Source organism: Solanum verrucosum, unplaced genomic scaffold (assembly GCF_900185275.1).
Source record: "Solanum verrucosum unplaced genomic scaffold, falcon-dt-bn FXZP01000549.1, whole genome shotgun sequence".
NCBI classification, from domain to species: Eukaryota; Viridiplantae; Streptophyta; class Magnoliopsida; order Solanales; family Solanaceae; genus Solanum; species Solanum verrucosum.
In genome coordinates this window covers 59,817-131,905 of record NW_026020082.1, presented here as the reverse complement: position 1 = coordinate 131,905, position 72,089 = coordinate 59,817, and the positions used below count along the sequence as shown (strand labels likewise).

Sequence of the window (72,089 nt, the reverse complement as noted above, 5' to 3'; positions counted from 1 at the left end):
TGTGTGTTGTGTGTGTGTGAGAGAGAGAGAGAGAGTGAGAGAGAGATGTGTGATGTGTGTGTGTTGGGAGTATAATAAATGATGTACTTATGTGTTGTTGCCTGATGATTGAACTTTTTGGTGGATAGGATTTATAATTTCTACATATACTAGAGTTAGTGTGTTGTTTAGAAGACACTTATATTCATTCATGACATATTTTCTCTCGTATTTGTGGCATTCTATTATATTTAATATGAGTATATATGCATAACATATGATGAATCAAATGGTCTTATCCTATGGACTAAGGGCCTGATACGGAGGCATTGAGATATATGAAATATAATTGTCTTATTTAACTACTTTTCGATGGCCTATGGACGGGGTTTAAATTAAACAATGATATTATGTTATATGATGGCGTGCAGGCAGAATTAGTACCATACATAGACCTCGTGAGTTTCTCATTAGTCACGACCAACCGACAGATATGGTGTGTATGTTGGTGCATTGATCATTACATCATATCATCACATCTTATACATTGCATTATATGGTGTTACTTAATATACTTTATGTGACTTTTTAATTGTTGAACTGGTCTTACTTGATGTACTTCATTTTGGATTTGGATCACGGGTTGAGTAAATGGGTGAGTTTGGAAAGTAAGATCAACTCTCATTATTGCTTATTATAAAGTCGATCGACGATGATGTATATGTGGTTTGCATACTCACTCTTGCTTTTTTGCAACTCTTTTGTACAAAGTTTGAGAGTTTGATGAGTGGTGTTTTCAATCCATTCCAGGATTCCTTTGTTATTATATTTATAGACGATATTTTGATCTACTCCAAGAGTAAAGAAGAACATGGAGAGCACCTTTGCATCATTCTGGCTATCTTGGTAAAATAGAAATTGCATGCCAAGTTTTCTGAGTTTGAATTCTTCAGTTTCTTTCTAGGGCATGTGCTCTCCAAAAAGGAGGTGATGGGGGATTCACAAAAGATTGAAGCATTTAAGAGTTGGGTATAACTTAGCTCTCTGACTGAGGTTAAAATTATTGTGGGCCTTGTTATCCATTGATTAGTTGGGAATTTTGACTCATTTAGGGATTGTTATTTAACAAATTAGTGTCCTCAATGCCTATTTTGTTTTCATAACTGATGTTAAATTGTTTATGTACATCCATGAAGGCTTAAAAACAAGGCAAATTACATAGCGAAAAGAATCGAAAAAGTCACTCGGTGACTCATTGAGTGAGCTTTTAGCTCGCCAAAAGATCCAGCAAATTGGCTCATGAACTAAGCCAACTCAGCGAACCAAAGTGAATTTTGGTGATGCGCTGAATGGAATGGCAAGCTCGATCCAGCTCGCCTAAATGAACAGAGCAATTGAAGAAGGAAGTCAAGTCCAATCGACGAATGAGAGTCCAAATGATGAGTCACCAAAGGCATTCGACGACATCCATCAGGCTCGCCAATTGAGAAGTCAAAAATTCAAAAGTTAAAGTAGAACATTGGCGAGAAGGTATGCTTATCAGTGGATCGCCGATCCATTCGGCGATCGTGACTAATTTCGCTGATGGGACTACGAAGTGAAAATTTGGGAAGTTTTTGGAAATATATAAATTGGTTTTTGAAGAGAGAAAAAAAGGACTAACATAGATTTTTGACATATTTTACATACTTTGACAATACTGAATTTTCTAGGTGAGGGTTTTGAGATTAGACATTAAGGTTTTAGGTTTTTAGTCTTATTTTTAACCTTGAGCATTAAAGATTGTGACATTCTGATGGATCCTATTTTTGGTAACTATTTACCCCCTTTCCGTAGGGGTGTGATTATGTATTCGAATACACAAATTAGCTTGTGGGTATTGTTAATAGTTTGATTTAATGTTGTTTTGAAATCGGTTCAGTTATTTACTCATGTTTTCATTTATGAATTGAAGTTGCAAATTCAGTTTTAACTTTAGTTCTCTAAACTTGCTTGTGAAAATTGTTTAGGGTGGAGTATATGGTTGATATTTGTATTGACTTTTGTATTTACAACCCATCTTGATAAAGTGGGTTAAATCAAGGAATTGAGTTGCTTTTCATTGTTAAGATTGTTGAGGTTCGAAAGAACTTACTTGAAACATAATAGCTGATTGAAAAATGGTTGTTATAGTTACAATCCATCCTACCCATTGAAATTCAACGACTTAAAGAAATTATTTATTACCCATAAGTGAAATTAGTATTTGATTGCTCACACACTCTTAAGGTCCCTTCTCTACTTGTTCAAACCCAACGTTAATTGTCTTCGTTAACAATTGGATACCAAACTCTCTTGATATTGATAATTCAAACCTATTGATTTACATTATGTTACGTGTTATTTACTTCCATTCTAAAAGAAGTTAGAGCACTTCCATACTTCATACTTGAATTATCTTCCGTACCATTCCTTTTGGGATCGACCCCAACTCACTATTGGGTTTATACTTGTTAGCGACCGCCTACACTTTGAATCATAAGAGGTGTAGTTGACCGTTATCATCTGTTACCACATTTTTTTAAGAATTTGGCTTCCATTGCTACCCACTTGACTATACTGACTCAAAAGGAGGTACCCTTTGTATGGTCTGACAAGTGTGAGTAGAGATTCCAAAAGCTCAAGATACTCCTGACTACAACTCTTATCTTGGAATTGCAAGTTGAAGGTAAGGATTTCATTGTGTTTTGTAATGTTTCCCATTTAGGTTTAGGTGTTGTGTTGATGTAGGAAAATAATGTGATAACCTATTGTCACGACCTAGGAGTATCCCCTAGATGTGACCAGGCGTACTCAACCCCGAAAGGTCTCATACAATCCCTTTAGCATATCATAACATAAGATAAAAGAAATGATGTAGAATTTAAAACTTTATCCATACAATCGAAGTCTTTTATAAAAGCAAGCAGAAGTCTAGACTTGTCTCATTTAGACATCTAATACAATATTTGAATCAAATAGGGACACAACCCTTACAAAATAGTTCGAAAATAAAATAACTAGAAAAAAACTGCAAATGACTCATATGTCCTCGAATCTTGAGGACTCACCACAAGCTAGGAGAATAGTCGATCCAAGCTTTGACCAAATGAAGATCACCTCAAACACCAGACCCTACATTTGTGGGAAAATGTAGGAAAATATGGGTTAGTACAAAAATGCACTAAGTATGACAGCCATGCATAAAAACCTTGAAAACATGCAAAGAAGGACATTTTAGTTGAAAAACATGCACTTTACCAAGTTTGAGAATCATCATGCACATTAGTGTAAAATCATAAGTCATAAGCATATTCAACATATAGATCATCATAGCATAATAGAACCATCTCATAAGCAACCCTAAGTTATACTTGTGTAATGCATAGATAAAGATCCCATAATCCCATCTATACTAAGTAGCACTTTTAGGCCACCATAATCATACTTACCATTCTTTGATCTCATCCTTTGTTAATACACATAGACAAGGAAGCATTCACCTTTAATAAGTCATATCATGGAAAGCAACTCATAGCAACAATCCACATTAAGCACACTTCATTTCATAACCATCATAATATAAAAGGACCACACCATAACTACTCTCAAATCCTACTTATGCAATGCGTGGATGAAGTCCCATACCCCCACCCATACTAAGTAGTGCTTTTTGAGGGGACATAGTTCATAACCATTTATTGTAGGGGTAAGCCTTAACCGACATAGACCATGTGAGCAAATCATAGAATCTGGTGTTACCCACACCGAAAAGGGTGTTCTACTTGTAGAACCATTAATTTAGCTTTTAGGTGGATCCACTAGCTAAATACCTATGAGGTCACATAGTTATGGGACAAGTAGATTGCTACTAGATACCCCACCTCAACTCACGTATGAGCATCCATCTCAAGAGATTGCTACTAGAAACTCCGCCTCAACTCACGTATGAGTTTCCATCTATCCACTCGGTGCTTAACATTATTCCCCACGGAGTACTTAACTTATCATTACTTGAATTCATTATTATGGAAGAATGCATCAACACTCAATCCAACATCATTCATAAGATAGATCATAGATTCAATAGGTGAGAATAGCCTTTCAAGATAAGAATCCCCATATTGTGAGAAAACCTTTCACAACATGTCATCATCATTCATAAATGTATAATTGACAGTAGCCTTTCAATCAACACATCATCATTAGAATAATCATCAAAACTTCATTCATACTTCACTCATAAGGGTGTGTGTGAGAATATCCTTTCAACAACACCACAATTATATCATAGTCATAATCACATTACTCTCAAAGTGTTCTTAAAACATATACATAAATCTCATAATCATGCATAATTCTCATAAATTGCCCTTCAAGGACCATAGATCATGATTCATCAACACATCTAGAATTACTACATTAGACATGGATAATAACATAACTCAAGCAGTCAATTCATTACATTCATAATTCTATAACATTCTACTTGCATCAATCAATACCCATACTTTAAGATCCAAATTGGGAAAATAGGGGAATTCATGGATTCTTGAGGAATTCAACTAAAAATCATATAAAATCATCAATATATCCATAAACAAACATAATTCAATCATTAAAAATGAATTTGAAAGGAATCCATAAGATTGACGTCAAACCCTAACTTTTAGGTTTTCTAGCTTTGAAATTTGAGGTTTTGAAGGGGCTCTATGGGTGAAGGCTACCCATGGATTAAGAGCTACCATACCTTATTGAAGAATTCCCATGAATTTGAGGAGAATAACTTGATTCTTCAAGCCCTAGCTTCAACTTTCCTCTTCTTCTTCCTTAGAGTTCTAGAGAGAGAAATTTTGAAAAAGATGAACTATTTTGAGTTTTGATTTGGGTTTTGGGAAATAATAGAGTGAATGGGTTGGTTAATGACTTAAAAGGGCTTATATAGGTGTATTAAAACAATACAAAATGACCTCATTTAATAACTACCTAAATTGGAATTACCTAAAATAACCCCCACTTTAAAATGGGGTGCCAGGGACCAAGCCCAAGTCCACGAGTCGTCAAGGGGACCACGGCCCATGGTCCCTTGACCAGCAGCCATGGTAACTTGGCAAGGCCCCCATGAGGTAAAGTCAACCCTACGAGCCTTCCCATGGATCGTGGTCTTCATCACAAGCCGTGAAGTGGGTCGTGAAGGTGAGCCTTCTTTGGGTAGTATAGTAGGCACACTACCTAGCCCACCACGGACCACACCACGAGCCGTGGTGGTGGTCGTGAAGTGGGGCAGTGCCTAGGAAATTTTGGGGAAGCCTTGGCCCTTCCCCATTTGCCTTGGGTCTTACCCTTCTCCCTTGACGTTAACCCTCACATTTTGGCTCTAGTTTAACCTACTAACTTCCGGGGTGTTACACCTATGCTTCAAGAAAACTGAAGCTCCACAAGAAGAACTACCCAACACATGATTTGGAGTTGGCAGCGGTAGTATTTGCACTTTAGATATGATGGCTTTATGTTTATGGTGTCAAGTGCGAAGTGTTCACTGATCATCGCAACTTGAAGCATCACACATAAATATTTGAATCTGAGACATAAGAGGTGGATAGAGTTGTTGAAGGATTATGATGTGACCATACAGTATTATTCGAGTAAGGCCAATGTGGTGGCAACCACATTGAGTTGAAAGGCGATCAAGAAGAACAGTTTGGCTTATTTGGGAGTGTCCAAGCGACCTTTGGTTAAAGAGATTCAGACTCTAGCATCTAATTTTATGCAGTTGAGAATTTCATAAAAGGGTGGAATGTTGGCCAGTTTCAAAATCATATCTACATCCATGGGGAAAATCAGAATCAAGCAATTTTAGGAGGAGTAATTGAACAAACTTCATAACAAGGTAGTGTTTGGTGAGGCCCCGAATGCCGTGCTTGACGCTGGTGGGATTCTATATTTTAGGGGACAAATTGTGTACCTAGGGCAACTTGATATAAAGTATGGTGGTAGAACCTCATGGTTCATGGTACTCAATTCATTCAAGCGTAACCAAAATGTACCAAAACTTGAGGCAACTCTATTAGTGGTCAGGGATGAAGAGGTACATAGTTGAATATGTGTCTAAGTGTCAAGATTTTTAGTAGGTGAAATATGAGTACCACAAGCTTGCAAGATTGCTTCAAATGATGCTCATTCTGAAATGAAAGTGGAAAATGGTAGTCATGAATTTCATGGTGGGTCTTTCAAAGACTTTGGGAAAGTATGACTCTATTTGGGTCATTATAGATAAGTTGACTACATCATCCCACTTTATCCTAGTCATAGTGAATTACAATTCTCAACAGTTGGACAAAATTAATGTCACGGAGATAGTGAGGCTGCACGGGGTGCCCTTTCCATCATCTCAGACCGAGGTACCTAGTTTACTTCTAAGTTCTAGGGCAAATTGCACAAAGCATTGGACACTCAACTCACATTTAGCACATTTTTTCCTCAAATAGATGATCAGTCGAAGAGGACTATTTAGGTGTTGGAAAACATATTGAGAACCTGTGTGATTGGATTTGGGGGCAATTGGGATCAATTCTTACCATTGTGAATTCCCTTATAACAACAACTACCACACTAGTATTGACATGGAACCATTCGAAGCACTTTATGGGAAGAAATCCATAGGATGATTTGAGGCGTGATATGTGAAACCATTGGATGTGGAATTTGTGAGAGAACCTCAAGAAATAGGTAAGAGGTATCCAAATCAAGATGTTGGCAGTCCAGAGTAGACAAAAGGAGTATATGGATTGCAATGTAAGGGACATGACATTTTAGGTTGGGGAGCAGGTTCTATTAAAAGTGCCATTAATAAAAGGGGTAATGAGATTTGACAAGAAGTGTAAGATTATCCCTAGGTATATAGATCCATTTGAGGTTCTTGAAACTATTGGGTTAGTAGCTTACACACTAACATTGTCAACCAGTTTGTCCGGGATCCATCCAATTTTTTCATGTATCCATGTTGAAGAGATACCATGGAGATATAGAGTACATCATCAAGTACCCTCACTTGTTTGAGGATTCAAGTACTACTTCCTTCCCGACTTAACTCGTCTTTCTATTATTTGATCATTTGAGGACGAACAATGGATAAATTGGTATCTATTGTAATGACTCTTCATATCGTTATGGGTGAGCTATTCATAGAATAATTGGGAGAGAAAACTTCTGGAGTAGTGACTTGAAAATTTCAGGCTAGGCTAGGTTTGGATGAAATCTGAGCAAGAGGAGGTGTAGGGAAATTTGGAGAAAGGATTGGGTGAAACGTCTAAGTAGAGTTTGATTTCCTTGTTGCTAAGACGTTAAGGAGTCTATGGGAATTTTCAAAAGTGAATTCAGGTGAATTGAACTTCTAATATCAAACTTGGCGTGAAGGGGTTGGTTTGAATGTCAAGATTTGAAGGTGTGTTGCGAAATGGGCTAGTTTGAGAGGATTGCTAGTTTTTGCTCCATGCACATCGCTACAACAGGTGACACGCCACTACAACGGGTGAATTAATTCCCACTATAGCGAGAACTCCAGTTATGGCGGTGCCGCTATAGCAGGATTGTGACGCTATGGTGGGGTAAGTTGCTAATAATGTAGAAAATTCTCCAAAATCGCGCATTATCATTCAAGAAAAATTTGAGTAAGTACAGAGGCGACCTAGGGAATTTTTCACCTATTTTCCATCAAAATTATTTGTCAAGGCAAGTAAATTATTCTCATTATTATGTCATAATTATACCAACCTTTAGAAAAATTACATTTTGAAACGTTCTAAGTACAAAACAATTTGAGAAACATACTTATAAAAGAGTCGCCACTAAATTTTTTAAAGAAATTAAGAAAACTTAATCTAAAAAGATTCTAACAGATTAAGTCTTTATAAATTTAGAGAAAATGGGTAAGAGGTTCTTATTTATGCTTCAAGAAGGTTTTTAAGGCATTTGAAGCACCCGCTAACACGTGGTTATCCTACGACTTGGTTAAAATATTTTTGACTATTTTTTAGGAATATGATTTAACATAAAAAATATATAATAATTTACAATATTCGATTAACTTTGAGAAAAAGTTAAACAAAGAGCAATTTTTATTTTTTAAGAAAATGGGACCTTTATTGAAACATTTGAATTAGAAACAAGTAATTAGAATTTTAACAAAACTAGATTAGTTGGTTTTTATTTCAATCATTTTTTGGTTAATCAAAATATGAAAACTATTTTAAACTAATAAAAAAAAAAGTTTTGACTAAACATTATAAATGAAAATACAAGAGTTGATAAAATGAGATTTTTTAAAAAACAAAACAACACAGAGAAATAGTTAGTCTTTTGGGAAATTCAACTAAGTTAATTAACAATTATAAGGTTAGAGTTAAACAACAAACAATAAATAATCACAATTAAATAATTAAAGAGTAAGGGAGAAATTGAATTTGGGCCTCCTTTTGGGCCAATTTCGCTGGGATTGTTTAGGTTTTAATCCAATTCCCATTTTTGTATATATTTCTTGTATATCCGTGTATATTGGATGTATACAACCCAATTTTCTGCTTTTCGGGACCTCTACGTCAACTCCAAAGACTTCTTCTTCAATTTCTCAAGGTTGGTTGATTCGATAAAAGAATATTGGGCCTTTATGGCCCTCTCAAAATGTGAAGGGAGGAAGAGTCCATGAGGACTCGGAGGCAAGTTTCATGCAAACAAAGGGTAACAAGGAATTAGGATCGGTAAAATCAATAGTTAAATAAGTTAGCCATGAACTATAAATTAATGTAAAAAAAAGATGCAAGGCAGAATGGCATCACGAAAAAAATAAGAAGAAATTCTGACGACCAAATTTAAATAATAGGTCTAATTATGATGAGTTCATCTTAAAGTTGAGGCAAACAAAATTATAAACTAACTCACTGCCAACAAATCCTTAATAACAAAATTTAAAGAGCCAAAGTAGTATTAAGAGAGACACCCAATCTGCTAAACAGGACAATAATATGCTATTATTTCAAAATTACTCTTTTCATTAAACAAATGGCAAACTTAATAAACCCACATTGTAAAGGATTTTGGTTAATGAAAAGAAGGCTATTTCAATTAATGGTTAATAAGAACCATGATTTAAAGAGAGATGGCAACAAGGGTATTAACAGAATACGTACCCAAACATTAATTTTTAAAACAACCCAAGAGAATTGGTATAAATGCAAAGGATCATGAATCAAGAAAATAAAACTAATGGAGCATTGATGGAACTCACACTTTAAAAGGAAACTCAATTGCACATGGCAGACATTTTCGACTAGATTTTAAGCAAAATGGGGACATAAACTCGAGTCAAACAAGGTATGCTAGGCAGTGAGATAATCACCCTAAGCAATATGAAGAATGGAAGACTGGACAGCCAAATAACAATTGAGTTGAAGCTAACTTAGATACCGACAATAAAAATTCATTTTTAGCATGTTTTAAGGGTGGGTGGAAATGATAAAGGTATATAAGTGAAAAACTAATCAGCATAGCAAAACACTTTAACAAGGAGAGCTTAGCGCAAGAAAAAAAAAGTTCCAACAACTCAGAAATGACCAGTTTATTGATTCAAGTTAGCTCGAATTACCCGATAACGAAGGATATATGACCAACATTATTAAATAAGAGATTTAGAGGTGCAACAACTAGCAGGTGAATTATAATCTTAACTAAATAGAAACTAAAGATGGGAAAGGGACCAATAAACCAACCGAAACAAACTCTAAAGCAGCTGACTCACTAAGAATTCAACAAACTATTATCTAAACAAGGAAATCAACTGCTTACTATTTTCAACATCTTAACTAAACTTGTTCATTTTAAGGAGACATTAATCGATAGTACTATAGAAAACAGTAAATAAAGTCCAAAATAAAGCCTAGCAAAGACCAAGGCAGCAAACTAGCTAAGGCATGTGAAAAAAATTAAGTTTCCAGTGAGTATGCCATGTAGAGAAAACAAAGTTCAACTTTAAGATAGCAATATGGTTCCTTGAAAATCAAAGCAATTTGTTTTGAACAAGAAAGCAACCAGAAAGAAATTATGACAGAAATGGCTTGAGGATATCTAAAACGGCAAGTTTAAAGCAAGACAAAGCTAAACAAATATAAATTGAATTTGAAAACATGATAGCATCTGGGATATGACAATCTATACTGGACGAAGCCGGTTAATCAAAGCTTAGACTAGTGTAAAATTAAAAGAAAACATGACTTCAAGACAAACTACAATCTAACACTCGTTCTAAGCTAGAACCAAATCAGATTTTTGGTTAATCAAAGGAAAATCCAGAAAATAGAACTCCGGGTTGCATTAAAAATTAGATTTTAACAAAGATTCTATAACAACGACCTCAAATTATGCAAGAATAGAGTATCTAACGAAATAGAATGAGTCATCATCTAGCTATGAAATCCCGTAAGCCATGAGGACACCCAACCAGATTTCATACAAGATAGAACACTTCAAATAATTCCAAACTTTAAGATTACACCAAAATAAAACAACATCTCTTTTTTTTATTATTAATCAATGTAAACGAAACAAGACTCTTAACCGTAATAAAGAGGCGCCAAATCGAAGAATCTAATTCACACTTTTCTCAATTTAAAATTCAGAACGGCATACCTAGTAGCTATTTCAACACATCATGCTCATTTGTATTAACTCGACAACATTCGTGATGAACTAAAACAGATAGAATAAAGAAAAATCCTAGTAGACTAAATGGACAGTGAAGGAAGAAGATTAGTAGAATAAAACTACATCTACTCTATATGCAGAATATACAACATATTAAACTAAATAAATTTGGAGGAAATCTTACCTTTTCCGGAGCAGCGAGCGGGACGATAACGAGCTTTGAGAGCGGCGATTATTTTACCACGCAATTCTAATATGAACAGCAAACCAAGAATCCCCAGGCAGAATCTAAGCGGCGAACTTCTCGAAATTTAAGATTAGAGAATCGTTTTAAAATTTCTTGAGTGTAAAATGATTATTGTCAAAGAACCAAGCTCTAAAACATATCCCCTCATCACTAAGAGTAGGGGGTTATTTATAGGCAAAGTTGGGGTGATTGGGGGGAAAATCCGTTGGAAAAAATTCACACAAAATTGGAATTTCTTTCTTTATTTCCAAGGGGAACAGTGAAAGGGATTTGAAAAATCCTGGAAATGGGGGAAAGGGAACAACGATTTGATCGATTAGGTTGTTAGGGTTATGTGTTTGCAGAGTAGTTGGATGAGGGTACTGGTTTCTCGCGATTTTCTGCTGCTATTCGTGATTTTCGCTGCGATGAAGAAAAAATGGGGTCGCTGTTCGTAGACTTCTGCTTGTTGTTCTCGTGTGGTGAGGAAGAAGATGCAGAGTGGGGTCGGTCGGGTTTGGCTGGGAATTATTTGGTGTTTGCTGGAATGGGTTTGGACTGGGTATTTGAATTAAGAGTGAACTGAAGGGAATGTTGTGGGCTGCTGTAATATGGGCCCAAAACTTGGTCTCTTAAATTTAGTTGAAGGCATGGAAGTACGTAGTTAGAATCGTTATTAAGAAAATGACCATATGAATTTCAATTGTAGCCACTTAGAGTTAACAGTTTAGCCAAATTGAGTTTAGTTGGTGATTCGGCTAAAAACTAAATAAGATGAATTAATATAAATTAGTTAATGAGCTTCTCAATCTTAACAAAATAAAATAATCAACTTATTTTAAAAAGACTATTTATTTCAAAAGAGAAAGAAGAAAAAAAAAATTAATAATAATAATAATATATATATATATATATATATATATATATATATATATATATATATATATATAATATTACTTAACTAAGCTAATTAACCAAATATTTAAAATATAAAATCTTTTTTGAGATTATTTTCGAATTTTGTTAAATACATACAAAATAAAATAAAATATATATAAAAAATCGTAAAAATGATGAAATTAATTAGAATGACTTGAAAAATATTTTGAATTTAGGAAAACTTGTTTATTTATTTGCTTTAAAATCAATGGTAAGTGAATTTTATTAGTTTTTTTTTTTTAAAAGAGTAAAATACAAGGTACGACATATATATGTCCATTTAAATAAAATTAATATTAGTATGTTTATCATGCAGTAAATAAATAAATGTACTAAAATGTATGATAATTTTATATGTTAAAAATATAGATGTGTCTTATGTAAATGTATCCAAAATAAATGTTGTGTTTAAAGGATATGGAAATTTGTCATTAATTTATATATAGAATTGAGACATGAAAGAAAATAAAATAAAATAAAATGAAGTCAATTATTTCAAATTGTTGGGAATTTTAAGAAGCTCGATGATTAATTTATATTGTGGAGAGCCAAAATTGGGTGTCAACACTCATAACTTAGTAATTCGATTTTTAGGCATTAGAATCTATAGTGATGACTTTACGGGAGGATTTGGTTTGAATAATAGAGAAAAGCCCTGGGTTTGGGGTGGAATAATCATGAAAATTGTCTGGAATTCGGGATTAGGATATAATCTAGGTCCATTTAGGTCATTCTGGTATGATTTTGTATCATATTGATTGTTTATAGACCAAAAGCAAGCAAGGCTTCATAGCAAGGAGAAGACTTAAGTTCAGTAAAGCTTTCAGGCTTGATTTGAGGTAGGTGATAGTTGAATTGTTTCTAGTTCTGGTATGATTTTGTATCATATTGATTGTTTATAGACAAAATACAAGCAAGGCTTCATAACAAGGGGAAGGCTCAAGTTCAGTAGAGCTTTCAGGCTTGATTTGAGGTAGGTGAAGGTTGAATTGTTTCTAGTTTATGTCATATATGCATGTTAATTGTTTCACTACTAATACTTGTACAATATGTGGTTAGGGAGTCAGAAAGGGATGAAATTGAAATGATATTTTGTTGTCAATATCATGCAATAAACTTGTCATATTTGCTTGTGTTTTACAAGTGTTATTGCGTCGGGACCCAGACCGTCCTGAGTGGCATCCACACTTAACCACATGGTGGGAGAACCAAAGACTGACCCGAAATTAACCCAACACCATTTTAAATAAAACCAAGTTTATAAATAATAGGAAATAAATAGTTTAGACAACCAAAAGATTAAGTCCTCATAAACTCAACCCAATAGCCCAAAATAGTTAATGCGGAAAAACAATCCTAAGAACTAAAAGTAATCATACCGAAACTCCAATAACAAAGATTAAGGATGCAAACCCGAAACTAAACATAAAACTAAACTCTAATGTATGTGTCAGAAGAGATAGACAAGAAAAACAGAGGAGTTCATGGCAACCCCAATGATGTAGATTATCCTTGGATTCAAAATCAAGTGTTCCTTAACTGAGGTCTTGGATCATCCGCTGGAAGATGTCATGTACTCAATAAAGAAAATAGCAAGTGTAATATTAGTACACAAACACTATGTATTGATAGGATCACATGGTCAATCCAAGATATGAATATAAAATAGTTCAATACAATACAATAACACAAAACAATGTATATAACAACAAGTAACAAACCACAGACTCCCAGTCACATGTCAAGAAACAACAATACCTAGATGCATGTCCCACATGATCACAATGCAAATTCTTGATCCTCTTATGGAACAACAATCACATACCTGGTCCTCTTTAGAAACTTAAACAAAACTGTTAATGTACCGGCATGATACTCGAGCCATTCATAGTTAGAGTAACGGTATGGTACCCGAGTCATCCATAGTTAATATATCGGTGTGGTACCCAAGCTGACCAACAATCATGCACAATCACATAGCACAATAAACAATACCACTTCAAACCACAAGTCACAATAACAAGTTCATTTCATGAGCTTACCTTCATAATGTTATACGATATGTCTCACTACCATGCATTGCACAAATGATACTACAAAGCAGTAGACATGCATACACATATAAACCAGAAATATGAAACCATCACCTACCTTGAATCAAACCTCTTGGAACTTAAAATACCTGAATTTTTCCATTGTAAAGTGCCTTGGTCTGTTCTTGGTCTCAAACAAATAATATAAACAACAATCAATCACTAATGACTATAATTTACCCGGGTTATCAACAAATCCTAAATAGAAGCCAATATATGATCATTGTTGTTCCCCAATACACACACAAGTGTACGTGGTCGCGCAAGTAATATAGATTCTTTACAGAAATGAGTTATCGTTCCCAAGGGACTTATGATCGATTTATATCTAACACTCAATTCCACAAATAAAATAAAAGTAACCTTTTCAAGAGTTGGTGATGGTTGTTTACTACTACTACGAATTATGCAATAACTAAAAGTAACTACTTGTGAACCACGTTAAGATGATGTTTCAAGCAAGTAAAAGACAATTTCATGGTTGCAGCATGCAATGAATCTCATGTATCATATTATTGGCTTAGAACTAATTTTAGTTGTCAAGTTACTAGTTTACAAGGTTAATTGTGTGAGTCGGGTTACATACCTCTAGTCGCCTACTCCAATTAGCTGCCTAACTACATTGTTGAGCGGGGATAAACATACTAACTGGCGGGCATTTGTATTTCATCATGTTTCGTAACCAAGCGATTTGTTCGTCGGGGCGTCACTCCTGAACACAAATCACCTCAACTTAATGGGTCAATCAAGCTCTCTATATTCTCCAGTCTATCTAATCCCTCCTCTCTCAATTTTAAGATTAGACAATAAATTTATCTTATGGTACGCAAGTATAAAATACTAAAACAAGAATATAAAAGTAACTTATAATGAAAACCAAGAATTAATTCATAAACCTTAAATATTCAATATTCGATTCGTAGCTACAGCCCCAGAACTAGGGAGTTTAGCCACTCATGCTATTAGAAAACCACAAAATACTATTGTTCATGCGATTTCCAGAAAATAGAAGAGTTAAAAGATCGAAACCTATTACAAACGATGAAACTTGCTCTTGCACACCAAAATAATCGAACCTCTACAAATTAGCCCTAGGAGTCTATATATAGAAGTTATAAATCAAATTTTGCTCAAACGTCCGCAAGGCTGTGGGGTATCGCGCCCTAATCGCGGCTGGCGCACCTCATTGTCAGTGCTTCAAAATGCAGCCCCAGTAAACTGGGCCTTGGCACATCGCTCCCTTGCTGCGCCAGTGATGCTGGGGTGCCGCGCCAGCATTTGCTCCTGTCGTCACTTGTCGTCTTCAACTCATTTTCCTTCATTGAATCGATCACTTCCCTTAGGAACCCTGCAAAATTGTTAATCATGTATGTTAGTATGCAATCATCGTAATTCTAAGTAAAACATGTTAGTTAGATTAGTGAATGTCCTTAAACTCGTGAAGATGGGTAATTTGTAGTAATTGGGCATATAAATATGCCCAAGATCACCACCCCACACTTAAACATTTGTTAGTCCTCAAACAAACTCTATTTTATTAAATCACACTCTTTTGCATATCCCTAGGACTTATCAACCCACCTTAAAATCAACCAAATATTTTTAATCATGATTTTGTAGTTCACAACGGATGCAACATTTCAAAACTTTTACACCAAGTTACAACACATATGCTCAAAAGAATGACTCTTTTACTATTTTTCCGGGCTAATGCAAACTCATACAAACATACCAATTAGATAATCTGAACATATGCCATGAATGCCCTCACTTATTTGTGTTTAGTATAACCTTTCACTCAAGCACTCATAATATGAACAAGGCCTATTTTTCAAACAATCAACTCACTCTCACAAATGAAGTTCTTACTTCTCTTAACATGCCATAAGCTTGCCCATAGTGTATTCTCACTTTCACATTGTATTTCTCAAGGAATCAGGAGGAATTCTATTTGGTTATAATGTTGGCTTAAGGTAAGGGAGGGAATATTTAGAAATCATTTTAGTGACTACACTCCCTAATGCACATGTCATTGTTTTGCCAACAAAAATCTTCCTTAGCTTTTTTTTCTTCTTAGTACACACTTCATGAATATTTTCTTTGTTGCTCCATCTTTGCCCATTATTCTTTTTTTTAATGCCTTCACACTAGCCACCCCCACTCGAGATTTTAAGGTCCGAGTGAGGTACACAATATCCGTGGTAGGACCAGGGCCAATGTTTAGAGCAAATTTTTGAAATAGCCACCCTCAATTTAATTGAGGTGCACAATCTCACTAAGGACCATGGCCAAAATAGAGTTTCACTTATTCTTTTCTTTTCCACACAATTTAGCATTTCACCCTTTCTCATATCAACCAACGTTTTCAACCCTTCTTCTTAACATAGTGCATTAAGGATTTCATTGGGATCAAAAGACTTTGGTATCAAGCAAACATGTTTTGTCTTATCATGTAGCTTATCAACAGACAAGGCTAAAGGTTCAATGGGGCTTCACTAGGGGTAATTTCAATGATAGGCATACACTTAGAGTCAATAATTGGCTTTTTTCAAAGAAACGCCTCAATCACATTCCCTAAGTCATGCAAGCTACTTATTCAACACACAAGGCAAGTACTAGATATTAATTGAAGCAAGAACCAAAACAACAATTCACCACTCATGGCATCATAACACATATAAGGACATATCAACTAGCATGTTCATACATTTTGCATTACGGTACTACTACACAATTAAGCCCATTTATTTTTATTTAGAGTCACAACTAAGACCACATGCTTGTTTCAAGGTTAAAATTATTTTGCATTTTTCCACTTATGACTACACATGACGTCTGGCTGACTTTCTCGGACATAGTTTCAAAAGACTGAGGTTGGTTTCTCAATCCTACTCCTCTATGTGACTAATTTTTCCTTAAGACAATCGTCATCCATCCATCATTGGGAACTGTCACTCCTACGACAACTCTAAGACTCAATAAAGCAATAAAACTTGTCCTAGTCGGTTCAAGGGGCTATCCTTAGTAAAAGTACCGAAAACAAACGATGAGGAACCCAAAAAAATATTTAAGCATAAACTAAAAACTAACTTAACTAACTAGACTCGATAAAGCAATAAACTATGTACAATGAAGTTCAACTTCCACCCCACACTTAAAGAAAATATTGTCCTCAGTGTGCAAAATAAAACAAAGTGAAAAGGTAAAAGAGAACTCCATTTCGACCTCTAGGCTACGTGCTACCAATCAATGGCCCGCATTAGTATCACCATCTCCAGGGCCAGTATCATTTGATGCATCCACATCTGAGCCACCCTCCTCATCAACAGTGGCATCATCATCATCAATGGGTTCTTAGAAAGTCGGGCCCATCCGACACAAGTACATCGTGCTATCCGTCAAAGGGTAACGCTCCACCTGTGTCGCCATTTCATCCTCAGTCATCGAAAGTCCACCTATCCTTAATTGTAGCTCGGCCATTCCAAACATACGCCCCATCCAACTGTCATCACAAGATTGCCTATCAATAGTAGTTAACACTGACCCTTGTGATGGATTGTGCACTTTAGTTCTTGTGATATCAACCACGCGGCATACTAAGCGAGGGGCATGGGAGGGCACACATCATGAACGAATCTCCTTAATTTGTAAATCCCAGAGGTACCTAGAAATAATGCTCCCATAACAGAAACACCATATCTTATTTGTCCTAAACTTAAGCATGTTTTGCTTCAAAATAGCCCCCATATTCACCGGCAAACCCTTCATCAAACGATATAATAGCACCACTCTCTCCCTAGTGACATTAGTCGTATGCTTACATGGTAGTAAGGTTCTACACACAATTTTCAACCAAATGCGAGCCTCTAAATTGAAGTGAATAGTGAAGAGTCAAATGATGTCTCGTGTCTCTAACCCTATCCCACCGCACAACAGAATTTACCCCACACAAAGTATGCCTAATATCACGATAAGGGGGTCTTTCAATCATTTCTAGAAATTCAGAATTGTCACAATTTGTGTACCCAAATATTCATCGGTGTTTCCATAGTAAATCTCAACCGACTATCCCTAATTAACCCTTGGTTTAAATCAACACGATGTGTATTGCAATTTGCATAAAATTCATGGACTAAGCTTAAATTGGACTCACCTTGATCCACGAAGACATATTGAAGTCCCAAAGCATGGATTTGGGCATGAATATGGGGAAATTCTTGTTGCAATCGCCCCTCATCTACATACGCATCACCTAGGTACTTGGATTCTTGTTGACATTCATACCAATCCTCTCCTTAGTGCATTAAAGCTTGCTTGCCATATTTTTGATGTGGCAAATTGGTGGTTTCTCGATTAGAACTTCCGCCAATCGCTCCTTTCCTACTCTTCTTAGTATCCGAACCAATAACAACATTCTTACCCTTAAGAGCCATTTTTACACCCTATCAGTGGAAGAAACTAATAAAATAAGAAAAAAATATTTTTGGGGAAAAATGAGGGGGGGTCGGGTGGGCAGTGGGGTGGGTGGGTGGGGTTTTGAAAGTTTGGTGGATTAGAGTGGATTTTAGGGGTGAGGCATGGGAAAAAGGCAACGGAAGAATGTTTTAGTAAGGATTAATGGAGGAATTTGGGATTTTGGGGAAGAAAAGAAGTGGAGAAGAAGAAGAAGAAAAAATTGGGATTTAGAGAAAATTTGGAGGAGAGGGGCGGTTTAAGAGAGAGAAGAATTTTGAAAAATGGGGTGTATGTGGGTAGGTGGAAGATTGAAAGGTTGGAATTTGAGTGGGTCCCACGAAATTCCCAAAAATTTCCATAAAACTTGTTGGCGCAATAGGGGGGCGCTGCCAGTACGCCAGAAACCTCCCCAGTCAAACTTCTTCTGGCGCGAGGTGCTCTGTATGAGCCTAAAAGTGTGGCGCGGCGCGCCCAAGCTGCGCCTACCATCGGCGTTCTCTAGGGGCCTAGCGCGATGGTGGCGCGTTGCGCTGCCAATGCGCCAAAAAGTGGCCCCAGTAATTTAGCCTTGGCATGGCGCGCCCAAATTGCAAAACTGCATTTTTCAACATATTTCTTCTTTTTTCGGGTGGTTTCTCCTCCTATGACCTGCGCATCGACCACACAATGTGACATAATAATAGTGGGTTGCCTCCCACTCAACGCCTTAGTTTTGGTCGTGGAACGACTCATCTTTTTGTATTTTTCTTTATAGCTTCTAAAGTCCTATCCAAATAACAAACCAAAAAAAATAAAAACTCTACACCTAGAAATTTGAAACTAAGCTAAAATTTTAAAATTAATCCAAACTACTACCTATTACATATCATTCACGGGTTGTCTCCCGTGTAGCGTTTGATTTAACGTCGCGGCACAATTCAGCTTGGATCACTCATCATTTAGCTCCAGAGCCTCCCGATCATGATCCGAATATACACCAAAGTAGTGTTTCACCCTTTGCCCATTTACCAAGAACGTAAGGACAATATCACCTTTAAGTTCAACAGCCCCATGTTGTGTCATTCTTACCACTTCGAATGGACCACTCCATTTAGACCTTAGTTTTCTGGGGAATAACCTCAATCTAGAGTTAAAGAGTAGTACATTTTCTCCTGGAGTGAAAGTAAGAGTAACTATGTGCTTGTCATGCCACATTTTCGTCTTTTCTTTGTGAATATTGGCATTCTCATACGCGTGGAGCCTAAACTCCTCAAGTTCATGCAATTGATTCACTCTCTTTCTACCTGACAGCTCGGGGTCCAAGTTCAACCTCTTAATCGCCCAATAAGCTTGGTGTTCTAATTCCGCCAGAAGATGACATGCTTTACCAAATACTATGTGATAGGGAGAAGTCCCTATGGGTGTCTTATACGCAGTCCTATATGCCCACAATGCATCATCTAACTTCTCAGACCAATCTTTCCTCTGCGCATTCACCATTTTTTGCAAAATTTACTTCACCTCTCTATTTGAAACCTCCACTTGGCCAGTCATTTTGGGATGGTAAGTTATAGCAACCTCATGACGAATACCATACTTAGCAAGAATATTTTTAACTAGATGGTTAATGAAATGCTTACCTCCATCACTTATGATTGCCGCTCTTGGAGTACCAAAGCTAGTGAAGATGTGTTTCTTGATGAACTTTATCATCACCATTGAATCATTCGAAGGAAGAGCGACAATCTCAACCCATTTACAGATCATATTTGGTAGGTACTAAGGTGATTGTTTTTACTAATCATGCAGCTATTAGGTACCTAAGAAGGAAGCTAAACCAAGGCGATGGATATTGTTTCTCCAAGAATTTGACCTTGAGATTAAGGATAGGAAAGGTACTGAAAATCAAATAGCTGATCACTTGTCTAGGTTGGAGGATTTTTCCCATGTGAATGAATGTGAGAAAATCCGGGAAGAGTTTCCAGATGAACAATTAATGGTTATGAATCTCATAGTAAGTGGAGATTACCCTCCGGGTGCAACAACCCAACAAAAGAAAAAGCTCAATCATGATGCTAAGTTCTATATCTTGGATGAACCGTTCTTGTTCAAGCAAGGTGTGGATCGGGCAGTGAGAAGATGCATTCCGGAGTATGAGGTTCAAAAAGTGCTCGAAAGTTGTCATGCTAGCCCATATGGAGGTCACCATGTAGGAGAGCGTATAGTGCATAAGGTACTACAATCTAGTTTCTTTTGGCCCTCGTTATTTAAAGATTCTATTGCTTTTGTGAAGGGTTGTGATAAATGCCAAAGGTTGGGTACTATTTCAAAAAGACATAAGATGTCGCTAAGTAACATTTTGGAGGTGGAAATTTTTTATGTGTGGGGTATTGACTTAATGGTTCCCTTCCCGCCATCGAATGGAAACCAATACATCATTGTGGTTGTGGATTATGTGTTGAAGGCGAACACTAGAGCTAGCATCTCCTTCTCAGTCACTGTGTAATTAGCTTGTGCAGAATCCAGTCTTGCTTGCATAATAGATCGAGTGGAACACCTTATCTTTTCTTTATCCCAACACTGCACCCACTGCTACGTCGCTTGCATCACACATGAGTCCAAATGGTACTTCTCAATTATGAGCAATTAAGATGGGAGCCTCAATTAAGTTCCTCTTCAACATCTCATCAAAGTCAAACTTCACCTCCTTCTCCAAAAGACTACACATAGGTTGAGCAATCTTGGAAAAATCCTTGATGAATCACCGGTAAAAATCTGCATGACCAAGAAAACTACGCACCCCTTTTACAGAATGGGAGGGGGAACTTTCTCAATAACTTCTACCTTGTCCTTATCAACCTTTAAACCCGACTTTGACACCTTGTGACCCAAAACTATCCCCTCTCTAACCAAAATATTACGCTTTTCCCAATTTAACACTAAGTTCGTGTCCTCACACCTAGCAAGTACTTTATCAAGATTCCGGACACATACCTTCAAAGACTTCCAAACGATGGAGAAATCATCCATGAACACCTCTACAAAGTTTTCCACCATATCATGAAAAATGGCCATCATACACCTTTGAAAAGTCGTCAGTTCATTGTAAAGTCCGAATGGCATGCGTTTGAAAGCATAGGTACCATAAGGACAAGTGAACGTGATCTTTTCTTGATCCTCGGGTGCAATTAAGATCTGGTTGTATCCGGAATATCCATCTAGGAAATAATAGTACTCCTGCCCTGCTAGTCGGTCAAGCATCTAATCAATGAAGGGAACCGCGTAGTGATATTTCCGGGTGGCATCATTAAGTTTTCAATAATCCATACAAATTCTCCAGTCGGTCACTGTTCTAGTAGGGATCAACTCGTTCTTTCGTTCCTTACCACTGTCATACCTCCCTTCTTGGGAACACACTGCACAAGACTTACCCACTTACTATTAGAAACCGGGTACACAATTCCAGCATCTAGCCACTTTATTACCTCCTTCCTTACCACTTCTTTCATCAAAGGATTTAGCCTACGTTGATGTTGTGCACTTGGTTTGTGATCATCTTCCATGTAGATCATGTGCATACATAATGCCGGACTAATCCCATGAATATCAGCCATCTTCCATCCAATCACTTCTTTTTCTGCTTTAGAATCCTCAATGTCGCATCAACCTGTATTTCAGACAACTCTGCAGAAAGTATAACATGCAAAGTTTCATTAGCACCTAAAAATGCATACCTTAGGTGAGCAGGCAGCGTTTTTAACTCTAGCTTGGGAGATTCTTCTATCGAGGACTTTGGTGGAGGTCCTAACTCACGATCTAGTGGCTCTACTCTACGTTTGTGAGTCTCCACAAGTGCTAGATTCAAACATGTTTCTATATCTTGGGGCTCAGTATCTCCATCCACCTCATGACCCACTAACACTCTTTCTAAGGGATCATCGGGTACAACTAATTGCGACTCTACTAGGTGGTCTACAACAGTAATAGCAGATAATTCTTCATAGCTAGAAGGCAATTTTAAAGCGCGGTAAACATCAAACACTTCAACCTTATCATGTGACCTCATAGTTAATTGTACGACTGCTACATCAATTAATGCCCTCCTCGTGGCCAAGAGCGGACATCCTAAAATGAATGGAACTTCATAATCGGGTTCAAAGTCTAAGACCACAAATCCACCAGAAAAATCAAGGAACCTACTTGTACTAACACATTTTCTACCACCTCCTACGGCCTAGCAATGGATCTATCAGTGAGTTGGAGAATGACAGTGGTTCGTTTTGGACTATCCAACCCAAGTTTTCTATACAACGACAAGGGCATCAAATTTATACTTGCTCCAAATCACACAACCCCCAGGCATGAACACTTTGCCTAATTGTAATCTGCATAGTAAAACTACCCAGATCTTTTAACTTTTTGGGTAGTCTATTTTGGATTCTAGAGCTGCATTCCTCAGTAAGTGCCACAGTTTCGTACTCCGTGAGCCTCTTTTTGTTAGCCACTATTTTCTTCACGTACTTAGCATACTTCGGGATACCCTGCAACATGTCAACTAAAAGTAGGTTAATGTGAACCTGTTTAAGGAGAGAGAGAAACTTATCGAAGCATTCACCCTCATTCTACTTTCTGAGCCTTTGTGGAAACGGAGGGGGTAGTTTCTTTTGAGGAACGGGCGTCTCAACATTGGAGCTTTTTACTACATCTTCCACTTTCTTTTCTTTAGTACCAGCCTCAATATCTCTCTTCTTTGGAGCTAGTTTCTCTAGTTGTAGCCCACTTCTAGTACTTACCGCATTCAATATCACCGGGCAGTCCACCTTGGGGACGCAAGTTCAGAGAATTAGCTACTTGCGCAACTTGTTTCTCTAAACTCATTTGGGACATTTGGATGTTTCTGATGTTCTTATCCTTCTTATCTATCCTAGCATTTATTTTTGTCCCTATTTCAGCCATGAGCTTTTGGAGTAGCTCCTCATTGGTCATCCTCCTTTTTGGTGCATTAGGATTTGCGCTTTGGTTAGGATTTTGGTATTGTTATCCAGCCCCTTTAGAACGGTATTGGTTGGCCCCTTGCACTTGGTTTTGGTTTTTGTTCCCACCCCATGAGAAGTTAGGATGGTTCCTCCAACTAGGGTTGTAAGTGTTACCATAGTTTTGCTAACCTCCATCCTTTTGCGCATTACCCAAATAGTTTACGAAATTCAGGTTTTCCTCACATAGTTCGGTTTCATGAGCTCCACTACCACATACCCCACACCAATTTGTTGCTTGTTGTACAATGTTTACCGATGCATGGTTTAGGTCCATCTGTTTAAAATGTAAGGTCATGTTATGTTGCATTGCATCTAATTTGGCATTTATGGTAGTAGCTTAATCTACATTTGAGATCCCCAGGGCCTTTTGGGTTGTGGTTCTAGGCATTTCCCCTTCATACCCTGGGTTCCCTTCGAAAAGTCTATCAAGTAAGTTGAACAACTCCTCACAGGTTTTTGCTAGGGCTTGTCCACCTGTTGCTCTATTAAGAAGTACATATGCATTATAATCTAAACCTTCAAAGAACGTGTGAGTAAGTACCTCATTAGTTTGCATGTGGTGCGGGCAGGCATTAAATATTTGCTTAAAATGAGCCCATGCTTGGTACATATCCTCCCCCTGGTTTTGATTAAAGCTTAATATCTCACTCCTTAATCGTGCTGTTTTCTTGGATGGAAAGAATTGACTAAGAACTTTATAGCTAGGTAATCCCAGGTGGTGATGGAGTTTGGTGGCTCAGAATCTAACCAGCGCCTTGCGGCTCCTAACAATGAATACGAAAACAACGTCAGCCTCACATAATCCGATGAGACTCTATTTAGGATGTAAGTATCTCTAATCTCTATGAAGTTTCTAATGTGGATTTGATGATCCTAGTGGGGGAAACCAGTGAATTTTCCATTAGAATGGATGAGTTGTACCATGTCCTGTTTTAGTGCAAATCTACCCCCGGTGGAGGTTTCCTAATACTAGATGCCACATTAGCTATGAGTGGGACTGCCACATCACGGACTGGTCTTGCAGGTACGACAGGGGGTGCCCCTTGGTTATTCAAGTTTTCTCGGTTATTCACGTTGTCTTGGTTATTCTTCTCATTGTCTTCCTGAAGACCTAACCCCAATTCTCCATGACGTCCTTGATTAGCCATTTATCTGCGTCGGCATAAAGCTCTTTCGGGTTTGTTGTCTAGTTCGACAAGTTCTCCTTTCTGAGCCAGACTTGAAAGTCAGTGCCTGCAATTAAAAGTTAAGATCAAGTAATTAACACCTGAATATTCTAATTCTAGACTTAAGAAAATCGAATATAAATCAATTTCTAAGTCCCCGACAGTGGCGCCAAAAACTTGTTGCTCCCCAATATACAAGCAAGTGTACGTGGTCGCGCAAGTAATATAGATTCTTTAAAGAAACGAGTTATCGTTCCCAAGGGACTTATGATCGATTTATATCTAACACTCAATTCCACATCAAGAGTTGGTGATGATTGTTTACAACTGCTACGAATTATGCAATAACTAAAAGTAATTACTTGTGAATGACTTTAAGATGATGTTTCAAGCAAGTAAAAGACAATTCCAGGGCTGCAACATGCAATGAATCTCATGTATCATACTATTGGCTTAGAACTAATTTTAGTTGTCAACTTACTAGTTTACATAGTTAATTGTATAGGTCGGGTTACACACCTCTAGTCGCCTACTCCAATTAGTTGCCTAACTACATCGTTGAGCAGGGATAAACAGACTAACTGGCGAGCATTTATATTTCATCATGTTTCGTAACCATGCGAGTTGTTCGTCTGGGCGTCACTCCTGAACAAAAATCACCTCAACTTAATTGGTCAATCAAGCTCTCTATATTCTCTAGTCTATCTAATCCCTCCTCTCTCGATTTTAAGCTTAGAAAATAGATTTATCTTATGGTGCGCAAGCAAAAAATAGTAAAACAAGAATATAAAAGTAACTTATAATAACAACCAAGAATTAATTCATAAACCTTAGATATTCAACATTCGATTCATAGCTACAACCCCAGAACTATGGAGTTTAGCCACTCATGCTATTAGAAAACCACAAAATACTATTGTTCATGCAATTTCCGGAAAATAGAAGAGTTAGAAGATCGAAACCTATTACAAATGATGAAATTTTCTCTTGCACACCAAAATAATGTCGAACCTCTACAAATTAGCCCTAGGAGTCTATTTATAAAAGTTAGGAAAACTAGAGCCTAAATCTATTTTAACAAGGAGTCCTTTTTAAATCAAATTTTGCTCAAACGTCCGCAAGGTTGTGGGGCATCGTGCCCTAATCGCGCCTGGCAGGCTGGTGCGCAGTGCTGCCAGTGCGCCAAAATGCTACCCTAGTAAACTGGGCCTTGGCGTGTCGTGCCCTTGCTGCGCCAGTGATGATGGGGCGCCGCACCGATTTTTGCTCATGGCATCACTTGTCGTTTTCAATTCCTTTTCCTTCCTTGAATCGATCACTTCCCTTAGGAACCTTGCAAAATTGCTAATCATGTATGTTAGTATGCAATCATCACAATTCTAAGTAAAACATCTTAGTTAGATTAGTGAATGTCCTTAAACTCACGTTAAAAAATAGGTAATTTGTAGTAATTGGGCATATAAATATGCCCAAGATCAATCATCTTCCCAACTTAGGGCTTTTCCCATCATGTCAAAACCTTCCCCCAATGACAATAACCTAGATTCTAAGGCTTAAGAATCAATTCACAAGGTTGGGGAGTCAAATTCTTATCTTTATCGACGAATTCTATGGGAAAAACAAGGGCAGACTGCCCAAAATCGCTCATCCCAAATCCAAGAACACAAAGTATAGAAAATAAGAAATTTGGGGCTATTTCTGCAATAAAACTCATTTCACCCCGCTATAACGGCCCAGTCTGCTATAGCGAAAATTAACCCCACTATAGCGATCTGAGCACTGCTATAGTGGGACGCCTTCTGCTATAGTGGCCTCGAAGAAACTTCAGAAGCTCAAAAGTCCAAAAATACCATTTTTACAACACAACCTCTTTTCTTGACGTCCTGGAAAACATCTTAATGCCTTGGCTACAAGAAAGCATCAACAAAACCTCAAAAACACACCCACCCATTCCTGGATGGCCCTAGACCTCACCTATCCCAAATTTTGTCTAAGCTGGCCTAGCCAAAAAAATTAAGTTAATACCCGAGAATTTTGTTACTGGTTGTGACCAGTTACAGATCCAAGAATTTTGTTCAGAGGGTTCGAAGCTTAAAAAGAAGCTCGGATGGTAATGTAAGTGTGTGGTGAGCGTAGTTACCCCCCGGCACGCTCTTTTGTACAAGCAACCATAGATATTTCATTGGTTGATAAAAGTAAACACCAAACTAATCAAATATACTAAGAACAAAGCTACGTTGATTAAAAAAATAAGTGGATTTGTTGTACTGCATAAGCTGATTTCTAAAACACGTGAAAATTAAAGGATGAAAAAAGAAGTGAGACGGGGAAGAAAAATATTTACCTGAACCCACTAAATTTAACTTATCTTATCATACCGCATTAAGCATTTCTTCTTAATTTTACCTTGCTCCATTGAACATTCTTAAAATTTCTTGTGTTTTTTATACTTTTATTTTGTAATATTTTACTTTATTGCACTTTTAAAAAAAATTAGGATCCATTCAAACACATGTTACTAGGAAAATCGTCAAGATTCTCTAAAACTGTGCAAGTATAGAGTTACTAATATTATAATGCATATTCAGAAGATAAATAAATGGCATCGTCAATTTTTTTAGTTCATGTAGTTAAATTTACTAGGATAGACATCATTTGTAAAAAAAAGAAATGACAGATTAACCAGATAAATTTAGTTTCCATCTCTCTAAAATTGAATTGAAAAAATAGAAAAGAAATTCGATGAATTCTATTAAATTGATAATATTAAAAGGATATTGACGAATTTTAGTTTCTTCATTCAATAACATGTAATTTATATATATATCAATTTCAAGTTTAATATAATTCATCATTTTTAAAGAGTTTATTCAAGTTAGTACATAAAATTATGTTGAAATAAAATGAATAATAGATATAAGAAGAATCCTCAATAAAAAAACTAAAAAAAAGTGTCTAATAAATTTAAACAAAGACAAATTAGAAAAAAGAAAATGACATAAAAGAGAAAAAATAATGAAAAAAGAAAAGAAGATTCAAGCCCAAAGTTGAGCCCAATTCCTTAGCATTAAAAAGGGTAAATAAAAAATAAAAAAGACTTGCTATGCGTGGGATTCAAACACACGATGTAAAGACAATTCTTGAACCCCTTATCCACTAAGCTAAGCTTCTCACTTATTTTCAAGGGGTTCATTATAATATATATACTCATAAAATCATAATTCGGCCTTATATATAGTGTAATTTTTCGACGAAGGGAATCCCCTAGGAACCACCTAGGTCCGCCCCTGGTTGTGACTGTATTTGCATATCGTGTTGTTTACTAAGCTTTGGTTTCTTGTTCATATTTCGTATAATTGGAGTTGACCGATAATCCTACCAGTACATTGTGGATTTTGTGTGCTGATATTGCATTTTTTCATTCTTTGTTGAGTACATGACCCTACTTCGGCGGCAGCTGCAGAACCTCAGTTGTGAGTCCAATGCTTTCTGAATCCAAGGGTGAGCTGCTTCTTCCAAGCTACTATAGTTTCATCTTTTCCCTCTAGTTCATTTGTTGGACTTATATTTTTTGTTTTGGGATCGCATCCCCATATTCTAGACTATATAGATGTTTTAGTACACGACTTTCAAGTTTAGGGGGAGTCCTTCTGCATGTTTTTGTTAAGATTGATGATGGCTTGTTTAATTTAACGAGAACTATTCCTTTTAGTTGTGTTGTTGTTTGTGTATTAGATTTTGATTTGATTCTCCTAGCGGGGGTGTAGTGTGGGTGCCTCTCATGGCGGGTTGGGTCCTGACTATATTATGTCATTTTCATTACGACTTATTAATTTGTCATATTTTTCATGTAGTTTTTTTTGTTGTTGTTTGAATGCTTTATGGTATCACTCATCTCGCATTTTTTTTCCAGGAAACACCTTAAATAGTTGTATTATTCTAGAATTAAATAAATATTTGAAGCAAAAATTAATTATATGTTTGTATAAAGACTCTACAAGAAAAAAATTGACAAAATAAAAAAATCAAAAGTGAGAAACCTGATTTTGATTGATTTTATTTTATTTATAAATTTAAGAATATAATATAATTAATTTGACTTGATATTTAAAAAATCCAAAAATTTAAGGATGATAATTTAAACTATTATTGAAAAAGACAAATTTCAAAGTGATACAACGACCTCTTTTTCGTATTCTAAAAAGAGCAATTGCACACTTGCACTTGCTGCTGGAAGTCGGCATCTCTTTAAATTAATTAAGCCAAGAAAATAGAAAATTCCAAATATTCATATCATTTTCGAACTCTACCTAAGTCTATACGTCGAGTTCTCAAAAAATCAACTAACTCATGATTCTTCTTTGACGAATTTTTTCAAATAGTCAGTATAATAAATTTAATTATGCTCCATAGCTTTATTTGGCATATTTATGGGTTGTAGCTACAGTTTAAAATATCTTGTTTGTATAATTCGCAAGTTTGTATAATTCGTGGGTGATTTTGTATGATTCGCGAATACGTTTGTATAATTAGGCTATTTTTGTATAAATTCAAAATAACGAATGTATACAAACGCAGACATCTGAACTTTAAACAATTATACAAATTATATTATCTAAAATTATATTATATTATACAAAAATTATATAAATTATATTATACAAATTCTGAATTATACAAACGTGCGAATTATATAAACTCAAAACCTCAACCCACATAATTATCATTGAATGTTGATCGCAAGTGATAATTAACTAAAACTATAGCTATAATGACTAATTAACCAGTATATGTTGCTTAACCATGTAATTTCCCCTTTCTTTTAATTGGGATGTTATACTAACGTATTGGAAAATATATTTGATTTTGTTCATATTCTAAATTTGTCTTCTATTTTTTATAATAAAGAAAGATACTTATCTAAATGACAATTAATTCTTACGTATAATATAACTCGTTTGCCTAGTATAAATATTAAGTAGTACCTATGCAATCAATCACAATTCACATACAAACATAAAGTAAAATTGTCATGCTTAATATCGAATATCAATTAGCATTAGATCCAATCTTTTAGAGCCTATAGAGCAATTTAAACAATAAAAGATACTCCAACTTAAGGCTCGTTCATAATTTGGGTTGAGTCGATATTCGGGATGAAATTAAAATTAAAACTAAATCCATTTAGTTGGATTTTTAATTATTAAAATCAAATCAAATTAAATATAATTTGGAATTAATTATTGTCGATTTAGTTCAATTTTTAAGAAACATAATGATATTTCTTTCTTTTTTTCCCCTATAAATAGAATCGAATATTTTATCGTTTTCGAACTTATAATTCATAATGAACCTTTTATTGTTATGGCTATAATTTTGTTCGATTATGGAGAAATTTTTTTAATATGTAAAAGTTTTAATCAAGTGAATAAGTTGATAAGAAAAAAAAATAAATATATATATATATATATATATATATATATATGAGTTTTGATTCATGACTTTCTTTTAATAACGAGCTTAAGATGTAAAATTCATTAGCCTATTAGGAATAAATAATTTTTTTACGAAAAAAGTATACAAAGTATTTGACACTATTTAAAAAAGTAATATATATGAGAACTAATCAGTTTAGTTCAGTTTTTTATTTGGTTTGTTTTTATAAAATCAAACAAAACCAAATATTATTGATTTTTGTAAAACTTAAATCCAAATCAAATAAAAAAATTAATTTATCATTTTGATTCTATTATTTATTTAAATCTATTTTTTAACAGAACCATGAACATCCTGTTCCCACTATATCAATTTGTTTTTACATTATGATGTGGCATGGGAATAGTTAAGAATTTTGTACGATTTGTGTGGATAATATTTCGCTCTTTCTACTGTAAAATAAAAGGGAAAATTATATATAATAACAAATTATTAATTTAAATTAAATGCTATAAATATAGTTTGATTTAATTGTATCTCATAGCAAACTGTTGTTATTTCACCTCTCTCCTGGTGAATCTCGCTCGCCAATCTCGTTCTCTCCCTCACCTCTCTCGTTTTTTATACAAACACAAGTGTATAAAGTGCGTTTGTGTTTGTATAAAGCGAAAGAAAATTGTATATATACATATATTTTCGTTCCCCTCTCCCAGATCTCGCTCTCTCACTCGCCTCTCTCACTTTATACAAAAAACGCAAATTGTATAAAATGCGTTTGTGTTTGTATAAAGCAAGAGAAAATTGTATATATACATATATTTTCGTTCCCCTCTCTCCCCTCTCCTAGATCTCGCTTGCCACTCTCCCAGATCTCGCTCTCTCACTCGCCACTATCACTTTATACAAAATTGCAAATTTATAAAATGCGTGAAAATTGTATATATACATATATTTTCGTTCCCCTCTCTCCCCTCTCCTAGATCTCGCTCGCCACTCTCCCAGATCTCGTTCACTCACTCGCCTCTCTCACTTTATACAATTGATCTTTTTGTATATGTATATCAAAGCAGATTACAACTGCTTTCTTTTGTATATGTATAGCGAAATATACATATTTATGTTTGTTATGGAGCGCAATTATGCAAACTTTGTTATAGCATACAAATATAAATTTTGTGTTTGTTATATGTGAAAGTTGCTCAAAGTTTTATGGACTCACTAAATTTATTGTTATAACCTGAATATTCCAACAAAATCAACCTACTTCTATTTAAATCATGATCCTGAGCAAGTGCATAAATATACTCCAGAAAGATAAGATCGATGAAGAATCTCTCCAAAAATTTCGCTTTGATCACAGATTCACCAGCCACTAGATCCGGAATTCCATCCTATTCTCAAATCTGGTGGGGAATAAGCATCGGCTAACTCTGTGCCAGCAACCGCGATAATACAGAGGATGCAAACGTTATCCGGAATGATTAGACTTATGTTCTCAACTTGAACTATCTTTTCTAGTTTTATTTTGAGCAACTTTCACATATAGCAAACACAAAATTCATATTTGTATGCTATAACAAAGTTTGCATAATTGCGCTCCATAGCAAACATAAATATGTATATTTCGCTATACATATACAAAAGAAAGCAGTTGTATAATCTGTTTTGGTATACATATACAAAAAGATCAATTGTATAAAGTGAGAGAGGCGAGTGAGCGAGCGAGATCTGGGAGAGGGGAACGAAAATATACGTATATATACAATTTTCACGCATTTTATACATTTGCGTTTTTGTATAAATTGAGAGAGGCGAGTGAGAGAGCGAGATCTAGGAGAGAGGCGAGTGAGAGAGCGAGATCTACGAGAGTGGCGACCGAGATCTAGGAGAGGGGAGAGAGGGGAACAAAAATATATGTATATATACTATTTTCTCTCGCTTTATACAAACACAAACACATTTTATACAATTTGCGTTTTTTGTATAAAGTGAGAGAGGCGAGATATGGGAGAGTGGCGAGCGAGATCTGGGAGAGGGGAGAGAGGGGAACGAATATATACAATTTTCTCTCGCTTTATACAAATAAAACACACTTTATACACTTGTGTTTGTATAAAAAACGAGAGAGGCGAGGGAGAAAACGAGAGTGGCGAGCGAGATTCACCAGGAGAGAGGTGAAATAACAACAGTTTGCTATGAGGTACAATTAAATCAAACTATATTTATAGCATTTAATTTGAATTAATAATTTGCTATTATATACAATTTTCTCTAAAACTTTTAGTACTTCATTAAATTATATAGAAACTTTCAAAGTAAAAAAGTGACCATTACTGTATGCTAACTCAAAAAGAAGAAGAAAACAAATAAACAATAAAGTATTTTGGGATAAAAGAAGTACATAACTGGCAAAGATAAACCACTTCTCTTTCTTGAATACAAGAAAAGAAAAAAGAAAGATAAGTCTCTTTGAGTCTAAAGAAACCCTTAAGATGAGGGTGAGTTTCAAGTAAAAGAAAAAGTTAGTATGATTAAAGGTTGACGTGAAATATTATAAGTGTGTTTGGTAGGAAAGAAAATATTTTTTAATTTTTTTATGTTTGATTGGTCAAATTATTTTGGAAAATATTTTTTCTAGAAAAAATAATTCCTTAAAAATGAAGAAAATAATTTATTTAATAAAAGTATGAAAAATTAATTTGACAAGTGATATTCAAAGTTTATTGTCTTCTCCCCACCTACCCAACATCCTGAATCTCTACCCAGTAACCATTCCACCCAAACACCTCACTCCCTACCCCTCAAATTATATTTTACTAGATTATATATAAATCTTATGAGAATAATATTTTTTTACTTATTTATAAAAAAATTACTAAAAGGTACTAAGTTTTAAAAAACCACTTATTTTTAATAAAACATTTTCTAGAAAAAAATATGTTCCTTCCTACTAAACATACAATGGCCCGTTTTACTTTTTTAACATGGGTTAGAAAGTGATGTGTTAAATATAGAAATTAGAAATAATATTATCTTGAAAACGTGACAATTTCTTTTAAGGTATTCCAAAGGATAAAATACAGGACCAAAAAAATGAAGAGTTTACCAATTCATTTTTTTCCCTTTTTATTTTTGAGGATAATACATGGTGGACTTGTAAATATATGAAGAATGGAAACAAAGAGAACAAAAATTGGCGGGATTGAAAATTCTGAAAAGTTATACATTAATTTAAAATGGATGAAAATCATTTATATTTTAAACTTTGCTTTAAAAATTAAATTTATGTTTCAATTATCTATAAATATTCTTCCATCTTTATCTTATTGTTACGATCCAAATCAACAAACCGTGCAGACACATACTCTAACACCTAGATACGAGAATCTTTACACCCAATTAAAATATAAAATGCGGAAATAAATAACTTTCCAATATATTAACTCATTTATAAGTTATCAAAATCAATTGCCAAACTTGATGAAACACATTGTCTTGAAAAAATTACTTAAATCCCTTCCTAGGAGCTAATCTAAACAAGAATAAGAGCTTCTAAAAGAAAAATAACATATGAAGGAAATAAGACACAACTCCCACCATAAAGGAAGAGGAGAAGAAGTTGTCGAATATGTCTTCACCTATGAAACATCGTTGATTCGTGCTACCAGACTATGCCAAGTGGCATAGCAAGAGTAGTTTTAATACAAACAACACGTACTAGGTAGGTATCATTGATCGATCCGAATCCACCTATAAAGTGGACATTCAAAAGGTAACATGCAATATGAAGGTTACATCACCCCAAGTCTTTATCCACATGCTTTTATCATCCCAAGTATAATACTCATAATCTAGTATATTTTGATCCCAACTTCCTACCTCGTTTCGCTGTCAACTCTAATATTTAAACATTCGACCCTCTTGCCACTCTAAGGCTTCCCAAGCCCACCTTTTTTGCCACCACCATATTAGATCAAAACTTAACCCTTCTATCACATAGAGATTTTCCAAATACAAGACCACTACTAGCTATGTTAACCAACTTATAACTACTCTCCCTCAAGTTCTCATACCAACATCCTAGTTCTTGACCTATTTTAGTAAATCACATGCGAGACTTTTACTAAACCAAATTGACTCAAATTTTCCTTATCAGATATGTTCTAAATACTGAGTAATCATAACTAGTCCTCATTTAAATTATACACCAGACCCCTGGTCATTAGTCTGGCCTAGTCACCACAACTTAACAAAATAAATTAAATAATATATAATAATAATCACAAGTATGACATAGTTCAGACTCTCAATCCTCACTTTGAGTTGATATGCATAATAAATATGAATAACCTTAGCACAACAAGTCATACTTGGTTCATCACACCTTTCAAGTAATCGGACCATCAAAGATTCCTAAAACATACAGTGTTTAACATGAAAATCTGGTTTACACAAGAACCATCCTAGCATTACACAAGAACCATCCTAGCATTTAAATACAAATTCAGTTACTCATGGACCAATATGTAACAATCTCATCATTAAAAAGTAAATTCATTTTTCTCATGGAACGTACACACTAACTATTAGTATATTAACGTGATATTCGAGTCAATCAATATTAGTGTACTGGTGTGGTATCCGAACTATATATATATATATATATATATATATATATATATATATATATATGATTTTCTTATTATTGATTATATTTTCACTAAAAAAAATTTCATGTGATTTTTAATGCATTTGAGCTAATGGTCTTTTGAAAATAACTTCTCTACCTCCTCAAGTTAGTGGCAATGCTTGTGTACACTCTACCCTACCCAAACCCACATAGTGAAATTACAGTAGATATGTTATTATTGTTATGAAATAATTTATATACTATTTTATATAAAATAAAAAATAAAAAATTAAATTATATATAAATATATTCTATAACAATACTTAGGGGTCATCTAGTTGGGAACAAGTTATCCCGAGATAAGTTATTTCATCCTGCATATGTGATAACTTATCTCATCACTAAGGTATAAATAGTGAGATAAATAATCTCAAGACTGCCTAATACGTCCAACCAAATACATGATAAAATGATCCTACATTTTATTTTTGAAATTATTATACCTTATATTCCCTCCGTTCACTTTTAATTGTCATGATTTCTTTTTTTAGAGTCAAACAATAAGAAGTTTGACTAACATTTTATGATATATTTTTTAATCACATTGATATGCAAAAACATTGCCATTTATAATATTTTTCGTATTGTTTTTAAATATTTAATTTTTTTTTAAATTATTAAATTAATATAATCTAATTTAACTTTAAAAATTAATTAAATTAACTTTCGAAAAACTGACAATTAATAATGAATAAATGTACCTTATACCTCGATTCAATAATTAATTCCTACGTCATAAATAGCAATGAAAGGAGAAGTGGTAGGGAGGAAGGAAGGCGCAGACGTAGGAGTCGGCGTATGGAATATGCTATCCCTCCACCAATCATACTCATCATTCATTATTCATTATTCATTATTCATTATTCATTATTCATAACTTACCCTCACCTACTCCTATGTTAAATTTTTTGGATATTCAATAAAATAATTTATTTTTATTTATAGTCTATATAAATGGTTAAGAGTGTATTAAACTACAAATTTAAGAATAGTTTTTAGTTTCTTTTTAATACTATTGTCTATTAGATTAATTAATAGGGAAACTTACATAGATATACAACATTAAAAAAATATTTATCATTTATAGCAATAACATTTTTTTTTTCATTTGATCATTTTAATACATTAATAATATAATTTTAATACATATTATAAAGAACATTTTATTATTCACATATCCTATAAGTTTTATCGATGAATATTCCATTTATCACATAATTTAATACACTTATAATACAACGTGTCAATTTCTTACCAAACAAACATAATATATTTTAAAAATAATTATAATACATATATATTGCATACATAATTCACTTTTCATACATATTGCAAATTTAACATAATATTACTAAAAATGATAATAAATAAAAAATATCGCTAAGATCAGTAATTATTTATTAAAATATATCATCCAAGTAATTTTTTCCTAATAATATGTCATAAATTGAAACGAAATAAAACAGAGTTTTCTCTTATTTTTTAAGTATGTCACAATCAATATGAATAGGAAGAGAGTGTGTCATTTTAATGATAAACCAAACACACTACTCTTTTGTCTTGCTCTACCGCTTACTTTCTTGTTTGGAGAAAGAGTTGAAAATTCTAAAATCTCAAGCTTAAGCGGAAGCAATTGAACTGTAAGTTTTTCTCAAATTTTTTTGTTTTTTTTTTTTCTCTTTTTTACAAATCAGATTCTTGTTTTTTCTTCTCTGGATTAGTATATAAATTGATATAAGTGGGTACTAATCAAGAAATGGAAAATTTGTTATAGTTTTCAGCTGTGGCTGTCGGTTTTCTTGTGTTGAATTTTCTAGTAGTAATTGTTTTGGATCTTTATTTCTTTCATCCTTTCTCCGATCGGAATTTCTCTTATGTTGGGCTAATTCTTCTGTTTCTTCTGGTGGACGGTAGGTAGTTGATGTTTGTTAAGTTTTTAGCTTTGTTTAATCTGTTTTATTAAAATATATCTATGAAAACTTAAGCAAAAAAATTTAGCCATTAATCCTCATCTGCTAAATTCAACTTCTTTGTCCATTTTGAGTAAACAAAGCTTTTATTGGACTGTTTAAATAATTTTTGTTTTACTTAAAACTGATATGAAATTGTGGGCTAAACATACTTGAAATAGTTTATAGATGTGTTCAAGCTTTAGAAAGTAGTGAGATAAACCACCAGTCAAGGCATGTGAATTCTTCATTTTTTGGTTCAGAAATTACTTTTTCATCTTTATGTTATGATTTGTAAACATAGGAGGGTTATCATCATATTGTTGTTTAGTTACATGTTTAACTATGATGAATTGGTTGCTAGATGAAAAATTGACCTTTCAATCAGTGGCGGATCCACGGCTTAAACTTTCACTAATGGGGTTTGAAAAATAAAAATATACTACTTGAGAATGAATTTAGAACCTCAAGAGAATTTTGGTCTCTAAATCACTAGCCAACCTCTAATCTTTTGCTTAGCAGGCTTAAAATTTATATATATACATGAATTTTTTTAAAAATACCTTAGATATACCATGTAATTTTTTGCCGAACCCCCTCACTACCCACTAGATCCGCCATGCTTTCAATGGTATTGACACAATTATGCTTAACAATGCTAGATATAATCTATTCTTCCTTAATCAATTGGAAAAATTAGTGGCTCGTTCGTTTTCCAACTTTGCCGGCATTACTCAATGAGTTATTGCTTATCACATGGTAAATTAGTAAGGTTGAAGTCCTTTATTTGATCATGCAAAGTAGGTTATCTGAAGGTCAAGCAGAGGGGATAACTCAAAATACTTGGAAGGTAGAAGCCATCAGCTAAGAACTACACATGGACAAAGGTAAGTGTTTAGTCTACCTAACCTAATTTGCTATCTCATTTTTCAGATTTCCGACAGAGTTTTCTGTGATTACATTGATCATTGTATATATTTGTTTGTTGGTGATGCATTCTTCATGTAGCCCGTGATAAATTTCTACTTTATGTCTTATTCCATTAGATTTCTTGTAGTTATCTTTAAATGTTTAGTTCAAGTTAGTCAAAAAGTTGTTACTGCATGATGAAATGCTTATGAATGAGTGTCACTTTGTACAGTTGTTTGAAGTTTTACATAATGAACTCTTCTAGGATATGTATATCACTTGGTTTAGAATATGCATATTTTTTCAGGAAAAATTGTGTTTACCCTTCATTTGCAATTGGAGGATTTAATACTCGTACTGAATTTTAGATGAAGGAATTTTTTGTAGCCATGATTAATTGGTCATCTGGGTTTAACAGGGGCTACTCTTGAAGCTGGAGAGGGCAGAAATACTGTTGAACTCGTGAAATCAGCCTCTGAAAAACATCTTGACCTTTTGAGGCCATCAGCTCGATATTATTCAGTGTCGAAAGGTAGTCTTTTCTTAAATTTATAAGTTATAAGAAATTTTATAAAAGCTTGAACTAAGCCAGTGCATCAGGCGTAATTACAAGCTGTGCAAATTCTCTACTGTGTGTAGCATTGCATGAACATCTCGTACAATGACCAGTCTGCACCAAAAAGCAAGCAAAAAATAAATCCATTTTTGAGGCGGTTAATGTTGCTCCTATTGCCTTAGAATATTCTGCTATTTCTTTCACCAACTACCATGACCTGAAGTATAATGTTCCAAGTCTTTTGAGAATTCTTGCATATGCGCTTCTGTTCCAGCACTGTGGAAGCTCTGTAATGGAGCTAGGCATGGTCCAACACATGCCAAGTATTGTCGAAGACATGCCCCATAATTGACTTGTGACCCGGCAGTACAAAAAAAGGTGACCGACTTCTTTAGGTCGTTCTTCACACAACGGGCATTTGCTGCAAAGTTGAAATCCCCTCTTTTGATTGTTTACTTAAGTGAGTCAAGCATCCCTAGCCAAATTCCAAGAAAGGCAAGAGACCTTCAAAGGAGTACTATTGAACCAAATCTTTTTCCAAGGCCAAATAACCCTGTTGGTGTCAGATTGCATCACAATGTAGCAATTTCCAACTGAAAAAGTCCTTGGAGTGCCCCTTTTTTTGAGAATGGTAAATTTACTTCTATATATTCAACAGGTGTACTACAACAAGTGTAGTCCCTCTTCACAAAAGTTGTCACTTTACAACGTCCTAATGTATCTAATTACAGCCAGTCAATTGCATTAAAAACATCCTCTGTGCTGTCTATAACTACTTGTTTACACCAAAAATAGTAAAGGCCTAAGCAATCTGTCTTGATCTTCTGTATGTTGCTCTTTTTGCCTTCAAAACATCTCTGATTTCTCTCTTTCCATATGGTCCACCAAATACATGCAGGAGCCATCTTCCATCTCTCATCCTTTCCCGCATTACCATCACTGATCCAACTTCTTAGCACCTCTTTGATTCTCCCAGGTTTCACCCACCTGATCTTTCTCTTGTGGATGAACATTTGCCACAGCTGGTCTGTCCATACACAATGTAGAAAGAGATGGTTGACTGTCTCTATTTGTTCTTCGCATAGATATCATCTAGAGCATAGGTTGATTTTCCTCTTGTTAAGGTTTTCATGAGTGAGGACTGCTTCCTTTGCCAGTACCCACGTAAAGTAGTTTACCTTATGAGGCACTTTGGTCTTCCAGATCATTCTCCATGGCCATCCTATCTCCTGAGTATTTGTTCCTGTCAAGTCTTTGTAAGCTGACTTGACAGTAAAAATACCTTTGCTGTCCACCTTCCACACCAAACTGTCTCTTTCTTCTGTAAGATTAAGGTTTTGAGGGACTGTGTTCAGAAAAGCTGCTACAAAGGTCATCTCCCAATCATTTAAGTTCCTTCTAAGATGAAGGTTCCACCCTGGTCCTGTCCATAGTTCAGCCACAGTAGCATCCTGAGCTTGGCTTAAGTTGTATAGCTCAGGAAAAGTCTGCATCAGAGGCCACTGCCCACACCATATATCCTTCCAGAAAGCCATCTTCTCTCCATTACCAACCTTGCAACTTGTTCTTGTAGAAACTAGTTGCCATAGGTTCCTGATGGATCTCCATACACTACAATTATAAGGAGTTGTCACCTCCTCTGTCATCCATCTATCCTGCATGCCATATTTTGATCTGATCACCTCTTTCCATAGAGCTTCTTCTGGGGATGCAAACTTCCATAACCACTTCATCATCAAACTCTTGTTGTGTGTGTTCAGTTCTCTGATACTTAAACCCCCACCTCTCTTGCTTTGGATCAGCTCCTCCCACTTCACTAGGTGATATTTCTTCTTGTCTTCACTTCCCTTCCATAAAAAGTTCCTCCTGATTGCATCTAATCTTTCAGTCACACTAGCTGGAGCAGGGAAGACTGACATCATATATGAAGGGAGAGAATCCAACACACTATTCACCAAAGTGAGTCTGCCACCTGAGGATAGGTACTGACTTTTCCAGCTTGCCAACTTTTTTTCACTTTTCTCTATCACACCACTCCATATGTCCTTTGATTTGCTCTGAGCTCCTAAAGGCATGCCCAAGTAAGTTGTTGGGAGTTCACCCACTTTTCCCCCTAATCCTTTGGACTGCCCCTTCCAACTGATCGGTCAACTTTGTTGTGATCCAAAACTAGCCATTTTCTTTATTTTTTGGGATACCATGACTATTTTGGCCTTCTATATTCTGATCACAACCTGGACAGCTCTCGGTGGACATATGTTTTTTTTTTATGACAAGGGAAACAAAGGGTGCACACAGGGTAAAACCCCCACTCCTATGCAATAGCTCGCAAACCACATAGGAGAGGTAACCCACACTAGGCAAGCCCGGTGCGACGAGCTCGACCCAGAAGGCAAACCCTTGCTTTTTTCAAACTTGAGACCTCCAACATGGAAGTCCCAAGCCCAAGCCACTGGGCCACCCCGAAGGGTGGTGGACATATGTTTTTCCGTTATGCTTTTAGATTATCCTAGGAAGATAAACCCTATTCCCATGACAATAACTTGTATTTGTGCCTGCATCCAAGAAATGCTTGCAGATTGAAATGCTCATTTCTATTATGTGTGGCCCATATAGATCAGGAAAAGAAGTAGAATACTGTTAGAATCATTTTCTTCATAAATTTCTATCTATGGATGTTCCCTACCTTTGTCTTATCTATTGTAGCTTCTGAAATCAGAAAAACAAAAAGCTATCAATGTTGTTTTCTCACACTCCTCAGCAAAAAACGCAGAATTGCTTTAGGATTGAAGTACGTTGAAATATATCTTTATCTTTTCATGTCACAAGTTTTACTTTCATTCAGTTTCTTCTTTGAGGCCTTATTATGGCTCTTTCATAGAGTGAGGATAAAATATTTTGATACATGTTTCATAAGAAAACTATTCTGATACCTATTTTTACCTATTTAAGTTTTCTGGTCTCTCTCCCTCTCTCCCCATTAGCATTGTTCATAGGTTTTCTTTTCCTTTTGTTTGGGCTGTTGGGGTTAAGGATCTTTTCTAACTTTATGTTCAGTTCCCTGGTATCTATTGTAAATGTGAAGACATGTATTGTTGTAGAAGTTCTTCTGAATTTGACTCAACCTTTTTCTATCTACCAATCATCTGTCCACACTGAGACACAAAATATTTAAATAACTGAGGCAAACCAAAGTTCTGAGTTGGATATACCATGATTATAGGGCAAGCAGGTGATGCAGAAGACCGTGAGAAGGGAAAGTATACCTTGATTAGAGATGTAGAGGACCTTCAAACAGGGTTCTATGATAAACCTCTTCCTTGCTTTGGTTGCGGAGTCGGATGGTTTTCGTAAGTGCTATTATAAGTCTCAGTTACTCTCTCTCTCTCTGGAAAATCTGATTGTTTATTATTATTACTAGATTTCTACTGGGATTTCTATGCCCGTTGATGTGGTATTATGCCACGATACTTTATTTTGGAAACTACTACCGTAAGGATCCTCGAGAACGTGCCGGGCTTGCTGCATCTGCTATTGCTGTAAGTTGATTCATTTCATTTCCCCCTTGCTAAGCTTTTAACAAAATAATGGATCAATCAAAAGATGGAAAAAGTAAATGCTTGAGATTGCATTTCTCTACCTTTCTTCTTTTCAGTGACCCTTCAATATCTTTTGCTTCTCTTGATACCGTGTTAAAGCGTTAAACAGTCCTAACAGAGTTTAGAATTTACTCTCTTATGCAGGCAATGGTGTGTTCTGTTGTCTTGCTTATTATAGCAGCAACTCTCTTCTTGTAGCTTCTGCGATGCAAAGTTTCATACTAGCCATAGCTATTATGATCAATGTTGTTACTTGTTCTGTAGTCAAGTCAAAAGCCATTTTCGGGTTCAAACTCTCCAATTGTAAATGTTCTTACGAAGAAAAAAGAAAAATCTTATACAGAACTATACACATGAAAATCTCTACCTCCTTAAGTGTTTTATCCAGATTTATTATTGAAATTCCTCGTTTGTATGGATGTTTTTCCATGTTAAAAGTGCTGTAATAATACTATAAGATTTATGTGTACGACAAGTTAAACAGACTCCTTTTAGAACAGAAAGAGAGAACCCTTGCTTCAGTCTTCCATCCATTAGGTTTTTACATCTCTCTGCTGTAAAGTGAAGTTGTTTCCAGTCAATGAAGAAAGGGAGGGAGGAAATTTGTGTATTAACAGGGGTGTATGTCATCTGTTGAATCTTGAAATAACAATTTCCCGACAAAAAATCACCTCCATTTATAGATAGCGACGGTCTTGCAAGTGGGTTGTTGCTATTACAGGTCTAGGCGGTAACGATACCTAGATCGGTGGCTTACTTTCTATGTAATGGGGAAGAGGACCGAAATGTGCCACTAAAAGCTGCACATCTTTTTCAAATTTCCCAACATATAACCACTTGAGGGACAGAATAGATATTGGAGTTCATTTTTTGGCTTAGAGAGCCACCACCTTAACAGATTTTGTCCTCCATAGAGTTTCCAAGCTACTAAGCTCCATCATCCTCTGGGGCCTCAAATTTCCTGACTATATCATCAATGGGCAGTCTATTGCCCTTGTGCCAAATTTTATTTGCTGAGAGAGTAAAGTTCTTACTTTGCTTTATAATTTGCCAAGCAGACATACATACAAGTAAAAGAGCCATCAGTGTTTGCCAGTCCATATGGGCTGGTCCAAGATATCACCTTCTGGGATGTCCATTAGTGATCTCATTTCATTAAAATGTGAAAAAAAATAATCAGAAAACTAAGGTTGGGATCAAACAAAGTTTTGGTGAAGGTATTTTTGTCCTGAAATTCTGAACGTTTAGGTTTCTAAGGTAAAATTTTCCTTCCAAGTTGCTCTTCTGCAGCAGAAAATAGTTTTTTTTTTAAAAATAAACACTTCTAATTTCCCAAAATCTTCATCAAACCTGTTGAGATATGAGAATGATGATGATAAGAACTTGACGCTCTTCATAAAGGTGAACACACAAATTTGCTGATAAACCAACAAACTTAAAATAAAATCACATAATGATCCACGACAATTTTCTTACAAAAACTATTATCTATAATCTAGCACAAACAAAATTTCGGAACAGACTCCTTCAAATTGAAGTAGAGATTAATGGTATGAATGAAGCTTGTTTTTATAGCTTTGGCTCTAGATTGTATCCTTTTTCCTCAATAGATTGCCTAAAACAATGGTTGTAAAACTTATAGGGCGTCTGAATTGAAAGAATTTTCAGGAACTTTTGGTTGCCAATCGTACATATTTGCCATCAACAACGAATTTAGAACTTGAATTTATCTGCACGGAATAGTAACAAAGAATCACATCAGCACCGTACACATTTAGCCAAAGGATTCAAAGAAAGAAACACTGATGCGGTTTAATAGGGATTTAGCTGACCTTATGCTCAATTGTGTCATCTTCCACCATGCCAGACTCATTCACAGACTTCAGAACGATCTTTTTAAGCTTCTTCAACTTCAGAACTCCATCAGAATTCTGTCCCAAATGCAACAAGAGAGTAAGAGAGATACCAGACAATACATATATAATCATAAAATAGTCTCTAAGACGAGATACATAAAGAGGAAGAAATGCTCATGAAGATGTATATGAAAGAGAAGTTGCAAATTAGTGATGAAATGGGGAGAACACGTACAGATTTCAAAGCTGATGTGATCAGTTTCTTCCACTTTATCTTCTTCTTGCTGTCGTTTCCGTTAGACCCGTCCACGACAGCTTTATCTTGCTTCACTGTTTCATTTTTGGCTTTCTTCTTGTGTTTTGTTTCCTGTTCTTTTTCGACCTGGATTACTTCACCATTATCTAATTCAGCAGATAGTTTGGCACCACCATTTTCAGATTCCCTGTCTTTCCTTTTCTTATGTAAGTGAGAATTATCATTTTCTGCTTCTTTTGAGTTTTGCACCTTCAATTCCTCACCTGCTTTGTTCTCAGGAATCTCGCTCTTTTGATTGTTATCATTTGAGACCTCCACACCACCGTCAGCTGGTTCAGTCTGCTTAGCAGCATGGAAAGCTCGTGCCTTTGCTCTATGTTTCTTACCTTCAGCATGGAGAAGTAGAGTCTGCTTGCTAGTTGCATTGGTATTACACAAACTGCAGATACAACATTTGAGGTCAAATAAGGATGAATTATAAATATCAGATAAAGGGGAAGGAAGAAAAACATTAGAAAAGAAAATTAACAAATGAAGCATCAGAAACAAGTCTCGCAATCCACTAATACAACTATACAAGCCAGTAAGAAAAAAGGAAGAGATAATAAGGTAGGAAAGAGAAGCAGTTACAAAGTTTCAGATAGATGAGGGGATAAGAGGCAAAAGACCATTTTGACTTGGAGTCGGTGATTATAAACCAAGATTGGTAGAAGACAGACAACCTATTGAGCTACAAATAATATTCCCGTTGCAGCAACAGTGCAATAAAAACATTTAACTGGGACAAGGATGATCTGATCTGTTTCAACAAAAGTGTCATTTCATGTAAAGCAATATCCATAACCTTTTTCTTCAATTCTTATAAAAGCTTAATCAACACGACAAAGATAAAAAGTTTCACCAGACCTACAAAACCAAGGTGGACGGTCTGACAATCCAACATTGATGTCTACATCAGGCTTTTGCTTTGCATCACTGCTGGGTTTGACAGGAGCTCCATTTGAAGCTTTTCCTTGGCCTTTAGGACCATATTTCTCCTGAAGAAAATACAAATCTGTATATATCAAAACACTACTTGAACAAACACACCACACTTGTTTCTCTCTCACTCAAACTCACGCACTGTTTTCGTTTTTCCTTTATCAAAGCAACTCCGTCCTTCCTCATCTCTTTCAACTTCAATCAATCAATCAATCAATCAATCAATCTAATAATTTTCTCTTGAACTAGTAAATTATCAAATCACATTTGGGTATTATCGAATCTAATTCTCCATCTTTATTTTATATATTTTTGATGATAGTTTCCAGTTACGTAATTGGAGTTCAAAAGACCAACAAGATGTCCACAACTTAAGCCAAACAAATATAAACAAATAGGAAATAAAGCACACATTTCTATGAGAAAATAGAAAGAAATGAGAGAGTTGAGAGTAGATATTCTACCATCAGCAAGTATGTTAAATTCTGGATCTTGAAGTTACAAAATCCAGCAGCCTCTTTTTTTAAATATGCTTTGATAAAAAAATCAATGGTTAAAATATGAGACATCCACATAAATGGTGGGTTTGAATTGTGTGACAAGTTTTTTGCTTTGAGTATTCCTAGAGATATCTTTTCAGCAGCGACAGCAACGAAGGATTTCTTCAATCTACTGATGTATAATTATTTAATGTTTACTTCATCCTCTTTCTTCCAAGTTTCCATTGTGTTGCAATTGTAATTGGTTTACTTTTGTCAATTGATCATTTCACTAAGAGAGCAACTTTTGTTGCCTAAATTTGATGGGTTCTTGATTTTCTCATAGCAGTCATTACAATACCGATCATCATCACCACTATCACCACCACAGACCATCCCACAATCATTAGAGAACATACATGTTTATTTATTTTTTTATTCAAATAATGATTTTATTTTATTAAATTTATATATTTTTAATATTTAAACTTTTTTATTTTAATTACATATTTATGTTTAAAAATAAATAAATTATGCACATTTTGATGTAGACATTTAATGTTCACAGTCAAATTCATAAGTCTTAATCTTAATGAAAACAAATGAGACCTGAAGGTGTGTTTGGTATGGATGAAAACATCTTTCATTTTTCCTATGTTTTGTCCAAACATTTTCTCTAGAAAAATAAGTTCCTTAAAAATGAGGAAATGACTTCATTAATGGAAGTAGAGAAAACATCAAAACAAGTTGCATAAGTGTCATTCCAAGTTTATTGTCTCCTCTCCACTCACCCAATCCCTCAACCCCCACTTCCTTGACCATCCACCTCCGAATCCCCACTCCCCATCCCATCTCATTCCCGCCTCTATAGTGTTTTGCTAGATATCATATAAATGCTCTTAGGATAGTGTTTTCTTGTTTACTTACCAAACACTAGAAACTAAGCCAAAAATCCATTTGTTTTCCAAGAAAACATTTTCTAGGAAATTATTCTCCGTACAAAACTTTTTGCATCATACCAAACACGAGTTGTGATATTTGGAACAGAAAATGATTTGCAGGCATGTCATATTTCCCCTTTCAATGGAACTTATTTTCCCTTAACCAAACACTGGAAAATGATTTCATTACTGAGAAAGAGAATATTTTTTCGGTAACCAAACACTGGAAAATAATTTCATAGGCTGCCATATTTCAAACACATGTAGATGAAACTATACATGAAACATTTAGTAACTAACTCTACAAAGAATTTGCAACTAGAGCGAGAAGGACGGCCATCATTTTGTCGATTAAGCACTCAGCTACTAATTTAGAAAGATAGGTATGGCCTATGGAACACGACACCATTTGCAAATATTCCAGATACAAAAATTAGCACTCGGATCAGACATAGAAGCTGAAACATCAGAATTTGGGTAGGACAAGTTATGGCACAATTAACTTTGGAACATAAAAGAGGCAGAGAATATTACCGCTTCAGAGATGCATTGGGTGTGAGTTTCAACAGTTTGACGACTAAAAATCTCTCCACAATCAATGCAAGATAGCTTAAGAAAACACAAAAAAAATAAACAATAAGTTAACTTGAATTCGTAATTGCAGTCAGAATCAATCTGAGTATGAAAAAAAAAAAGACACCTTAAAAGCAGAACAAATTCGAAAGTGGTTTGCCAATTTGGGTTTCTTCAGATTGTCTCCACAATCTTCACACTGAAACCAAACCATTCTGAACTATTTCAACTGGAAAACAAAAAATGGTGGGTGGTTAGGGTTTTAGGGATTGAGGAAAACACAAAGGCTAGCTATGGCGTTCCTGTGTTAAATCCAAAAGAAAGAGAAAACAGCGAACGAGGTGAGTTGAGTTAGTAGCATGGGCCATTGTTTCCTCAGGGCCCAAATATTACTCGGAGAAGTTCGGCCCGTTGGTCTTCATCATACATATATTTAAGGAAACTTAATTATACCTAATTTCCTATTTCACGCATAATTAGAAATTATATCTGACTAGTTTATTTCCTCTCATCTATACTATTCGTATTTCGCTCCCACGCAAAAACTCCACCAATTTAGCATGATTTACTTTTAATTTTTTCAATTTAAAATTAGAGATTTTCCTAAATTTACGTTTTTATGATTATTCATATTAGGTAAATATTTTAATTAATGGTAGTATATTTATGTATGTCTTCCTCCAATGTCAAGCCTGTTGTTGAAGGGAAGTCATCTGAACATAAAACATCAAAAAGGTATGTGATTTTTTTAATGTACCCATTGTATCATGATGTATCATGATACATCATGTATCATTAAGAATATCATGATACATCTTGTATAGAAAATATATCATTATGTAAGGTAAAAGTATTATGTATCAAAGATGCATCATTGTGTAATATTTCGAAAAGGTTCATGATACATCATCTATCATAAATGTATCACAATCCATCATGTATATGAAACATATCATTATGTAATGTATCAAAAAGGTATCATGATACCATCAATTACATAATTTATGTAATTGTTCATTGCATTTCAGATCTCGAAATGTCGTATCAGAATTTGAATGGTTAACATAGTTGATACACCTCAATAATAAACTAACTTTGATACTTCAATCCACAAACCCAATAAATATAAAGAAAATGAAGTCAATGGGGGTAAATAGAAGTTATTAGATTTTATTTTTAATTTATTTTGTGGGATAGATTGTTACTAGTATCTCATTTAAGGAAAATCTCTTATTTGAAATTGAAGAAATTAAAAGTAAATCGTGTTAAATTGGTGGAGTTATTGCGTGGGAGAGAATATGGATGGTATATGTGAGAGAGGAAAAAAATTAATCGAATACAATGTCTAAATATGCGTGAAATACGGGATCGAGTATAACTGTGTAGATTTGCTATTAAAATAATAATGTAGCTTTGGTAGACAATTGTTTTAAAGTAGGGTTTCAAGGAATAATATATGACTTATATTTGCTTAGTTGTGCAAATTTTCCCCTTTTTAAAGCTCTATCAGTTTCACAAATATATATTCAAATGTAGAGAATTTTAAATTATGATGTATTCAAAATACGTAAGGTCTACATTCTTCACCATTAACAATTTTGATTTTATTGTTTGACTAATTATTATTGTTATTATTATTATTAATAATCAAAATGGCTAGTGGCCATATTTTATTAAAATCAAAATCAACCTCCTAAAAAAATAAGACCAACAGTAAAAGCAAATAAAAAAGGAAAATAAAAAGAGAAAAACTTGAGCTTAAAGATGACACAACACAGTCTAAAAATCGGACAAAATTAAGCAAATGAAATGAACCAATTTGGAAACTCCAAGAAACCTCTCCGCCCCTTTGTCTGCTTCGCTCATCTACCCCTTTATAGAGATGTGTTGAAGATTCATTTGATGTTAAGCCAATTTGAAGTTCCGCCTTCTCAGTGAACAAAGGCAATAAAATCGGCTAGGAGAAGGTTGTGGCCAACAAAAAATTGAGTTAAGGGGACTAGGTTCACCTTCTGATAGATTGAGTTTCAGCGACACCTTTTAGTAAAGGTAATATTTTAGATTTGTACTCCCTTAATAATGACACATTGAAAATAACTACTCTAGTGTCATTCTTCCAAGTGAATGAGCTTCCGTAGAGGCTAATTACCACACTCTAAAAGGAAACAATTAGACGAGGTGTTTAGTGAGACTATTACATAACAATAATATGAAAAATTTCTGTCGAAATACATATCGCCACTCATAGACATAAGAAAAAGATAATTAGCAAATGTTAATACTACAAAGCATGTCCATTTGTCTTAGTGTGGAACCACCACGAACACCTCAAGCTCTCACCAAGTGCGATGATCCCAATCAACCAAACATGAAATAACTTTAGGTAATAGACATTAGACTTTATAGTATCTTATCTGCTTATGAAAGAGTAGAATTCGTACTGTCTATGCTTTGACTTTTGTGTTCTCTATGGATTGTTTGCTCTGTTTATGCTTGTATAAGATTAGCTTATTCCTCTTGATTACCTGTTAACTTGCCTGACTCTCAAATTTGGTGTGTGCTTCTTAACTAAATTAATGATCTTTTTCTCATTAGATAGGATTTGTTGAAAGTTGTTCAGCTGAAAGTTACTTGCAAATAAAAAATTAGGTTATCAAAAACATCTGTCAGGGTATTCCCTTTTCTCATGACATGTTGAACCGTTACAACCATTCTTTCCCTTAGTCTATTTATGAATTCGACCTCCAATCCAAATATCATTTAGAATATTCATCTTAGTCAGAGAATCTGTCTTTATTATGTGAGGTGTGAATTGTCTGTCAATATAGAATATCAACCCCTCTCTGATGGCAATAGCTTTTGCCACTATGTTAGAAGACTCAGACAATTTGATGCCTTTAACTCCAACCACATCCCCATTTTCATTGCTAACAACAAAAAAGCGCCGAATTAGGGTCAGGATTCTCTCTTTAAGCACCATCTGTGCTAATATTTGAACCATCAAGATGGTGGACTGAACCATCTAACCATTTTATAGTATGTACATGACCTGTATTTCTCCAATGAAAAATACAAGATGAGGCCAGGGCTTAGGCAAATTCTGAGTCCAGGGGTATCTCACTCTAGTAAGTTTATAAATAGTATCATTGATGTCAAAAATCACATTTTCAAAAGAGCATGTCCCTCTATGTAATAATGCATTTCCTCTTTTTCAAATAAACCACAAAATTGTGATGGGTTTAACATGAAAAATAGTTTGATTTTAGCATTTACCGATCCGTCCCACCATTTAGAGACTATTTGCTTTACCCGAATTCATGGACCTTGTAGTTTTGCTGCCTTATAATACTGTCATACTTTTAGTAGCAAACTCTCCTTTCAAGAAAAAGGTATTATATTGTATTTAGTTGAGGATTAGAACAACATATACATCTTGATACAACTGAGATGCCACATCAAGCCAAAATGTCATCCACACACAATTTTGCTTTCCATAACCTCCAAATAAAAAAAAGAAATCTTGAAAGGGAGACCCTTTCTCCAAATTTGGCTATATTGATAAGAAATTGTACTTTTGTTCCTCAGTAGCTCCCATGCACCACCTATTGTAAAATTTCCTGTGCTATTTAAAATTCAACATGGTTTATCACTTTTTCAAGAGAAGCAAATATAGCTCATATTCTTCCTAACATGTTCCACAACAGAATTAGGAAGAATATGCTGGATTTTCTCATAATTCCAACCCTCCTCTCCTATAAATTTCTCAATATCAGTTATTGAGGAATTAGTCTGAATATCTTCATGAGGTATTTGATGTAGTGGCCCTAGCTTAGTCCAGTTGCATGACAAATATTTGATGAAACACCTTTAGTTTCCCACCATATCTTTTTTTTAAGAATATCCTTATTTTCTAACATCATTTTCCACACTAGAGATCCACCTTTCCACTGCGCTAGAATAGGTATTTGTTTCTTACAGTACTTGTTCCACATATAATTTGTCCACAATGAGATTATTATTCGGAGACTCCACCAAAATTTGGCATACATAGCTTGGTATACATTAAACATTGATATGAAACCAAGCCCTCCTTCCTCTTTGGTAAACACATGTTAGCCCAAAAATCCCAATGCTTACTCCTTCCTTCTTCTTTATTTATCCGGAAGAACTTTGCAAAAAATTTATGTAGCTCCTTGATAAAAAATTTTGGGGGATGAGGTGTTCATGAATCATCCTAATCTCCAGTATATATTCAATCAGAGGGGTCTCAATTTGAGGTAGCGAAGATGGTTGGAGTTGCTCAAGGTGAATAATATGACTATCATTTATCTGCTAAAGGCAAATATGGTAGCAGATGGCTTGAGTCAAAAGGCGGTAAGTATAGGTAGTCCAGATTCGTTACAAATGAGAGAGCATCATTTGGATCAGGATGTCCAGTCTTTATACAGTAGCTCTATGAGATTTAATATTTGAAATATGGTAGGGTTATGGCTTATATGGAGGTGAGATCGTCCTATTTGGAGTAGATTTTGGCTTAACAGTTTGATGATCGTGATTTGCATGTGATTCGAGAAAAATCTTTTTAAGGAGAATTCAAGGAGGCATAGTTGATAGTAAGGAAGTTTTTATGATAAAGGATCGTAGTCGTGTTCCTAGGACATGTGATTTGACTAAGCTGGTCATGAAAGAAGGCCATAGTTTGAGATATTCTATTCATCTAGGGGCTATTGAGACATTTTATGACTTGAAGCAACATTATAGATGGTGTAGTATGAAGAGGGATAGTAGATTTTATACTCGATATTTGAATTATCAGCAAGTGAAGTATGAACACCTAAATCCTAGAGAAGTGACTTAAAGAATGCCCATACCTGAGTGGAAGTGGGAGCATGTTGCTATGGACTTTGTGGTAGAGTTGTCACGTACTTTAGATAAGTTTGATGATATATGGGTCATCGTGGATCAATCGACCAAATATACACTACGTACCAGTTCAAACTACTTATAATTCAAAGTTCGAAGCTAGCTAAGATCTACATCCAAGAGATAGTTTGCTTGCATGTATGCTTATTTCTATTATTTACGATCGAAGCACACAATTTACATCTCATTTATAACGGTTTATGTAGAAGGAGTTGGGTACTCAGATAGATCTTAGCATATCTTTCCACCCTTAGATTATCAGTTCTTAACAAATTATTTAGGTTTTTGAGGGCATGTTGTGGACATGGGTGATCAACTTTAGTGGTTTTTGAGATTAGTTTTTGCCTTAAGTGGAGTTTGCATACAACAATAGTTATCATTCGAGCATTTGGATGGCACCATTCAAGGCGTTGTAAAGTAGGAGATGTTGATCTCTAGTTTGTTGGTTTGATGCATTTGAGGTTAGGCCATGGGGCACAAGTTTGTTTAGGGAGATCTTGGATAAGGTTAAGTTGATTGAGGATAGGATTCTAATGGCTCAGAGTAGGCAAAATAGTTATGAAGATCAAAAGATTAGTGATTTGGAGTTCATGGTTGGAAAGAAAGTTCTATAAAATGGTTTTACCCATGAAGGGTGTGATGATATTTGGAAAAAGGGAAAGTTGATCCCAAGATATATTGGAGAGTGATCAACATATAGGTGAGGTGGCTTAAAAATTGGATTTGCCACCTGATTTATCAGGTGTTCACCCTGTTTTTCATATTTTAATACTAAAGAAGTATCATTAGGATGGTGCTCATATGATCCATCCTAAATGAGATTTAGTGTTAATTGATCAGAATTTGACTTTTAAGAAGGAGCTAGTAACCATATTGGATAGGCAAGTTTGAGGTCGAAAACATTATTTATGTAAAGGTTTAATGGAGGCATCATAATGTTAAGGAGGATACTAAGGAATATAAGTTAGACATTTGGACTAGATATCACCAACTTTTTGAGTGTTCAGGTACTTCCTATTTTCTTACCATTAGAGGACGAACATTTATTTTAGTGATAGATGATGTAATGATCCGTTAGATTGTTTTGAGGACTAGAACTCTTTCTTTTATATAATATGTACTTGCTCATATTTTTCTTGTTTGGTCACACTTCCCCAAAATCAATTACTCATACTAATTTAGCCCTCATTCCCAAAAAGAATGATGTTACATTTTCTGATATGAGGCCTATTAATTTGAGTAATTTTATTAACAAGGTTATGTCTAGGGTGGTTCATGATAGATTGGAAGCAGTCTTTCCTAAGCTAATTTCTACAAATCAGTTAGGGTTTGTGAAAGGTAGAAACATTATTGAGAATATTGGTTTGTGAAAGGTAGAAACATTATTGAGAATATTTTGTTGACATAAGTTGTGATAGCTATTAAATTGAGGGGCAAGCCAGCTAATGTCATTATAAAGCTTGACATGACCAAGGCTTATGACCGAGTCTCGTGGTTCTTTTTAACTAAAGTATTGAGGAAGATGGAATTTTCTAATGTTTTTGTGGATATGATATGGAGATTCATTGCTAACAATTAGTACGTAGTCTTATTGAATGGACATACACAGTTTTTTTCACTCAACCAAGGATTTAAACAAGAAGACCCTTTATCTCCATTATTATTTATTTTGGGAGCAGAGGCACTATCTAGATCTCTACATGATTTATTTGAAGATGATTTGTATGTTGGCTAAGGTATGCCTCAATGGAGTGCAAATTTAAATCATTGAGCATATGTTGATGATACAATAATTTTTGCATATGCTCATAGGGACTCTTTGAATATGATCATGAAAATTTTGCAGGACTATGAGACTCAATCAGGAAAAAAAGAATAATAAAGCTAAAAGTGCATTCTATATATACCGGAATATGTCCAATGATTTAAATTTGATGGTGGAGTAGCATATAAGTATACTAAGATTTTTTGCACTTCAACTGTTGACAAGTCCGAGGTATCATTACGAGCGGCTTAAGGTTTATTCTGGGCTTCTACTATTATGCATTGCCCACCTTGCATTGCATCTTCCTGTTTTGATTGGTATGGTTATGATTGTCTTGTATTTGGGTGCTTTCTCCTTGTTAATTGTATATTATCTTTCTTACTGTTCTCGGTGGTTGGTTATTGCCCATAAATATCCTTAAATTATAATTTTAGTACTATCGTGCTTCTTATTTATATAAATGATTTTTTTGAGCTTTGTCAGTCTATGATGTTGTTACGACCCAGACCACCGTGAGTGGCACCCACACTAACCCTCTGATGGGAGAACCAATTACCAACTCAACCCGTACTATACAAGCAGCTAAAAAACCAAGATGAGTGTTTAAATAACAATAAATTAAGTCCCCATAAAATAAAATCTATTTTCATTAAAACAACTATACGGAAACATTTCCTTAAAAGCTGAAAGTCGTGGTCCCAAAATTCTAATAAATTAAGAGTATGGGGATGCAAACCCAAAAATAAATAACTAAAAAGGATCTATGTACGAAATATGGACTAGAAAAGACAGATGAATCCATGGTAGCCAAAAAAATGTGCACCATTGGATTCAGATAATTCTAGGATCATAATTGATGTCTCCTATTAGCTGCGTGAATAAGCTTTGTACTAAACAAAGAAAGAGAGTGCAATATTAGTTCAAAAACCACCATCAATTGGTAAGATCTTACATCCGGTCCCAAGACATGAATGTAAACAAGTAACCATAATACAATAATATAGGTTGACACATATATCAACAAATAACAACAAATATAGACTCACAGTCACAAATCTTGACTTAACCAATGCATGAAACATGTTGCATATGATGACAACAACACATACCCGATCCTCCCTTGGAAGCCACACACAAACTGTTAGTATACTGATGTAGTATGAGCCAGACAATTGTATTTCATACTAGAAGTGGTATCCGAGCCAACTGTTGGTACCTTGTACTAGTGTGGTACTTAATCCAACCATCTATCACAAACAACATGCACAATCAACATAACAATAAATAATGACACTTGAAAACACAAGTAAATAAACAAGTTTATTGTATGAGATTATCAACATGATGTCATTTCACATTAACCTTTTACTTCTCTCCACTTGCATTGCACAAGTAGTACTATAAAGCAATTAACATGCACACATTGCATAACTTGAAAAAAAACAACCATCACCTACCTTGAATCAATCCTTGGTAACTCTAAAGAACCTGAGCTTTCCCCTTTGGTAATGCCTTGACTTGTTCTTGGTCTAAAACAATAATAAAATACAACAAACAACAAACAATGACCTAATTAAGCTCGAGTTATTACTTAATCCTAGCACTAGGTGAATTTCATGATCTTTCTACCCATTAAGGGCTTTTACCACCATTAATTCAAGTCAAAAACCTCCCCAAGAGTATTCTATGGCTTAATAATCAAAATACAAGTTTTGAGATTGTTTTTGCACAATAACCCAATTTATCCGCTATAGCGGCCCGACCCGCTATAGCGACGTTTCCATAGCAGCCCACCCACTATAGCGGGAATTCATTTATCCTGGTATATATAGTAGCATGATACCCGCTATGACAAATTGCACGGAGGTTGATACTTAGAATCCTCCCCAAATCCCCAATTTCACAACACACCTTCAAACATTGACGTTCTATATTAACCCCTTCACTATATGTCCGATACGAGAGTTCTACATACCCAAATTCACTTCCAAAATGCCTTATGAATTCCTTAACGTCTTAGCTACTATAAAGCATGATACGAGCTTAGACATACTACTTAATTCATTTTCGGGTCGTCCTAGACCACACCTCACTCAGATTTCACCTAAGAATGGCCTAGCCTAAGATTTTCAAGTCACTACCCAAAAAGTTTTCTGATCCAAATCTTTCACCATTAGTCTATCTGTAATGATTGAAAAGGATTGTTAAGTACCCAGTATTTTGGTATTTATACCACACTTCTGCACATTTTCCTAATGCTGCTCGTAATATGAGCCCCCCATACTGAGCGTTGAATCTCTTGTGGCCATCGCAGACTTGGATCGTGGTGAGCTCTTGGCGTTTTAGGACTTGTTTCTTTTCTTTCTTTCATATCTTTCTTTGTATTCTATATATTTATTAGAAAAAAGTTGATGCATATAATCTATTCTGTACTTCGATACTTTTATAACAGTGACACTGTCATGACCCAGACCGTCGTGATTGACACTCACACTAACCATCCAGTGGGAGAACCACTACTACAACCCAAGCTAAGCAACTTAACCAAAAACTAAGGCATTTAAATATAGAAGCAGGTTTAAATGCTAAGGAAAAGAAATAGGGAGTTCTCATAAACTCCAAACAAAAGTCTAATCAAAACAAATGCGAAATAATACCTAGAACCTGAAAGTCAATATACCAAAACATCTAAAGTTCAACAAGTCTAAGAAAATGGGTACAATCCAATTAAACATAAGAAAATCCTAAGTACTAGTCTAAGTCTGAAAATGTGGACCTAAACAGAAAGAGAACTCATAGCAGCCCGGAAGAACTGGCTCACCCTTAAGTTCTATAACACCCCGAAAATTTTATGACTTAAGTTAGAGCCTCACCTTATGAATAATGACTTAAAAATAGTTAAAATGATGTTTATAAACCTAATCTAATGTAATTGACTTGGTTTGGAAGAGTAAAAGTCTAAACGTCAAGAAACGGCCACGACGTTCGAAAACTAGAGAAGAATGTGTTCTAGTGTGTCCTTATGTTTTGTGCAGGTTTGGGAGTGTCGTATGATGGTATAATCTGGTGAAAAGGTTTAAAATAGGTAAATATATGTTTATAGGATCAAAACGTTCAAATATGACTCCCCGGGACCACACTAAGGGACCCCGAGGAGGACCCCAACCTTGGCCAAGCAAGCTACCAAGGCTGCTTGCAAGTTGTGCATAGAGGTGAGGGCGCGTCGAGCACTTGCTCCCCCAAGGATAAAAAAGTCACTTCACGATGCGGTCGTGTCATGGACTTTACTGTCTTGAAATTTAATTCCAAATATCTTCAGGGAATAGTCCGCGACGAAAATGCAGAAATTTAGAAATCTATTTTTACTTCATTAAAGAGTCCATTTAAGTGAGGGGTATTTAGGGTACTTTAGGGGACGTGTATATAATGATTTTTAAGTCAATTTACCTCACTTTTATCACTCAAACACAAAATCCCAAAGATCTAAACCTAAAGTTCCTCCTTCTCTCTACTCTCTCTCTCTTCTCAAGAACTCAATTGAAGAAGATTGGAATTTCAAGAAGAAGACCAACTCTCCAAGGTTTCAACTCGGATTTTTGTGGTTAATTCATCTATAAGGTATGGTTGCTTATCACTCTTGGGATTCCTTTCCCCAAGAGGCCCCTTCAAGATAAATTTCAAAATCTCCAATTTCTAGGTTTCAATCCAAAAACGTGGGTCTTCTTTCTAAAGTGAAATTGATGTTATAAACTGACTTTGATTGATGTTATATGAACAATTATGGATGAATTTATGTTGTATCGGTGGTTTCTTGAAGAATTCCCCATGAGACCCATGTTTCTCCTTTTTTTCCTAATTCTAACCCTAGTTTGTGTTGGATAATGATTGAAGGGTATGAATTGAATATGATGTTATGTAATTAATGTTTGTATGATGATTCTACCCTAGGTTATGTATAATTTCTATGAAATTAGGGTTGAGTCTTTGAATGAAGCCTTGAAGGCTTTGAAGGGAATATGTCAATTGCTTATATTGATGTGGATTATGTTATTACTTCATGAATTACCTTGTATTATGTATTGGTTATGAATTTCTTGGTAATTGAAGTATGGATGTCCCACGAAGGGCAAGAAGGTTGGTTTTTCTTTGAACTCAAGTACGAAAGGTGAATTACTTAGATTGTAATAATTCTATACCTAATGTGTTGTTGTGGTGTTATGACCTAGTTTCCTCATCCTTAACCCTCTACACTTGAATTAGTTATGAAGTATGCATGTATATTATGGTATGATTGCTATATGATTGAAAGGTAATTCTCATGATTGTAGTGTAATGTAAAGTAAAAGGTTTACTCACTTGCTAAGTGTCTCTAAAGTGAAAGGATTGTTACTCACTTATGAACACATATGAGCTATTATGGTAAGATGTGTACATAAGAGTCTAGTAAAGGCTAATGTGAACTTATGTGATGACTAAAGATGATTACAAAAATGGAATTAGATGCTTAGCACCGAAAGGGCAAGTAAATGAGATGGGGTCTCACGTTTAGTAAGTACGGCTCCCCACATGGGTTTCCTCATGTTTAGCAAGTCCGGATTACCCACGGTATGTGTTGTCTATGATATGGAAACCCCCCGTGTAGTAAGTTAGGGTTTCTAGAACAATCTCTTGACCCTTAACTATGTGCCCACATAGGACTCTAGTTTAGTGGATCCACCTAGATAGCTATGTACGAATGGTTACACCTTAGGCAAGTGTTAACCCTCTCTTTTCGGTGTGGGAGTAGAACACCGGATTCCATGTAGCTTTCATGGCCTATTTCGGTTATTGCCATATTTCCCTAATGTAAAAGTAAATGAAGGTATGAAAGGTGTGAACTCTTACTAGGGCTTTCTTAAGGGTTTCTACATAGTGTAAGGAGGGTATGGGACTTCTCTTGCACATTGCACTTGTTGGATCCTAAGAGATTTGTAGTAGTGTTCTCTTATGATTATGATGAATATGACTTATGTATGTTGAAGCTATGTTATATATGATCATATGAATATGGTAACTTATGATGAAATATGATCTTATGAATGTATGCATGAAGTAGGTTGCTTAATGTGATACTTGGCTTTGAATAGGGTTATGGGTTCTATTCTTTGCATTACACTAGTATTGCTTGGGCTGTCTACATATTGGGATGATATTATGTTGGTCTGGACTATGATACTTAATTTGTGTGCATATTGGATTTACTTGGCAAAAAGCATGTTTTGACTAAAATGTCCTTTTATACATGTTTTAATGGGTTTTGTCCATAGTAGCCATACTTAGTACGTTTGTTGTACTAACCCATATTTTCTCCCTTTTCCCAAACATTTAGGTTCGGGCCGTTGAGGATTCAAGCTTACTTCTCAAGACACTTGGAGTTGCTTCCCCAAGTTGGTGAGTCCTCAAGTTCGAGGACAAGACCTTATGATCTAGCTTCTTTTTTAGTTCTTTGCTTATGTTGAAAGACATTGTTGTACTTCCTTTCTGCAAGACTTTTGTTTGATGTAAGGACTAAGTCCCATTTTCGATACTTCTATGTCTAGATGGTGCATTTTGACGAAGTTAGATTCTATTTTTCATATATGAAGTGAAGTTGAACTTCCCAAGTAAAACTTTTAAATTTTTGTGATTTTATTTTATGATACATGTTATGACGAATGTTAAAGGCTTGTATAAGACCTCTTCGAGGTCGAATACGCCGGTAACGACTAGAGGGTGCTCTCGGGTCGTTACAAGTTCGATGACGATCTTCTAAACGCGGTCTGTCAGTAGCTGCTTGAAGATGCCATGTACTCAATAAGGAAAGAGCAAGTGCAGTATCAGTGCACAACCACAATGTACTGGTAGGATCACGTGACTATCCCACTAAGTGCAACATACATAAGCCATTACAATATAATAATAAGATGCATACATCGAACAACGTATAATTTCACAATTCTCAAGATATATAGTTATGTCAAGTCAATGGTCCTCTCATGGAACCCACACCCAAACTGTTAGTGTACCGGTACGTGTTACCCATTCCAAGTTAGCGTGTCGGATCGTGACACCCGTTCTAATGTTTATGCCGATACATGACAACCGATCCCAGTTAATGTGTCAAAATGCAACACCCGATCCATTCAACAAGCCACAATCACAATCACAAAGTACATTCTCATAATCATACAATCAAGTCATGATTCATGGTATTTAATTATCCGTCTATCCTCATTTACGATTAGTGTGATCAATAATGCAACATTTGCATACATACATGTATCATAATAAAGCAAGAACAAACATATATCACACAACATGAAATCACAACCATCACATACCTCAAACAAGGCTTGAATCCCCTAATAAACTTGATTATTCCCTTTACGGTTTCTTTCCGCTTGTTCTTGATCTACAAACAATCATAATAATGCGAGGATCAACAAACAACACCTAATTTCCCGAATTATAAATAATAATATCAATCCTAGGTTAAACCCTTGTTCCCCATACCCAGATTACGACTTTTTCCACCATAATTTCCAGATCAAAACCCTCCCCCATCGATAATTACCCACTAGTTTACATTATACGGATCGAAAAACAGATTTGGAGAGTTAAAACCTTACCTTTAGCCTTAACAACGGTTCTCACCCCGCTATAGCGGCCCCACCCTAGCGGGAAAACTCGCCTTAGCGGCATGCACGGAATGATTGAGCAAATTTAAGAACTCCGAACCCTCATTTCACAACACACACTCATCCCTTGACACTCAGAAAAATATCCGTTCACGCGAAAATCAGTTTCTGGAGTTCTACTCACCCGAATTTAATTCCGTAAAGTCGTACGGGTTCCTTAACGTCTTAGGTATCTACTCATGTGATTAGGATCATAATTAGATCACCCAACTGTTACCAGATTTCCCTAGACCTTACTGACTCCGATTTCATCCAAATCTGGACTAGGTTGGAAATTTCCAAGTTACTATGAAAAAGTTTTCCAGTCCAAACTTTTCCCGTTGACTTTTCTATAACGACGGGAACCGGTCGTTACAATAGATACCAATTTACCCATCACTCGTCCCCGAGTGATAAACTTAGGAAAAATAGGCTAAAGAGAGAATGAGGTAGTACCTGTATCAACAAACAATTGGGATACTTGTCTCGCATATCCTTCTTGGTTTCCCAAGTAGGTTCCTCAATTGGACGATGCTTCCATTGCACTTTCACGGACATAATCTCCTTGGTCCTCAACTTCTGGACATCACGATCAAGAATTGCAATCGGTTCCTCCTCATATTGAAGGTATTTGTCTAACACAACTGAGTCCCATTTTGTGATGTAATCCTCGTCACCATGATATCTCTTCAACATGGACACATGAAATATCAGATAAAATCCCGATAGGTTAGGAGGTAAAGCTAATCTATAAGCCATTGGCCCTACACATTCAAGAACCTCAAAGGGACCAATGTATCGCGGACTTAGCTCGCCCTTCTTGACAAATCTCATCACCCCTTTCATGGGTGATACCTTAAGAAGAACATTCTCACCAGTCTGAAATGCCATGTCTCTTACCTTATGGTCTACATACTTCTTCTGTCTACTCAGGGCTGCTAAAAGTTTAGGTTGAATATTCTTCACCTTATCTTGAGCATCCTTCACTAAATCAACCCCTAGAGGTTTCACATCTCTAACCTCGAACCATCCTATGGGTGATCTACATACCCTCCCATAAAGTGCCTCAAACGGTGCCATATCTATGCTGGAATGATAACTATTATTATAGGAGAACTCAAACAAAGGTAAGAACATATCCCAATGCCCTCCAAAATCAGTCACGCATGCCCTCAACATGTCTTCTAAAACTTGAATAGTACTCTTTGACTGCTTGTTCATCTGTGGATGGAAAGTTGTACTAAAAGTAAGTTATGTGCCCAATTCATCATGTAACTTCCTCCAAAACTTTGAGGTAAACTGCGTACCACGGTCTGAGATTATAGAGAGGGGCACCCCATGCAATCTCACTATCTCTTTCACATACAGCTTAGCCAATTGTTCAACATTATAATCTATTCTTACCGGAATAAAATAGGCTGACTTAGTCAATCTACCAACCACTACCCAAATAGAATCAAACTTCCCCAAAGTCTTGGGAAGACCAACCAAGAAATCGATGGCTATCCTTTCCCACTTCCATTCCGAAATTGAAATTCTCTGAAGCAAACTTGCATGACTTTGATGTTCATACTTTACTTGTTGACAATTTTGACACTTAGCCACAAACTCCGCTATGTCCTTCTTCATGCCCAGCCACCAATAAATTCGTTTCAAATCTCGGTATATCTTGGTCAACCCGGATGAATGGAATATCGCGAACCATGTGATTTTGTCAACAAATTTTGGATCAAGTCATCAACTCGAGGAACACAAATCCTTCCTTTAAAACTGAAAACACCTTCCGAATCAAGAGTGGTCTCTTGTGCCTTACCAATTTCAGTCTTCTTCTTAATCCCGTTCAAATTTTCATCCTCAAACTGTTTGACCTTGATCTCCTCAATGAAAGTGGCCCTAACCTCAATGCTAGCTAACACCCCACCTTTGTCTGAGATGCCCAACTGCATGAATTTAGACTCCAAAGGTCTGGATTTCCATAGCCAAATGTCGCTTAGTTGCACTCAAGCAAGCCAAACTACCCATACTCACCGCTTTTCGACTTAGTGTGTCCGCTACTACATTAGCCTTACCCGGATGATATTAGATGGTCACATCATAATCCTTGAGTAACTCCATCCACCTTCGCTGTCTCAAATTCAGATTTTTTTTGGGTGAAAACATGTTGCAAGCTACGATTATCAGTAAACCCTTCACACTTGACACCATAGAGGTAATGCCACCAGATCTTAAGAGAAAACACTACCGCTGCCAACTCCAAATCATGTATTGGATAATTCCTCTCATGCACCTTCAATTGTCGCGATGCATAATCTATAACATTCTTATCCTGCATTAACACAACACCCAAACCCGAATGTGAAGCATCACAATAAATAATAAAATCTTTACCTTCCACCGGTAGTGCTAGGATAGGTGTTGTGGTCAAGAGAGTCTTTAGCTTTTGAAAGCTCTCCTCACATTTTCCAGTCCATTCAAATGGTATCACTTTTTTGGTCAAATTTGTCAAGTGAGTGGCAATAGAAGCAAAGTTCTTCACAAATCAACGATAGTAGCTAGCGAGCCCCATAAAACTCCTAACTGCCGTCACAGAGCTAGGCTGAACCCAATTCTTAACCGCCTCAATCTTTTACTGATGGTAAGCAGACCTTAGATCAATCTTAGAGAAAACTGATGCCCCTTGCTATTGGTAAAAAAGATCATCTATTCGAGGCAATAGGTACTTGTTTTGAAAGGTGACCCTATTCAATTGCCAATAATCTATACATATCCTCATACTACCATATTGTTTCTTAACAAACAAGACTGGAGCACCCCACGGGGAAGCACTAGGATGAATAAATCCTTTATCAAGAAGTTCTTGGATTTGAGCCTTAAGCTCTCTTCGTTTTGCCGGAGCCATGCGATATGGAGGGATAAAAATGGGGCGGGTACCAGGTTCCAAATCAATGCGGAAATCTATATCTCTTTCCGGAGGCATACTAGGCAAATCAGTAGGAAAAACTTCTCTAAATTCTGACACCATATGAGTAGACTCATTAGAAGGAGACGCAACCTCAACATCCCGAATATCAGACAAATAAGTCTAACAGCCCTGCCCTACCAGTTTCCTAGCCCGAATGGAGGATATGATCTTAGCTTGCTTAGGCTTGTATACCCCTTCCCACTCTAACTTTTCCCTTCCCAAAATTTCTAGAGTTACAGACTTAGTATTACAATTAAGCACAACATAATAGGGGGACAACCAAGTCATGCCTAAGATTATATCAAAGTCAGTCATATAAAAAATCACCAAATCAGCCCAAGTCTGAAAACCCATAAACAAAATAGGACACGTAAGATAGACATGGGTGACTATGACAGACTCTCCAACTGGGGTAGAAATATGGATGAGGGCATAAGTATATCACAAATCATAACAACTTCTGAGGCAAATCGCACGGACACATAAGAATAAGTAGAACCTAAATCAAATAACACGTTAGCCATCCGGTATCAAAAAAAATAGTACCTGTGATCACTGCATCAGACGCCTCCACCTCGGTGTTCCCCGGAAAGGCATAACACTGAGCCCTGTCATCATGATGAGCGACTTCCCTGCCTGGCTGCATTGTACCTTTACTTGCATTACCATTTTCCCTACCTCTGCGGCCTCGCTGATTTCCTTCTTGCCCACCTTGTGGATGCCCTCGACCATTATAACCATTTCCCGCGGGTGTGACTGCTCTAGTCTGCTGCTGCGCAGAATCCATCATGCGCGGGTGAGGACAATCTTTCCTCATATGCCAAGGTTCTCCACAGTTATAACAAGTACAATCAAAAGATGGCCTGCTGCCCGCTGAAGATGCGGTTCCCTCGCTATCCTGAATCAAATTCTGAGGTGGAGTAATTTCCTGTAGAAGCAGGCATAACGGACTAAATTGGCCGGGCTGCAAGTGTTGGCCTCCCTAAACCTCTGGAGTAAGATCCCTGAAAGTTGCCTGAATTTTTGGCTTTCTTAGCCAATGCCTTAGCCTGACTGTCTCGCCTCATTCCCTCTACTTTCTTCACAAAATATGTTACCTCATTGAAGCTTTTTCCTGCAAAGGTCATATGAACAGACAATACTTGCAACTCAGAATTTAGTCCCTTAAGAAATAAACGGATCCTCTCTTCCTCAGTAGTCACCAATTGCGTAGCATATCTCGACAAAGAATGGAACTTAGCTTCATAAGCAGCCACAGACAAACCATCTTGCTCCAAAGCCATGAACTCATCCTTCTTACGATCTCTCAAAGTCTGAGGCACATATTTCTCCAAGAACAAAGCATGAAACTGGGTCCAAGTGAGTGGGGGTAAAACTGAAGATCTGCATTCCACATAAGCTCTCCACCACTTCTTAGCCTCACCTTGATGCTGAAAGGACAAAATCTACTCCATGTTGATGGACAATTCTCAACTTATGAAGCCTCTCATAGCAATCTAGGATGAACTCATAGGCATCCTCACTCTCAGAACCATGAAACACATGCGGTTTCAATTTCAAGAACTTAGTCAACATCTCATGCTCATTACCAGTCATAACAGGACCCAACAAAAGACGGATGAAAGCATCATTACCTACAGTTCCACCCACCTTGGGGACAGTGATAGAAATAGGGGGATTGGCGGGAGCTTGAGTTGCTTGAACAGAGGGAAGCACTCCAGGACCAACCATTCCTTTCAAGAACGACATAATATATTGAGCTAACACTGAGTCTAAGGGAGGAATACCTGTAGTCTCAGCCTGCACCTCTTCCTCTTGTCCAATATTCTCCTCATTCTCAACCTTTATATTCTCCTCTACCTCTTCATGATGCATAGCAAGAGCCTTATTTCTGAGAGCATTCTCAACTGAAGACAAGAGAAAACAAAGAGATTTTCTAAAGTCCTATAGCCTCTCGAAGAAATGTACAGTCGTCTCTGTACCGTTCCACAAGACTTTACTAGACTCATTTTGGTACATCGAGATCAACAAACCTAGGCTTTGATATCAACTTTTTCACGACCTAGACCGTTGTGATTGGCACCCACACTAACCCTCCGGTGGGAGAACCACTACTACAACCCAAGCTAAGTAACTTAACCGAATACTAAGGCATTTAAAGATACAGAAGCAAGTTTAAATGCTAAGGAAAAGAAATAGGGAGTTCCCATTAACTCCAAACAAAAGTCTAATAAAAACAAATGCAAAATAATACCTAGAACTTGAAAGTCAATGTACCAAAACGTCTAAAGTTCAACAAGTCTAAGAAAATTGGTACAACCCAATTAAACATAAAACAATCCTAAGTACTAGTCTAAGTCCGAAAATGTGGACCTAAATAGAAATATAACTCATGGCAGCCTGGAAGAACTGGCTCAACCTTGAATTCGATGACGATCACTGATCTTCTAAACGAGGTCTGTCAAAAGCCACTTAAAGATGCCATGTACTCAACAAGGAAAGAGCAAGTGCAGTATCAGTATACAACCACAATGTACTGGTAGGATCACGCGGCTATCCCACTAAGTGCAACATACATAATCCATTACAACATAATAATAACATGCATACATCGAACAACGTACAATTTCACAATTCTCAAGATATACAGTTATGTTAAGTCAATGGTCCTCTCATGGAACCCACACCCAAACTGTTAGTGTACCGGTACATGGTACCCGTTCCAAGTTAGTGTGTCGAATCATGACACTCATTCCATTTTTTATGCCTATACGTGGCAACCGATCCCAGTTAGTGTGTTGGAACGCAACACTCGATCCATTCAACAAGCCACAATCACAATCACAAATTACATTGTCATAATCATATAATCAAGTCATGATTCATGGCATTCAATTATCCGTCTATCCTCATTTACGATTAGTGTGATGAATAATGCAACATTCGCATACATACATGTATTATAATGAAGCAAGAACAAACATATATCACACAACATGAAATCACAACCATCACCTACCTCAAACAAAGCTTGAATCCCCTAAGAAACTTGTTTTTTCCCTTTCTGGATTCTTTTCGCTTGTTCTTGGTCTTCAAACAATCATAATAATGCGAGGATCAATAAACAACACCTAACTACCCGGATTATAAACAATAATATCAATCCTAGGTTAAACCCTTGATCCCCATACCTAGATTAGGGATTTTTCCACCATAATTTCTAGATCAACCCCCCCCCCCCATCGATAATTACCCACTAGTTTACATTCTACGGATCAAAAAATGGATTCGGGCAGTTAAAACCTTACATTTAGCCTTAAGAATGGTGAAAAAGGGTCAAGAACTTGTCTGAGGTCGTCTCCTAGCTCTCAAAGTGCAGAATAAAATGTTTTTGGGGTTTATTTCTGACTTAAGTCGTGTTTGTCCCGCCACAACGGTCCTCACCCCGCTAAAGCATCCCCGCCCTGGTGGGAAAATTCCGCCTTAGCGGCTTGCACAGAACCAGTGAGTAAATTTAAGAATTCCAAACCCCCATTTAACAACACACCTTCATCCTTTGACACTCACAAAATGCCCGTTCACGACAAGATCAATTTTGAGAGTTTTACTCACCCGAATTCAATTATGTAAAGTCGTACGGGTTCCTTAACGTCTTAGCTATCTACTTGTGTGATCAGGATCATAATTAGATCACCCGATTGTTACACAATTTCCCTAGACCTTACTGGCTCTAATTTTGTCCAAATCTAGATTAGGTTGGGAAATTCCAAGTTATTACGAAAAAGTTTTCCGGCCCAAACTTTTCCCCGTTGGATTTTCTATAACAACGGGAACCGGTCGTTACAAACACCAGGTCTGGAGATTGATTTTTATGTATAGTTTGTGTTTCTCGGTTACATTAGGCGTATTTTTAATAATTTGTATTACATTTACATAACTATTCAACAATCCTTATTTTGTATCTCTCTTTCTACTTTCCCTCATACATTTCCAATAGATTATTGTCTTCATCTTTGAATTAGGCTTGCCTACTGCGGAGTTATAGTAGGCGCCATCATATCACGATATTAGTTCATGGCATGGTTGGGGTGGAATGACCATGAAATTGGTATGGGGTTTAAAATTAAGTTATGATCCAATAATGTTTAGGTTTGTATTATTTTTTTAGACCAATAGCAAGTTGAAACTTCACAGAAGGAGAAGACTTGGGTTCAATAGAGTATTCAGACTTGATTCGAGGTATGTGTGAATTGATTTCCAATCTACGTTATGTATGCATGTTAACCATATCTTTGGTATTGCTTGTACAATACGTGATTGGGGAAAAAATGATGAATGTAATATGATATCTTGTTGTCAATCATATGCAATAAACTTGTCTTAAATACTTGTGGTCTTACAAGAGTGGTTGTATTCATTATGGTTGTCATTTATGTGTTGTCTTTGATTTCGGTTGGCTCGGGCACAACACCTAGTACAGATTATCGAATGTCTTAGGTATAACGCTTGGTACTAGGAATCTAATGGCAATCTTGGGTACCATACCTAGTACAAGTTTCATTATTGTTGGGTCATGTACCATGCCTAGTATATGGTTGATTGATTTGTTGTGTGTTGGTTCCATGATTGAACCAGGCCTATTTAATTGTGGTGAAGATGGACATGTTTCAGGTAGTGGTTAAGTCAGGTTGATGATTGAGAGTCCTGTGTATGTTTACTGACATAAGTTACCTATGTATTGTCCTAGTTTACTGATTTACCATTGCTTGTTCATATTTTATATATCGGGAGCTATATTATGATCCTACCATTATACCATCATTCTTATGTACTGATATTGCACTTGTTCTTTCTTTGTTGATTACAAGACATATTCCAGTGATAGCTACACAACCTCACATGTGAATCCCATGTTCCCTGAATCCAAGGGTGAGATGCTTCTTTCAGGTTGTTGTGGGTTTATACTCTCTTTGTAGTTCACCGTTTGAACTTAGACTTCTTTTATTTTGGGATTGCATCTCTGTAATCTAGACTATGTAGATGTTCTGGTAACACGACTTTCAGATTCTAGGGGGAATATTTCCACAAACATTTTTTGATAACGATTTTTAGTTAAGAAACTTTATTTAATTGATGAAAATGTTATTTAGATATTTAATTGTTTCTGGGTTGGCTTGAGTAATTGGTTCTCCCACTGGGGTTTAGTTTAGGTGCCTTTCATGATGTTTTAGGTTGTGAAATGTGCCATAACATAAAATCAAAAGTTTTTTATTTTTCAGAAATAGTATATTTCTAATTTTCCTCCCTGATTAGAAAAAAAATAAGACTAACAAATTAAAATGGAAGGAGTAAGGGTTAAAGACGAATTCAATATACTCTTTCAAAATGCGATTATATATTTGTATACAAAATATTAAAAGTAAAATAAATTAAAAATATGTATGTGTGTGTGAAATTTAATACAATGTAATTCTAGATATTCCCCTAATCAATGAAATTTGCCGTACCTAAATATAAAACTTTTTTATTTAACCCCAGTCAATATCATTTATTATATCTAATTAATACAATTAGTTATTCGGTAATTAAAGCTTGAAAAATTAATTTACAGATAGAGTAGAATTAAGTTCTGAGCACTATAAATAAGACCTTTAGGACCCCTTAATGTTATATTCATTTTTAAGAACTTTCAATTGATATTCTGTCAAATCTTCACTCTTCGATTTTCTATTAGTTTTTCGATTTCACAATGTAAGATCATTTCTTTCTCAATTGTTTGTATGTAATTTGGAGTATTATAATACCACTTTCAATTTTCAACACCAACTACCTTTATCACCACCCACCACCCTTATTCACCATGGATACTGCACAACTCTTCAACAATTCATGATCGTTATCAATAACTGCCCACTATCATCATCATTGATCAGTGTTACAATTTTTAATATTTTTATTTTATAATATATAATATTTATAAATAACTTATTATTTATATATATATTAAGAAATAATGATTTTTTTTATTAGAGAATTTTAAATTTTGATATATTCACTTGGAAAATAAATGCGAGACCTACATTCATCAAAATTAACAATTTTTTGGCTAATTATTTAGGTCTCAAAGCAATGCTAATGCAAAAAGTCATCAAACCTTCAAAAAAGTCATAAGAGAATACTTCTTTTGACAATACCTCTTACGTAATAGTTCCGACCAACAAAATTTTGAAACAAAACAATAAAAATATTATCTGTTTTAAATAGTTAACATAATATTATTAGGCTCGTGCACAACACGTGATATCCTTTACTAGCTTGCATATACATGAAAAAGTTGTGCATACACATTTTGGTAGCATCACGACCTTTTATTCTTTTATTATAATATATAATAATAATAAATAAAAAAAACAAAAAAACAAAAAAAAACTGTGTAGATTTCTTTCAACTAAAAGTGTAAGGGATACTTTTGAATAAATTGTTATTTATAATTTAAAATATAGATTAATAGTCTAAAACTTGACTAATATCAAGTGTTATGTTAATCCATATTTATTATTATTTTATGGCCTGAATGAAAAAAAAATAGAAATAATATGTTATTATTTTCATTTATATATAGATGGAGCTTTCTACTAGCATTTATTATTAATTAACATATCTTTCTATTTTTACTTGAATTTGTCTATTTATAATCTAATTAAATATTATTTTTTCTTAGGTATGAGAGTATTGAGCTTTCAAAGGTATATTTCTTTGACCTTTTTTTTTAATGTTTTATTTTATATTTTTTACTTAACCATCATTTATTTTTTATATATAGGAAAAGAATGTGAACCCCAATAGGGGTTTTGATCCTCAAGTGCCAAAAAGTTCAAAAAGTCATAAACCAAGGGTATGTGATGATAAATTATTATTATATTATTATTATCATCATCATCATCATCATCATTATTATTATTATTGTGCTATTATTGTTATTACTACATAAATAAATGCAGGCTCGCTATCCATACGGTAGAATGCCAATAATGCATTTTTGTTCTAATGTAAGTGCATATTTTATTCCTAATTTATTTTTAGTATTTTAAATGGGCTTATATTTAAATAAAATTAATTTTCAATAGATTTGTATATAATGTTTCTAAACTAATACAATTGTATATTATTTTCAATTTAAATGATATTACTATAGAGAGGAGTTGTTGAGCAAAAAAATGGACATAGAAAGAGGGAGCATCCATGGCTGACCAGGTAATATTCCTTTTTGTGGTAATTTTTTAGTTGAAAATGTTTCTTAAGATTTAAAATCTATTTATTTATTTTTTTAAAATAAATTTTGCAAAAATATAATTGTACCTTACATAAATATGTCTTTTTAGTAATTACTTGACAATTTGTGAAATAAAATGAATTTCAAAAGAAATTAAATCATGAATTCAATTGGTAAGAAACAAAAATACAATAATGCATTTGTGAAAATACTAATAATAACTGTTGATTTGAATTGTAGTCATAATCCTATTAACAACCAATTGTACCATCCAAGCTTTGTTGCCAAAGGTCTACCAGTGGACCCTTACTTACGTATGCTTAAGGAGAATCCAGACTTTCGTAAGTTAACAATTTTAAATATAATTATTAACCAAATCAAAGAATATTATTGTATGGTTATTTATTATATTTAATTTTTATTCTTACCAGTTAAAATTGCAAGCAAGTCTGAGGTTGATAGTAAGAACAAAGTGGTGATGGATTTGAACAATTGAGGAATATTGTGCTGGTGTTGGATGTTATATCTTAGTAGTGCAAATTATGTTATCGAATAAATCCTCCGAGAATATTGTGGAACATTCTGAATATTCTTGGTGTTGTCTTTTCATTTTGTCCTTTTAGTTTCATAGTTAGAGAAGTGTTGAACTTCTTTATTCAAGTTTGGGTTTTGCAGTTTCAATTTGTTTTCAATTTAAAATAATCTAGGTTGTATTTCTAGGTAAAAATCTTCATGTTTAAATACAAACAACATATTTCTTATTTCAAACATCCTTTGTTATGATTTACTTTATTATTTAGAAGTGTTTCCTCCGTTTTAATCTACTTGTCTTAGTTATTACTCTCTAAGTTTCAGCTTGTTTATTTTTAACTTAACACAGTTTAAATAAGTAAAGAGAATTTATTAATCTTGTAGTCTTAAATGATATGTAGAATGTATCAAAATGGATTTTAATTTCATGATCTTAAAAATATCATGTGAAAAGTTAAAATTTTGAAAATTGTCAAAAAAGAAAAGAAAAACTCATTTTCAAATGGACTAATAAGAAAAGTAAACAAACAAATAGAAACGAAGAGTAATTTTGGATAGTAAGAGAATATATATATATATTCAATAAAATTTGTCTCATGTTTTTCAACTAAGGAAAATACTTTCATAATCTCATAAGTTGAATTTTTAGATAAAATGAGATTTCTTATTTGAGACTTGAGCCTATTTTGGGTATTTTGGGGTATGAAACTTTTAATTTATTTTATTTTATATCCAACTAGTATGAAAAATTTAGTTATAATCACTTCTTATCTAGAACAAATATATAATTAAATTACATATTGTATTTTCTTTAAAGAAATCATCTTTGCAGTAAATGTTTTTCAAAATATTCATTTCAAATGGTGCTGGCTCTAAAGGTTATTTAGCAAGGAAGTCTTTAGGCATTTAACAATTAAAAAAAAATTGAAATGTTTCTTTTAATCTCAAATAGTATATATGTAATGCACGAATTTATTAAAGAGTTACCTCTTCTTACAATCAAGTTTAATTACTGTTATACAGGTTTAGAGAGGCTTAAACAAAAGTTTTCCCCTTTATTCAAAAGTTTGGAGATCTGATCATATATATATTAACTTGTTACTTTTTCAATATTTAGCTAATGAATGTT

General features: G+C 35.2%; 4 protein-coding genes across 4 annotated transcripts; 1 reads left to right on the top strand and 3 right to left on the bottom strand.

The window, feature by feature from the left end:
* Positions 1-19,332: 19,332 nt before the first annotated feature.
* On the bottom strand, positions 19,333-19,884 carry LOC125824250 (uncharacterized). The gene has a single exon (XM_049503597.1). The coding sequence runs from the start codon at positions 19,882-19,884 to the stop codon at positions 19,333-19,335; it is 552 nt and encodes a 183-aa protein (XP_049359554.1).
* Positions 19,885-22,009: 2,125 nt separating this feature from the next.
* Positions 22,010-24,568, bottom strand: LOC125824249 (uncharacterized). The gene is made up of 3 exons (XM_049503596.1): positions 24,368-24,568; positions 22,719-22,925; positions 22,010-22,618 (listed from the first exon to the last, which is right to left on the bottom strand). Exons 1-3 carry the CDS (start codon positions 24,566-24,568, stop codon positions 22,010-22,012), a joined length of 1,017 nt encoding a protein of 338 aa, XP_049359553.1.
* Positions 24,569-37,437: 12,869 nt separating this feature from the next.
* On the top strand, positions 37,438-42,073 carry LOC125824255 (uncharacterized). Its single transcript, XM_049503608.1, has 5 exons — positions 37,438-37,548; positions 37,989-38,102; positions 41,350-41,476; positions 41,548-41,665; positions 41,870-42,073. Exons 1-5 carry the CDS (start codon positions 37,539-37,541, stop codon positions 41,921-41,923), a joined length of 423 nt encoding a protein of 140 aa, XP_049359565.1. The 5' UTR covers positions 37,438-37,538; the 3' UTR covers positions 41,924-42,073.
* Positions 42,074-43,183: 1,110 nt separating this feature from the next.
* Positions 43,184-47,144, bottom strand: LOC125824256 (UBP1-associated proteins 1C). Its single transcript, XM_049503609.1, has 6 exons — positions 46,939-47,144; positions 46,773-46,847; positions 44,744-44,874; positions 43,817-44,276; positions 43,558-43,656; positions 43,184-43,455 (listed from the first exon to the last, which is right to left on the bottom strand). The coding sequence occupies exons 1-6, from the start codon at positions 47,023-47,025 to the stop codon at positions 43,390-43,392; spliced, it is 918 nt and encodes a 305-aa protein (XP_049359566.1). The 5' UTR covers positions 47,026-47,144; the 3' UTR covers positions 43,184-43,389.
* Between the last annotated feature and the right edge of the window lie 24,945 nt (positions 47,145-72,089).

Excerpts from the sequence above, each read along its gene's own strand:
- LOC125824255 (XM_049503608.1), top strand. Across the intron at positions 38,103-41,349 it reads ATATTATTCAGTGTCGAAAG|GGCAAGCAGGTGATGCAGAA; the intron begins GTAGTCTTTTCT and ends CCATGATTATAG. Across the intron at positions 41,477-41,547 it reads TGCGGAGTCGGATGGTTTTC|ATTTCTACTGGGATTTCTAT; the intron begins GTAAGTGCTATT and ends TATTATTACTAG.
- LOC125824249 (XM_049503596.1), bottom strand. The coding sequence starts at position 24,568 with ATGGCTAATCAAGGACGTCATGGAGAATTGGGGTTAGGTCTTCAGGAA. Across the intron at positions 22,926-24,367 it reads TTAGGAAACCTCCACCGGGG|GGTATCCCGAAGTATGCTAA; the intron begins GTAGATTTGCAC and ends GACATGTTGCAG. Across the intron at positions 22,619-22,718 it reads GGTTGTGTGATTTGGAGCAA|GCCGTAGGAGGTGGTAGAAA; the intron begins GTATAAATTTGA and ends ATCCATTGCTAG.
- LOC125824256 (XM_049503609.1), bottom strand. The coding sequence starts at position 47,025 with ATGGTTTGGTTTCAGTGTGAAGATTGTGGAGACAATCTGAAGAAACCC. Across the intron at positions 44,875-46,772 it reads CCCAATGCATCTCTGAAGCG|GAGAAATATGGTCCTAAAGG; the intron begins GTAATATTCTCT and ends TATTTTCTTCAG. Across the intron at positions 43,456-43,557 it reads ATGACACAATTGAGCATAAG|ATAAATTCAAGTTCTAAATT; the intron begins GTCAGCTAAATC and ends TATTCCGTGCAG.
- LOC125824250 (XM_049503597.1), bottom strand. The coding sequence starts at position 19,884 with ATGGTGAATGCGCAGAGGAAAGATTGGTCTGAGAAGTTAGATGATGCA.